The sequence below is a fragment of the Carcharodon carcharias genome, chromosome 28 (assembly GCF_017639515.1).
Source record: "Carcharodon carcharias isolate sCarCar2 chromosome 28, sCarCar2.pri, whole genome shotgun sequence".
Lineage (NCBI taxonomy): Eukaryota > Metazoa > Chordata > Chondrichthyes > Lamniformes > Lamnidae > Carcharodon > Carcharodon carcharias.
The window spans coordinates 25,173,704-25,237,264 of NC_054494.1; the positions used below are offsets into that span (position 1 = coordinate 25,173,704).

General features: G+C 42.4%; 2 protein-coding genes across 3 annotated transcripts; both read right to left on the reverse strand.

The window, feature by feature from the left end:
- Positions 1-847: 847 nt before the first annotated feature.
- Positions 848-16,117, reverse strand: LOC121270713 (ferroptosis suppressor protein 1-like). 2 transcript variants are annotated; one of them, XM_041176073.1, is made up of 9 exons: positions 16,018-16,117; positions 13,221-13,438; positions 10,756-10,871; positions 10,544-10,663; positions 10,360-10,452; positions 9,219-9,327; positions 8,154-8,306; positions 3,528-3,728; positions 848-1,275 (listed from the first exon to the last, which is right to left on the reverse strand). In XM_041176073.1, exons 2-9 carry the CDS (start codon positions 13,393-13,395, stop codon positions 1,106-1,108), a joined length of 1,137 nt encoding a protein of 378 aa, XP_041032007.1. In that variant the 5' UTR covers positions 13,396-13,438; positions 16,018-16,117; the 3' UTR covers positions 848-1,105. The 2 variants fall into 2 exon arrangements, with proteins under 2 accessions (XP_041032007.1, XP_041032006.1); XM_041176072.1 differs by having other exon boundaries at positions 15,921-16,044.
- A 5,560-nt stretch (positions 16,118-21,677) lies between these two features.
- LOC121270785 (ferroptosis suppressor protein 1-like) lies at positions 21,678-47,978 on the reverse strand. The gene is made up of 8 exons (XM_041176226.1): positions 47,804-47,978; positions 42,168-42,283; positions 41,907-42,026; positions 40,138-40,230; positions 35,410-35,518; positions 34,192-34,344; positions 24,993-25,193; positions 21,678-21,832 (listed from the first exon to the last, which is right to left on the reverse strand). Exons 1-8 carry the CDS (start codon positions 47,976-47,978, stop codon positions 21,678-21,680), a joined length of 1,122 nt encoding a protein of 373 aa, XP_041032160.1.
- Between the last annotated feature and the right edge of the window lie 15,583 nt (positions 47,979-63,561).

Genomic DNA, 63,561 nt, shown 5'->3' on the forward strand with positions numbered 1-63,561 from the left:
ATAAATACAATCTTGCCCAAGCCACCTGCATCGCACGTACAAATAAAAAGTGAAGATCTAGTGCTGCAGACTTCAGCAAAGCCAAAAATGTTTGAATGGAACTCTGATCAAATGGATTTGAGCACCTCTAGTCTGCTACATTCTTTCCCAAGACAGACAAAAAAAAATCAAAATGCAGGTGTTCATATTGAAGTGCCCAGGAGTAATGAGAAAACTCAATGTACCACACATGATCCATTCACAAAGTTTTTCACGCAGTGTTGGGATTCCCCAGAAATGCTACAACTATATTGTACCAAACATTAAGAAATTATTTTAGGCATATTGGGGCACATTGGTGAGATGATCAGGACTTCTCCCCTGTACCTTATCCCCAGAGATAATGATATATGAACCTAAACAGGAAAAGGGATAGGAGAGAGGGGTAATAAGGAAAAGAAAAAAGACCAAATCTTTAGCTGCCATCCAAATACCTGCTTTTCCAGCAGATGTCCCTGGATAGCAACTGGGAGAAGGATGTCCCTCTGAGACTTGATGAAGCCAATTACATTATCTCAACAACGGTTCCTGTGACTAATTGACTCACCCCTGGGATTTGAATCTGGGTCTTACAGGTCTACTTACACCTTACCCAGCTGAGAAAATTCAATCCGTCAATAATTCTACTGAAGAAAATGTCATCTCGCTAGTTGTAGATTTGGATAGAACACACCATAAATAGGCAAACAGTTCTTAGCTCATTTAAACCAGTCTCAGGTGTATGTGCAATGTGGATCATTTCTTTCCTGCTATCTGCAGCAAAGCACTTCATTGTAAACATTTTGATAAACAAATACTTAGCAAAAAGTGTTTCAAAATTCTATTTATTGTTTGCAATAATTAAGCTTTAAAAGCATCAGTGAACAAGCAGAATTGCAGTTGTTTTTCTGCACCCATATAAAAGCACCAGTTTGAGTTTTTTTTGGACAGAATATTCTATGTTCCAGTTCCATTATTCCTACTTGAAAGTTATTTAAAGATACAGCAACCAATAATTCATGTTCAAAAGGTTAAATATACATTAAAGATACTGAATCTGGCACATCCCAGAATGGGAGAAAGGCAGTCAGGCACTCAAGTCGTCGGAGGGTGCTGTTTGGCCCATTTCTTTCCAACTTTTCCACACTAGAAGATCTTTACTTTTGGCCATGACGACAATGAATTTTCCAACATGCCAACCATACAGCTGGCCAATTCCATCGTTCCGACCCATTGACAACAGCATAGTCAGGGAACCTAGGGAGACAAGAAATACCAAGCTAAAAAGCTGCCATCAACAAACTCAGCTTCAGTTATCTATCTCCTGAAGCATGCAGCAGAAACCAGATAGACCCAAGCTAACTGGCCAACATGAAGGTCAAGATATGGCAAATGAGAAAGAAAAAAGCAAAGTAGAAAGCAGCTCACATGGTAAAAAGCAAAATTACATGTTGTAGATGTACTAACTAGCCCACTGTTGTCAGCAAGCTCATTACACACAGGATACAGACTGCATCTGAAATGTGAAACAGTACCGTGTACATAACTGTGCCTGCTCCAACTTCTGGAGAGAGCCACAACACCCAATGTATGCAGTTAGCATGACCTACCCACTCACTTCCTAGAAGTCATGTATGTACAGGGTGCTTTCAATGCATGTGCTAGAACAATTATTAGCTTAGTTATATTGATGCCAACAGAGATATTTCAAGGATGTTGCTGAAAAGCCTGATTTAGTAATAAAAGAGCTGCGAGCTTAACACTGGCACAACTTAGACCTCAGTCCAAATAAACTGCACTATCCCACATTTGGATATGAACTGTAGTCATCTTTTCCTGCAAATATTCCACCACCAGCTTGTATATTACCAATTAAGTAGAAGCAAATTCATAAAGAATTACCAAAAGTGACTAGCAATTAACAAAAGAGTTTGCACAAACTAATACTAGAATTCTGAGCCATTCTTGAAGGTGTTTTCTGGCTGATATGTCGCTATCCTTAATGCTGCTTTTATAGACAAGCTAAAGTCAGTGTAAATTTCTGAGACAGCATTCAGTCAGCATTGGTTCCATATTTTGTCTACACATTGTTATTTACACATTGCTGAAGTTATGTAGCACCACCATTACAACATGTAGTATGTGTTTTATTATGCACCTCTGCAACCTTTAATAAATTCAGCTTGTGCAGCCATTATGGTATGACTAGGTTGATGAATAGAGCTCAGGACTTGATGGATAAAAATGATGGGTTAAGTTGATACTTCCAACTTCAAATGCAATACCTGCCCAAGCCTCTAATGACAGCTTGCACCTGACCTTATGCAAATACACAAGAGTGGAAAGATGCATCTCCCCTGGTTATTATCCTATCCATCTTCAGAGAAGCCTTGGATTCTGTTTAACATCTCCCATGATGGCAAGGTGAGAAACATCACATCAGGGATCCAGTGCAAATCCCATCCCACTACATGTGATACAGCAAACTAGAGCGAGCCTTAGTATTGCCCCACTATCCCCTCTATTTTATTCTTTAAGAATACATGATTATGTCCTGTACATTACAACTTAATAATTCAGGCACCAGGATGAAATAAGACGAAAGGCCATTTGGAATACCTCATTTTTATAGTTATGGTAGAACCAAACTTTCTCCCCCTTCTCCCAACTTGCATTCCAATTATTCTAGAATACCATGTAGTATTCAATTACAGATCACTCAATGAAAGAACAAGAGGTTGAATACTAGCTATAGATCCAATAATCTTTTTCCCTCTTTTCCACTCCTGTCCCATGTCATACTATAACAGAGATTAATAAATTATAGGGCTTGAAAGAAGAGAAATATAACTAAAGGAGGCTGAGCTTTCCTTGCTGTGAGAAACTATTGTGCAGTGTCAATGGAATCGAGTCTTACAAATCTATCATACAGTAAATAGATAACTAGTAAATAGATAGCTCTCTGTAGTCAACTGATATATACACACATATGCCAAAAAAATCACTGCACATTGCTGCTATGATTGCACCAAGCCCCCATCTTGTTAGATCATATCAAAGGGCAGGGACCTCCTCACTCGAGGCAGGAAAAACAAGGAACTGTTCAGCTCCTTCCATGCATCTACCAGCAGTTATTGAGGTAAATATTCAAGACCGAGATAGATAGGTTCTTGATTGGTAAGGGGATCAAAGGTTACGGGGAGAAGGCAAGAGAATGGGGTTGAGAAACTTATCAGCCATAATTGAATGGCAGAGCAGACTCGATGGGCCGATTGGCCTAATTTCTGCTCCTGTGTCTTATGGTCTAAGTAAATGTACTTCACAATTCACATTTACCTTCAAGCTGGTGTGTTGTGTAATGGGGTAGGGGGAGGGTGAAGAGAGAAGGAAAGCAGTTAAAATAGGATGTTGAAGTAAAAAATTAAAAAAAAAGTGACCTGTCCTGGCACCAGACTGATTTCCTTTAAGTGATCAAACTAATTTGCTGTAAGCATCTGCAAAGCCTCCACCTGGTTTGTAAACTTTGAGACACTTTTTGCCAAGGCTGTTGACAATATTATCCGCAGCAACCACTCCATGGAGTCCAGCATGATAAGCCATTTTAGGTTCCTTCACATGTGCACAATCTCCTATCGCATAAACATTTTCCAGCCCATTGACTTGTAGATGCTCGTTGACTAGTAATGCGCCATCCTCAGCAAGCCAATCTTCTGTGGAAACAGTAAAAACAAAAAATTTACATTTCAGTTTCTAAGATATGCACAGATTATGCTTTACTGTGTGTCATGAAGCAGCAACATAGTTAAACCTTATCTCGAAGAGAAGAGTCAACAGGAAGACCATTTTCAGAAAAATTACAACTTGCCCCACTAAATTTAAAATCAAGGTTATAAAAAGTTTATTTTGAAGTTTCTCATAACCAAAGAGGAATGACATTATAAAATTTCTTTTTCAGAATGCTTTTTGTGCAAACTACAGCAAAATACTGTGAATTGGCAGAAATACTGTTAACAAAATGGTATTTTAACTTAAAAAGGAGAACAAACAAAATGGAGGCTGCAGTTCACTTAAATGCTGGGAATTCAGAACAATTAAAACCACATTTATTTAAACGGAGCATTCCTTGCCAGTGATAAGAAAGCCAACATTTAAGTTATTGGCTCAGGAATAGCTTCTTAGTGGGACATAGATATGTCATACCCTATCTGGTCCTGTGCAATACCCTTTGTTAAAAGGCTCAGGAACTAAAAATGACACTTGGCTTGTCTAGATATATGCCTCATTAACTTTGATATTTTCAAGGATTGTGTGACTATTAAAAATTAACACCAAAAGAGGTGAATGCTTCTGACACACAGGTCACCCAGATTGGTCAATTGCATAGAAAGAGATCTTTTCTTTAAATTTAGGGCATAATCGGAGGCATGTCAGCAGATTGAGAACCTTCCAGTGAGTAAAGACAATGTCTTCTCCAATGGTAATTTTTAATCTTTCAGGTGTAGAGGGGTAACTTCTCAAGGGGACGGTATATTTAGGATAGAAAGTAACAGGTCAGGTGCATATAGGTCAGTCTGTACGGCTATAATTAGCCAGTTATGGGCAGATATGGGTTTGTATTATTTTAAATTTACATGTTGTCGAGATGAAAGAAAGTCAGAGTTTGAGTGAACTTAGCTATAATTGTCAGTGCACGAGGATGATACAGCTGGAGCAGTGAATCTAGGTAAAACATAACTCCATCATCAACTAGACATTTTAGGAACTAACACTGTCTTCCCAGGGGTGGACGCAAATCAACTCAACTATATCATTCATAAGGACAAGGATAAGCTCTGGTAATGTTGCTGATCTATTGAATAGTATCTGTGGGCTGCTGGTTAGCAATCTCTCTAAGAAGTTAATCTTAAATGAATCTCATCGATTTGCAGCAATCTCAACCATAGCTTGATGTTCAGTGCAGAATTCCAATGATGCCCACATGAATAACAGAGGCAGCTCAGTGTAAGAACCATTAGTTCTTGTTATTCAAACTGCTGGATAACCCTGTCTGTAACTACTGAAACATTGAGTATTAAGAGATATAAATTTAAGAGGTATAAACTTTACAAGCCTTCCGGACTGAATATGGAGTTCAACAATTTTAGATCATGAACTCTCTCCTCCATCCCCATCCCCTTTCCGACCCCCCTTCCCCCCCCCCAATAATTTATATAGATTTTTCTTTTCCCACCTATTTCCATTATTTTTAAATGTATTTCTATCCATTGTTTTATCTCTACCTTTTAGCCTATTTCGATCCCTTCCCTTCACCCCACCCCCACTAGGGCTATCTGTACCTTGCTTGCCCTGCTTTCTACCCTTAATTAGCACATTCCTTAGATAATATCACCACCTTCAACACCTCGTTGTCCTTTCGTCTAAGCCAAAAGATGTCAATCTCCACCTATCAATGGCCTTCTATCCAGCTCTACCTGTCCCACCCCCCACTTAAAGCAGCTTATATTTCACCTCTTTTCTATTTTTACTTAGTTCTGTTGAAGAGTCATACGGACTCAAAATGTTAACTGTGTTCCTCTCTGCAGATGCTGCCAGACCTGCAGAGTTTTTCCATTTTTGTTTTGGATTACCAGCATCTGCAGTATTTTGCTTTTAAATTTAAGATGGTTATGACCCAGCAATGAATAAATAGTTGTTAGCACCTGATTTGTTGTTTTACAATTTTTGATGATCTGGCAGGAATTCATCTACTCAGTACCTGGTCAGTATCATTTGTTACTTCTAAGAAAATAAAGGTTTTAAATTTTTTAAAACGTACTTAAAATTCCCGAACTCTGGGATTAAACAAAATCGTCACAGGATGCTTGGAACTGCCCAGTTTCATGTTTTTCCTTTGATTCTTTCTGCCTCTAACCCCATTTTTACTTCTTTCCTAGTTGATTAATGAATGCAACAGATTTATATTTAAAAATAAAACTACATCAGTTTGTCCATAGATTCTATGATGGAATGCCACACATTGTAACAATTCTTATATCATGAGCTACATACACTTATGGCCCTTACTCTGGGAAATACTGTTCAAAATTGGTTTGTTGACTCAACACCATCCTAGCAACCTACACAAAATAGCACATGTATTCATTCACTTTCTACAATCTTTTAGCAGCTGCCCTGGTCAAGATCACAATCATCACTACTTGAAACACTGAGCGTGCAAACAATAAATACCTGTAGGCACAAAAGCAAAAACAAAATGCTGCAAATCCTCAGCAGGCCAGGAGGCATCCGAGGAGGGAGAAACTATGTTATTGTCCGGATTTTGCAGTCAGTGGTGATCTTTGTGACAAGGATGTCTTGGCATACAGAGCAGGGAAATCAGCAAGCAGGTGGGCAATCAACCACATTTGAAGTACTCACACACAGCAAACCAGCAAACTAAAAGCACTTAAAATCCTTCACTTTTAATTTCAGTTTTCAGATGCTGGAATGAACCCATGATTGTGTTAAGATAGGAGCTAACTTAGAGATAAGCAGACTAAAAAAAAAAAATAAATATGGTTAATGAGAAATTTTGATCACTGGGGAGAAAGTTGACATTCCACAAATATATATTTAAAAAAAAAATCAGCTTTTTGGGCCCATGATGGTGCATAGCAGTAATTATGGTTAGTACGCCATAGACCTAGATACAAGACCCAGATACACATCATTCAACAAGGCATAACTTTTTCCAGGTTCTTAGGAGTTTTTTTTTCCCAAATTATTTTCAATTGATTGTAGACTGGTATTCCTGAGCAGCACACTTTATGGAGCAGCATAGGCTCAATAACAGCAACTTCCAGACTTCTGTGTTACTCTGCACTTGCTGACTGAGTTACTGTCAGTTTCAGTGGAGTAGTGATGGAAAGCGCTGATAGTTTTTTCAGCTATGTCATTATTACCACAGCAAAATGAGGGCCAACATTTCACGCAGATGACCTTTCATCAGTTCCAAAAGGTCATCGAATTGAAATGTCAACTTTGTTTCTCTCTTCAATGATGCTGCCTGACCGTCTGAGGTTTTCTGCTTTTATTAATGAATAGATACAAATAAATAGACAGGGTTGCCTAGCAATTTTAACACAACAACACCAGGAGACAGAACAGCTCTTGTTTTATTCAGAATTCCATCCAGCTGTTCTTGGCCTGGATATTTATTTTGAAGGAACATTCAGGTCAAAAGAGCCTTCAATACATGAAAAACATCTAGTTACGCTGAGAAGGATGAAATGGAAGGATACACAACAAAGAGGGAAAGGAGGGGACAAAAAGGTGGCATTTTTTTTTTGGTGGCTGACCTTTGTTTAACAAAGGGTAGACAGAATCCTTTACATGCACACACTGAAGTCTGCAGCATATACCCAACATTTTCTCGCTTGTACTATTTCCTCCCCCAAACTGCCTGGCATATGATCTAATTAAGAACAGATTACACCAATCTGAAGTTTGATAAAAATCTGTACATTCCCAATCAGGGAACTACACTTGTGGACACTGCTCACAGTGGTAATTTTTTAAGTCTTATTGGACACTTGTGACATGACAAGTGCTATAAATGAGCACTGACATTTCAGTTTTACATAAGTCAGCAGGCTGACAAGTTTATGTTTTCTCCTAGTTTACAAATTTATCAATAAGCCAATTATTTATGGTTTTGATGAATAAGTTTGATAATAAAAGCAAAACAGTGTGGATGCTGGAAATCTGATATAAAACCAGAAAAAGCGGGAAAAACTCAGCAACTTTGGCAGCAGCTGTGGAGAGAGAAACAGAGTTAACAACTCGAATTCGAATGACTCTTCTTCAGAGAATAAATTGATGCTCGTTTAAATCAAAACTTGTTCAAGTCAATGAACTTCCAGGCAAAATTTGCATTAAAAATTGTCCAAAGAACTAACAGCTCTTAATATGTAGAAGAGCCAAGCTGTCTGCAAGTCCTTATCCTGTTTGTGATATGAAATGAAAAACCACTAAGCTCGAATACTTTTGCTGTTTGAACTTTAATGCTGTCCCTTGATTCTTATTTAAGCATTGTTTTATCACCGTGGACTAAAAGGATCAGCATCTTAATTTAATAGCTTAGAATCAGAACTTACTAAAAGCATTTGAATACGCCGAAGAGTTGATCCTTATTCCAGTACAACAGATGACCATGTCTGTAATGATTTCCAGTCCCTTGTCAGTCACGACTTTTATGTTGTCCTGCATTTCATTCACCACCAGGTCTTGCAGGTTAATGACTTTCTGCCCTTTTTTTGGAAAAAGAACATTAGCATCCAAATGCAATATTCAGGAAGCAGTTCTCAGGAGCAACATACTGTATCACTAGAGGGTGCAAGGTCTACAGGACTATTGACCATCAGGGAAACCAGAAATCAGAGCACAAATAATCAGGAGTCAAACACAAGATGGATGGAAATAAGTCAGGCTCCGGATGGGGAAAGAACATGATCCAGTTCAGTCCAAATCAACCTGGATTGACTCCAAAACAGAAAAACAACTTTTTCTGTGCATTTCCCCAGCCCCCCACCCCCAGGTCAATTTTCTTCGTAGCTGACTAGAACTTGATTTTTAAAAAAAATATTTAGAATTATCTAGCACATTCAAACCTCCAGAAACAAGGGGGAAAGAGGGAGCCAAGATAAAGTCCTTGGGTGTTACAACAAAGCAAGTCTTAAGTGAGATATATGAGTCCCAATCAGCAAGTTTCACCCCTTATAACATGAGCGACAGACAAGATCCATCCAACCAGAGTATTCATATCCTCAGACTCTAAAGACTGTTAACAAGGAAGCCTGACAAAATACCCAAAATAAAATAGAATCTGCTGGAAACACGTTCTGACAAGAGAGTCAACACCACAAACATTAACCAATCTTTTCTTCTTTCAGATGCCAATGGAGCTGCCATGCATTCAAACATTTGCCGTGATTTGAGGACACGGACCAAGTGTCAGACTTATATACAAACATGACAATGAACCGAGATTCTGAATGTATGAAGCAAGACAGCAAAGGGTATCAGAAGCATGGAATTAAAATGCCAAAATCAATGCTATTCCTCCTCCAAAATATAAACAATTGCAATTTTTAGATGAGCTAGGATGAAGGGCCTTTGTCTCTTTTGGATATTCTTCACTGCTAGTCTTAATGGCACCATACCTAACTGTAGTTGGACTCCTTTCTTCAGGAGAATGTCCTTCAGCCCCTGCCTTACACTGGGTAAGAGTTGAACATCAGCCAAAGCAATCTTTGAATGAATCAAGGTTACCTAAAGAGAAAAAAAAAGTATTGTGGAAGCATGTATTTAGCTGCATATAAGGGGCCCCAGCAGATTGTGTAAAGAGCCTGAACATGCTCACCTAATCAAACTGGTTAAAGCAGATTCAATAGTAACTTTCAAAAAGCAAACTGAAAATATACTCAAAAAGAAATGATCAAGGCTTTGGAGAAAGTGTGATGACTAGGACTAATTAGATAGTTTTTTCAAAGAGTCAGCACGGTTATAATGGACTAAGCGGCCTCCTTCTGTGCCTTGTTCAATTGGCCCTTCAAGTGTCCGAATTATTGAGGCAACATACACTTTTACCTGCATGTTGTAGCCTGGAGCTATGAATAGTGATGGTAGAGGCTCCAACTTTCTTTCCATCACATGTCTGACCAGGAATCTCTCCCACTCTTACCACCTGCCATTGGTGTGTGTTGGAAGGATTTACAGGTTGATATTCAACCTACTTGGCTGCATTATGAATGTGATTTCCTTGGCCATTAACTCCTGGAGTTGGACTTGAACCCAAAGCTTCTGGCTCAGAGGTAGGGCACTACCCACTGCAACAAATGACCACCCCATTTGACCATGAACAATCCAAAATAATGCCAGGAAGAGTTATATATTGTCTATTATTTTAATGTACCAAGACTCTAGTCATATTTGAAGATTTTTATTAAGGGAGAATTTCACTTGTTACATTAAGATGCTGTCATTAGATTATGTTGCACTCAAAAAGAATTAAACCTTCAGAGTACACAAACTTTAGGAAAGTCAATCAGAGCCAGTTGAAGAAGGGACCCAGCATGATATTTGAGAAAGACCATAACCAGCTTGAAGTCAATCAGATTTAGTAATTCATTCAAAGAGGAAACTAGACGTAAAGTGTTGGTTAGAAACATATATGGATGATTACGCTGCAATTTGGCTTCTATTCTCACTAGACTGCATCACAGAACAGTTAAGCTGTGGAGACTTAATATTATCTTCAAGAGTAACTTTAGTTCATGCACAGGACAATCAAGCTATACATACCTCCTTATCGGGGTAATCGGTTTTGATTTCTGCTGCCATTTCCACACCAGCAGATCCACCTCCAATCACAACAACTCTCTGAGCTTCTTGAACCTGTGTGAACACACACGATTATTTAAAAAGAGTAGTTACAGGAATCCCCATGGAAGAGCCAGAATTTTATCTGCTTGCCACAAAACATTACCTTTTTAACTAGATCTTCGTAAATCTGAATGGCGTTCTCCATTGTAACTGGCTCAGCGAATTTTCCAGGGAATGGCCCCGAGCTACCAGTTGCCAAAATGAGGTGGGAAAAATGCACAATCTTCAAAACAGTCAGTATCACACTGTGATATAGAGTTAAGAGTTAAGTTACACATCCATAGCGTTTATTTTTCTGAGACAATGCATGCTTACCTCTCCACTTTCTAAAATAACATCCTGTTTTTCTAAATCAATATCGACGACCTTTCCTTGCCTGAAGTTCTCTGCAAACGTCTTTGCGAACGATATGAATGTTTTCTTTGCAAATCCTGATTTTAAAAAAAAAAAGCAATACTGGAAGATGTTGTGTAAGTTCGAATGCATCTCCAAGCAGAGATGCACACCCCAATGGGCAAGAAGTTGCAATTATTACAGCACTAAAAAGGCTTCCACTGAGTTCTGGCCATATCCATAACCCACATACCGATTTGATTTACCGGTTTATGAGTCTGCAATTTTTGACAATATTCTGCTCTGAAATTGAAACATCATAATCAATGTTCAAAGTTGAAGTCAAAATAGTGAATATCGGCCGACTTTGGGCCTTGGTCAAGCAACACCTTGTTTTTAACATTCTCATTTTTAATCCCTCCATGGCCTTGTCCTCCCTACTTCTGTAATCTTCTCCAGCCCCACAACCCTCAGATATCTGTACTCAGCTAATTTTAGCTTCTTGAGCAGCTCCAATTTTAATCACCCCACCATTGATGGCCATGCCTTCAGTTGCCTAGGCCCTAAACTCTGGAAATTCCCTCCTCAAACCTCTCAGCCTCTCTAACTTGCTTTCCTCCTTTGGAGATGCTGTTTAAAGCCTACTTTTAATCGAGCTTTTGTGCATTTATAAATGTGTACAAGAGCTGTGCAGTACCATGCTGCCAGTAGTGCTCTTCACCCTCCCAGTTGGAGTGTTCATTTAACCCAGGGCTTCAACTGTGGGGTCTCAGCTTGGATTTCCTCATACTTTGACTGGGAGTCCAAACTATTGCATACAAGCATTCAACATGCAATAACATTTTTATGATGCACAACTACTGAATCCAAAAACAAGAGGCTTTCAAGCCACTCTTATCTGCACAGAATTTTAAAAATAGATTAAAATTAGTCAAGCGGTTTCTTTGCAGTCAATTATTCAGTTGCTGAAAAACAGACATATTCAAACAGCATTATGGAGCAAGTAATCTCAATTAGTTTGGCGCCGCATCTCCCAACATCAATGTAAACATCAAGTAACTGTTCAGACATTATTTCCTTTGGGGATGTCTTTGTTCTTGTTTAAGAGTCCACCCTTACAGCATTCTGTAGACAAGATGAAAACAGAAGTATGGGTACATACAGAACATCAATGCCCTTCTTCCAAGGTACCTATAAAATGTGTATCACACCTTCAAGGTTGCTATAGAAATTAGCATAGCAGGAATCCTGTGGCTGATTAGCTTTGGCATTGTTACACAAAAAACTTTGGATGGCAACAGAAAATTGTCACAATAAAAACCACATCACAGAATGGTTACAGCACAGGAGGCCATTTGGCCTGCCATGTCTGTGCTGGCTCTCCGAAGGAGCAATTCACCTAATGCCATTCCCCACCTTCTCCCTGTAGCCCAGTGCATCCTTCCTTTTTAGACAATCAATTCCCTCTTGGATGACTTGATTGAACCTATCTCCATCGCACTCCAGATCTTAACCACTCACTGCGTGAAAAAGTTTTCCTGTCGCATTTCTTCTACCAATTAACTTAAACCTGTGTCCTCTGGTTCTTGATCTTTCCAATGAGAACAGTTTCTCCCCATCCACTCTGCCCAGACTGCTCATAGTTTTAAATACCTCTATCAAATCTCTCCTCAACCCTCTCTTTTCTAAGGAAAACAGTCCCAACTTCTCCAATCTATCTACCTAACTGAAGTCCCTCATCCCTGAAACCACTGTCGTGGATCTCTTTTGAGCTGTCTAAAGTGTGGCATCCAGAGCTTGACACAATAATCCAGTTGAGGCTGAACCAGTGTCTATTACAGGTTTAACATAACTTTTTCACCTTTGTACTCTATGTCCCTACTAATAAAGCTTAGGATGCTGTTTGTTTTATTAACTGCTCTCTCAACCTGTCCTACCATCTCCAATGATTTATGCATATATACACCCAGGTCCCTCTGCTCCTGTGCCCCTTTTAGAATTGTACCCCTTTATTTTATATTGTCTCTCCGTGTTCCTTCCACCAAAATGAACTTCAGTCTTCTCTGCACTAAATTTCATTTGCCACTTGTCCGCCGATTCCAACCTGTTTCTATCTGTTTGAAGGTCTACACTATCCTCCTCACAGTTCACAATATTTTCAAGTTTTGTATTGTCCACAATATTTTGAAATTGTGCCCTGAACGCCCAGGTCGACATCATTAAGATATATAAGGAAGAGCAGGGGTCCTATCACCGACCTCCTGGGGAACTCCACTTCCTCCAGTCCAAAAAACCACTAACCACTACTCTATTTCCTGTCCCTCAGCCAATTTCGTATCCACGTTGCTACAGTTCCTTCTATTCCAAATATTTGCTAGTTCTTTACTGCCGGAACACAAAGAGCTCAGCCCACAATTAACATGCAGATTAGATTTCTGTTAACGCACCACTTTCCACTGATGCTCTGAGGGCGCCTGGATTGTGATGGAAAGCATCTTTTATATCGATCAACGTGAATGGTACGCTGTAGGACTTCAGCTGGTTTCCTGCTGCAATCCCGCCAAAGCCACCACCAACAATCACAACGTGGACACTCTGATCCACTGATGCTGCTCCTCCCATTATCGCTCTGGATGGTGAGGGGGAGGTGGGGGCGGTGGAGGTGCTGGTGAGAAAACAAAAGTGGAAAGTTATTCACATTCACTTTTCATTGCTTCTTTGTAATCACTCCAGATGTCAACAGATACTCTGCAAACATGATTCTACCAGCATTCTCAATAGATTGCTGAATGAAGTGAGTCATTTGCTTGAAAACCTAATGTCCCAGTAATGTATATGCAGGTTATAATTAATAACCTATTTACATTTCAGAAGCACGTCCATGCTTTAAATAATAGATTACATTCCTGCCAATTGTGTGTTTTGCAACATATGGATGTGAGTTTTTGTTCCAGCCTCTTAAGGTAGCAAACATGATGAAAGCAAATGCACGTGCTTAAATAGTACACATTGAGTGGAGCTGTCAATGTGACTAGGGAACTCCACTGACGTCAGGAATATGTGTGCACCAGTCAATGCTAAAAGAGCCAGAATTGTCATAAATGCTGTTTACATATGAGAATTCACGTGCACCAAATAAAATTATCCTCTCGAGGGCAGTTTTAATGCCTTGCATTAGTGCAAAGTAAGCAAATTATTGCCTCCCATGGGACTCCAGTTGATAAAGGCAAGTTTGTAAAACAAAAAGATTACAAGATCCCATTGTTAATTCGATTGGAAACAGTGGTGCAAGGCTGGAAACTGTTTTGGGGGAAGTGGCCTTTAATTCCTCCTCATTACACCCCTCCTCAAAGTTTGTACATCTGGATAAATGATTGTGCTCAGGGGGTCCTGCAAAACAAAATAGTCCAGCCACCCAGCCGAACAGAAAGAAGCACCTGCGTGACGTTATTATTTTTTACATCGCAGCTTTTGAACAAGGCAGTTTTTATGCCAGTTTTACACTGCAAAAATGTACCAAGAATCTGATTAGAACTACAAAAAGTAATTTCACATAGTAACACTACAGCCATAGTATCAACATGACAGTTTTCAGCAACCGAGGCATAAAAAGGAAATGATTCTCCTGCTAACATTCAGAAAGATTAACACTGATGAGGTGACCATTCCACCCATCTGATTCATCCTCCCACAGATGGAGGCTTCTGACTCCATATCAGTGTGCAACCTCTCTTCAGACTGGATTGTCCATCATCTCCAGTTTAACATTTACAAATCTGAATAACATGCATAGTTTTATTGCTGTATCCAAGTTATTTATACAGATAATGAGAAATGAAAGAAATCTGGCACCTATCCCTGGGCACTCCATTCAGTATATCTCCCCAACATCACCAATGTCGCAACCCAGCCCAACACAGAGATAGCACTCAGGTGGAAAGGGCTTTTTCTTTCATAGAATGTGGGTGTCACTGACAAGGCCCATCCCCAATTGCCCTTGAACTGATTGGCGTGCTAAGAGTCAACCACATTGCACAGGTAAGGAGGGCAGATTTCCTTCCCTAAAGGATATTAGTGAACCAGATAGGTTTTTACAACAGTGATTTGTCAATTCCAAATTTTATTAATTGAATTTAAATTCTACCAGTTACCATGGTGGGATTTGAAACTGTATTCCCAGAGTATTAGCCTGGACCTCTGGATTCCTAGTCCAGTGACATTGTGACTACACCACCATCTCCTCCTGTAGGAAATAAAAGGGGTCACTTTTGGTCACTGCACAATACAGGAGCTTCTTCCCAATTTGAGGTCAGGCCTCCGGATAGGTCACATTCCTGGAAATTTCATTACATAAGCAACCACCCTCCCTCTCCACCCACTGGGCCTGCTCTACCATTCATCTACCAATGTGTCCACCCTCAGAGCACACTGTCTTCCCAAGTAAATCAAGAAGTGAACAGACAATTGACAGACAAACTGGATGGTTCTCAACTTTAGTCAGCAGCTTTCCTAGCTCAGATTTTTTAAAAATTATTCAAACGAAAATTTAGAAACACACAATTTTAGTTTACTGTCCCACTGTTTCTATTCCCTCCAAAATTGCTTGCCTTTCAATTCCTGGAGACTCTAGGGCACTCCTGGAGATTTGACAACTCTAAGTCAGGGGACATGAGCATACTGTCACCACCGCCCCCCCCCCCCCCAACTGGTCTTGTGTAGTGAGTTTTTAAAACGGGAATGCAATGCTGGCTGTATTGCACAGGACTGCAATAAGGAACCAAGCTGAAGCACTGCATCCGATCGCCACCAGGTGGCCATCAAGATCCTGACTGCAATACAATAGCAACAAATCAACAGGCACATCAGGAAAGGTGGAATTGCTTAATTACTTTTATACATCGATTGAAATACTTTATTTGCTAAGCGAAATGCCTACTGTTAAAACTGCATTCAAGAAGATACAGAAACGTTCAAAGATGTCGTCTCCTCCCTCCAGGAGAGCCATATCCTGCTGTGTCAAATTAATGTAGACAGAAGCACCGTTAACCACGTGAAATTATGCAACACCGGACACAACTCAAACAAACAGATAAAAACAAAAAAAAAAAACTGCGGATGCTGGGAATCCAAAACAAAAACAGAATTACCTGGAAAAAACTCAGCAGGTCTGGCAACATCGGCGGAGAAGAAAAGAGTTGACGTGAACCTACCCTGACGTAAGAATGAAATAACAGCCACACTCACCGATCTGGAAGAACCTTATTACTCAACAACTTGTCAACCCCACTCGGAAACTCACCCGCTGCTGCAGAAAAGGCTGCAGTTTGTTAATCACGTGAAACCGCACCCCCGCCACCGCCCCCTTGCACATTCTGATACACACAGCATCCAATTACAATCCGGCAAAGCAAAGTGTTCGCTCCTGATTGGACGCGGGCATAAACTCCGCTTCTTTCAGACCCGACGCTTTGTTGTCGGGAGGCCTGAGTGACCCACAGCCAATTCTAACTAAAATGAAAACTTTTTTTTACACGAAATTTTGCTGCCAGCTCTCCCAAAACTTTGTCCTAGTGCGGGCAGTTTCAGAAACTCAATCCTGTCACCACCTCAAAGTTCAGCTGCAGCTGGGCGGCTGACAAAACTTGACCCCCAACTAATGAGTCCTTTAAGTCAGGTTTCACTGTGTAGGATTTAACAGTACATTAGCCGTGCATTAAGGAGCGCTGCCTGTGTTAACATCTTATAAGGGAGGTTTTAAGGAAGCCAATTTTATAAATGTCAAAATAGGCTGATTTGTTTGTCTCTTAATCGTTCATGGGATATGGGCATTCCCGGATAGGACAGCATTTTATTGCCCACCCCTTAATTGACAATGAGAAGATGATGGTGAGCAGCCTTCTTGAACTGCTGTAGTCTGTCTGATGTAGGTATGCCCACAGTGCTATTAGGAAGGGAGTTCCTAGATTTTGAACCAGTGACAATAAGCTGCAGTTCTTATTGATATCTTAGCAATCAATATGATCTGGATAATATTACATTTGTTCCTGAATTTTTATTTCACTGTCTCCATTCCCAGTCTTCACTTTCATCAAAAGCCAGTTGCAAGATTGTGCAGTGTTGACATTGCTCCTGATTTTGTGTGCTCATCACCTCCCTGCGGCTGTTCCTTGGAATGCTCCAGCATCTGCACTGATCCTGTAGATTTATCCTTCATTTTCCTCTGGTTCCCTGGACTTCACTGCTTTCGGGCCTCTCACTGACTCTTGTTTCTCTGCTGATATGCTGGATCCACTGCTAATTCCTGAGACTACCACTGCCTCCACTGGACTATTGGATTAACCTCTGCTGGCCCATGGTCAACATACCAATTCTTCTCACCCATTGGATAACATATCCAAATGGTCAGGACAATGGCTGACTAGAGTTATTACTGACAATGGTGAAATATTGCACAGGTGATGTAAAAGGAACAACACGTATAGCTTATGAATGGTGTTGAAATAGTTAAGGATCAAGTTGACTCAAATCTTCTTAGACTCAATTTTGGATAGATGCGTAAGATAGGTTGAATTACATCTGTAATTATCTTGAGGGAAGTGAATATATTGGAAGTTCCAGTTTCAAGACTGAGGTTTTGTAATTCTCATGAGTTTTTGCTCCTTAAAGCAAATTACAGATATGCTGAAATATCACTCTAATTAGAGGCCATCTTTTGGAGATTTTCTTAGACAATTTGGGCCTGTCCACAATTATGTAACTAATGCGACTAAAATAGACCTTGGCTAAAGTGAGATGTGTATATCTTGTTAAAGTTGTGGTTTTGGAAACTAGGATAACAATTTTAAAATGTAGGTGATGCTTGACTGGGAGTCAAGGTAAGTTACATTAATATTTATCAAAGACATTTGGTAAAATTTAAAACTGGAATTTGGAGCACTTTTGTAGTTCATGCTTCATTGTCTTTAGAGGTCTAGGGAACAATTTGAAGTTTCTACACCTGGCAGCTGAATCAGTATTGCTGACAAACAAAAAGGCAACACATTTTTTGTCTCTAATACTCTGCAATGTTACTTCTTTATTATGATAGCAATTCTTGTTATGACACACCAATGACAAAAATACACCTTTTAGTCAAATTATTGTCATGATCAATGACAGCATTCAAAATCAAGGAAGAATAGTTACCATAGAAATAACCAACTTGCCTCAGTTGGTGACTTTGTCACCTCTGAATGAGACGTTGTGAGTTAAAGTCTCACTAATGTCTTGATTTAAGGCAAGAAGCTGAAATGGTACTGTTTTTCAGACAAAAATGTTAAGCTTTTCTATTCAGATCACTATTAAAGATCTCATAGCATTATTCATAGAAGTATGTGGTTTCTTCCAGTGTCTTGACCAACATTCCTCCTCCACCAAACTCATTCATTCATTTGTTTGTAGGTACATTACTAAGCACAGGTTGGCTGCCAGATTTGCCTTGAATACACTAGTGGTTGTATTTTAAAAATAATCCATCAGTTTTAAACGTTCTGTGACATCCAAAGGACGAGGAAAAAAAAAACATTTGTATGGCATCTTTCACAAACTCAGAACGTCCCAAAGCACTTTATAGCCAACAAGGTACTTTTAAAGTGTAGCCACTGTTGTAATGTAGCAAGGCACTATATAATTGTAAGTTACTTCTTTCTTATTGGTTCAGAGCTCTGTTAAAGACAAAGCAATACAGTTGGCTGCTTGTTTACCAGCAACCAATGGAATTGCTGGAAAGCAACAGAAACAGAACAATCATGATTACTTTCAAGATTCCTGCAAAGTGCTACCAGGAATTAGCAATTCCGTGATTGCTGTTGCTCAATGAGTTGATTCAAAAGGGATACAATAAACACAAGATTTTTTTATTATCTTATATTGATTTTCTCTCCTTGCATCCCTTCAAATTTCCTTGTACCATCCAGCTCTCCTAATCAAGAGTAGAGGCTGGAGACCTGGTTCCTCGACTTTGGAAATGGAACTTGACTACTGGCTGCTAGGAAGCATATTGCACATAGTCAGGATGTGTGTGAAACATATAATAAAAAAATACATTACAATCATTATTTTAAAACCAACATTGTTATTTCATCCTGTGAGTCTCATCATTCGCAATAAAGCAAAATATAATAATGTTATCAATTTGGAGATGTAAAGACTTAACCGATGCCTGGCACTGCTAAACAAAAAACTCAATTAGATGAAGAACCATTTTTTTTATATATGTTTAGGTAGTAATGAACAGCAAGGAACATCTTGGAAACTGACTTAATAATGAGTTTAAAGTACCTCTAATGGTGAAACAATAAACAAGTAGATTCTATCAAACATTTATGAGTTTTTGGAGATAGTTTAAAAATATCTTGCGAAGTGCAAAGGTTGAGTACAACATTGCAGTAAAGAATCTCGTGAAGATAGTGACTTAGTCAGATGCCTGTGCATTGTTTTTAGTGAAAATGACAACTTTGGTAAGTGTAGTATACCTTTAAGGATATGAGCATGTCTCTGTATGCCTCACTAGAATGGAAATGATGAATGTATTACCTGTTCCAGTTTTAGTTTCACCTTTGCTTTAAGCAGCAGAGCAGAAGACAGTTCCTTATGTTTCCAAGCTTTACAACAATGTATGACTGTTCTCATGTGCCTAATCTTCATAAATGAACTGACAATGTGTTTACCCAATCTCTTATGAGTGATTGGTGCCTTGTGTCTTATACAGCAAATCAGCTCAAGGACTTATATCATTATAAGAACAAGGCAGTAAGGAGTGATTGAAGGGGTTAAGATTGCCTGAAGCAGTGCTTTAAGCTTGATAAATAAGGGGCATCTTTGCCATTGGATTTCAGAAGCAGGAAGTAATTTGAAGGAAGAATTGTGCAATAGGAATTTAAGATTGAATTCAAAATATTTAATGCAATAGTCAAATCGTTTTGACAGTGTATCACAATGTATGGTACTGTGTAATGTAACAAATATGGTAGGAGTAGCATTAGACATACATCATGACAGTGTTAGTCATGAAAAAAGTTAGCTGGAAGTAAGAAAAAAACTGACTGCCAAAAAATAAGGGTAAGATAAATTGATTATGTATAGAGGGCAGAACCAGTAAACAGCAAAGGAAAGTGCAAGTGCTTTCAATCAAAAAAAATCACTAATTTTTATGTTAACCTCGTGCAGGATGCAGACTTAAAAAGGAAAAGCACGATTGCTACCTGTCAATTTATGGACTTAAACGGATAACTTTGTCAGACACGTACTGTAACCCACAAAAGTGAAAATAAATGAATTATGTTATACTCAATTTAAGAAATAATGTGCTTGCATTTATATAGCACCCCATCACAACCTTAGGACATCCCAAAACAACCTCAGGTCCGAAGTCTTAGAATCAGGAATAACAAACGAGATGAATGGCCAGGTAATCTGCTTTTGCTGTAACCTAATTAAATACATTTAGTCCAACTAATGCTATTATCCTACTTTCAAAACTAATAGATTTGTTCTGTTTGTGATGGTAATATTTATTGTCTTGCATTGGGCTATGTAGAAGTAATAAAACAGAACAGTTGTTCATAAAGCTGTTCCCTGTTTTATGAAACAAATGTGAATCCTGATCAATTCCTTCCACTATATACTGCAGGAGCATAGCTCTCTTGGGACCCTGGCAAAAGCTTTCTGCTTCTCTGTGGAGGCATGTGATTTCCAGATCAGTATTAGCTTGGAGATGTGGTGCACACAGCAGTAAATATTTGTGGAATAAGATTAAAAGAAAGAGAAAACCTGAACAAAAAATTTGAATTAAAATTATCCAATTTCCCAACATGTAATTCTCCTATGTTGAGCTACTACCATATAAAGTAAAAGTATTTTTAATGTTTTAGCCAGCTTTGTTTATTTTAAGTGATATAAGAAATAAACATTTTACCTAATATAAGGAACATTTTTGTCACCTGGATTATTGAAGTGAATTATATGCAATAAGACAAATCTGTCTGAGCAGCAACAAGGTAAGAGATAATACTTAATATTATTACTGATGTAATAGGAGTGAGCTAATGGGGTATGCAACCTTAGCTCAGTTGTAGTGCTCTTGCCTCTGTATCAGAAGGTTGTGTGTTCAACTCCTACACTTAAGCACAAAATCTAGGCTGACACTTCAGTGCAGTGCCAAAGGAGTACCACCCAGCCTGAGATACTGTCTTTCAGCTGAGATGTTAAGCCAAGTTCCTGTTTGCCCTAGGTAGGTATAAAATATGTCAGTTCTCCAGGGATATACAAAAAGAAAGGCAACTTTCCCTTTCTAATCACTCTTACTTCTACAGGAGGTACTATATATGGACAACACAGGGGCTGTGATTGAAATAGGTTCCAGCAGTCTACATCATTGATGCTTCAAACCTTGCCTCTGCATCCATAATACATTAAAAATCTTGCATTTTCACATATTTCCTGTTTACAAAATGCAGTTGCATGTTGGTCCCTTCTGTATCACTTTTTTCCAGTCTATGTCCATGCTCACAATGGTATCTTCTCATACTGTAATTGGATTCTGCTACTGGTGGTATCAATGCAGTTTGTCAGTAGCAACTCCATTGCAACTTCATCCTGCTTCCCAAACTGTACAGTTTTACTATTTAACTATAAAAAATATAAATTAAAGTCAGGACAAATCTATGGCTTTAAAATAAGCACAGAATTATGCCCACATGCTCTGGCCCAATTATCCCTGACTTTTATTATAAAACACAAACTTTAAAAGTATATATAGAAATTAAAAGGATTCAAAAAGGGATATAGACATTAGGCACTGGGTCATTGAATGAGACACTATTGAAAGGGAGAATATAATTATATACTGTGGGAATTAAACTTCATCAGTGTGGCATCCGTTGACCCATCTTTTTCCAGCTTGTCTTAACCAGTAGGTCCTTGCTTTTGACGTAAGTCACGATTAACCTCCCAACGTTGCAGCCACACATCTGGCCAACGCCATCATTCCGGCCCATTGTCACTAACATATAAGGAGCACCTAAGATAAATGATAAAAATTATCATTGGTCACTGAAATAAGGGAATAAATTATTTACGTTGTCCAATTTTTAAAAATAATTTATATTCATTATGAACACTTTGGTAAGGTTAGAAAGACTTAAGCAAAAAAACTAAACAGATGACGGATGAAATGCAGAATGTTTCCTGTGTCAAGTGACATTCAAATTTTGGGTGAAGAGAAGTCATTTTGATTCAAGGCCTTTTGAAATTTTGTGCTCAACAATATTTGACAGATGTTGGTACTATTTGTGGTGATCTTTCTACAGTTGAAACACAGTCAATTTTCAGCATTGTCAAATCATTTGCACAGGAAGATGCAAGATAAAGAACATTTAGAAGGAAGAGGTTGGTATATCTTCTTCAAGCAGGTAAAGGAAATCCTCTCCCACGATTCCTTTATTGCCAATCACAAAAGTACCCCCTCCTGCCCCAGTGTGGCATCATCATTTCATTTCCCACTGATTTGTATGAACAACCCATTTTTATTCTGAGGATGATACACTTATTTCTGAACATTTTTACGTGCTTTGGCTTTATGTCATTTTGACATTTTGTACAAACAAAAGAGACAGAAGGTGTTTGACGTGACAAAGCTCCTACGAAGTCTTTCAATCCCCAGACAATGTAGGTTCACCTTGCCTTGAGCACCCTCATGAAGGTTTCTTCAGGTTGGGAAGTCTGCTTTCGGCCTCTTTAGTTCAGTAAGGGAGGCCTGAATTTTCCAGCCCTGCTGCGACTGCAGTGGGGCTGGGGAGCCATTGAAACCTCTGCTCACACCGGTGTGACCGGAAGATCCAGCCGGCGTGAGGGGCTGGAAAATTCCGGCCATAACCAGTAATCGGTATCAGTGAATTATGATTCTTGAATAACACTAGAGTTAAACAATTCAAGATCACTGATCAGCTCCAAAGAAGAGTCATACGGACTCGAAATGTTAACTCTGTCTTTCTCTCCACAGATGCTGTCAGACCTGCTGAGTTTTTCTAGCAATTTTTGTTTTTGTTTCAGATTTCCAGCATCCACAGTATTTTGCTTTTATCAATATCACTGAGGATCTTTTCAGTTGTCAGATGGAGACTTTCATCCAATATAATGGAGGTGGATTCAAACCCACATGCCAGATTTTAATGGATAGACTCACTATCCACAGGGCCAAAATCCTTCTTTATATTCTCTCTATGTACTGAAAAGAAAGAACATCCTTAATTGCAATCCATATGATTTATTGTTCGAACATGTTGGGCAAGATTTTCTGTGTGGGCTTTAGGAAACTGATGTCAGGGTTCATGAAATGGGGTTCAGAACCCAGGAGTGTGAGAGCAACAGTCACCCAGCTGTGATTTTCCCCAAATTGACCAATTAATGGCCAGAGAGCAGGCTTCACCATCCAACTAATGACGGTCAGTGGTCTCTCGAATCTAGAGCACCAATAGAAGGACCTCCAGGACCGAAAAAGCAGTCAGCTGTCTTTTCAGGTAAGTAAGGGAGTGGGTGCCATAAGATGGAGGTGCCCCCTTTTTAAAATGTGAAATAAAAAAATGCTCTCAGCAGCCAGGCTACCGTGGTGTAGGGGGAAGCTCTCTGCTGGGTAGACTGCAGCTGAAATCAGGTAGATGAGAAGGGCCTCAAAGCCTGGCCTGGAGCATGGGTTCCCTGGTCTGGTGCAGGCGGCCACCTACTGGCAGCTGGTCTGTTCCTTCATGTCACCAGGGGTCCTGGTGGCTGTCTGGAAAATTCCAGTCAGTTTCTGATAATTGGCCTTGATAGGCCTTTATAGGGCCTTCATTGGCTACCCACCACTTGTGGTCTGGTTGCCTTGCTGCCCCCCACCATCCCATCTGTGGGAAAATAGCCCAGGGGTGGGATGGTGCAGGCAAACTGACGTTGAAGTTTTATGTCTGCCCACCTCTGTGTTTGCCCCCATCCATGCCTAAAAATCCTGCCCATTGTATACAATTATGAGACTTGGAATTGTGCAGTTTACCTACTTTCAGCCTGCTGTAGATCACAAAGCATGGGCCTAAAACTATGAACTATGAACTGAGGACAATTAAAAAAATGTTTTGCTGTAGCGTGTCCATGATGACCACAGTACTCATTCCTTGCAGAGCTGATGATAACTGTACGACTGGGCTGGTGTCTTGTTTCTCGAATAAAACCTTTCTGTTTAACATTCTCACATCCAGTTCAGCCCTCCCCTCCCAATGATGGGAAATGACTCTCTCTACTTTGGCAACCCTCGGATACTGTGTCCAATTGGCTACCGTTCCTATGTAAGCTTGGACATGGAAGATTGGCTGTCAATGTGACTCTACTAAGGGACCAGAGAGGACTCTAAGCCTATTCTCACTTTCCAGCAAGAGATTGCGAAGTAGTGATCAGGAGGAAGAATGTTCTTTCCTAATCTAGGCCATGTTTATGGCTTTTGAAAAAAAAAACAATTAAATAAATCCAGCACAGAAGAGGAATTCAGACTGGAGCTTTCCAGTCATTATGGTTTGATTCCACACTGGGCAGTTCACTTTCCATCACCACATGAGTATCGTCTCCATTCCTCCCTCAGCTCTACTGCTGTTGAAACCATCATCTAGGCCTTTGTTACCTCTGGACTTGAGTTCATAATTCCAGCCTCTCATTTCCAGTCTCCATTAACTTAACTCTGTTCCCCATATCCTAACTCACACCAAGTTCCATTCATCCATTACCCTTGTGTTCACTGACCTACATTGGTTCCCGGTGTGGTGATGTTTGGATTGGTCCTTCATAGTCTTGACTCTCCCTACCTCTGTAATCTCCTCTAGTCCTACAATCCTCTGATATCTCAGGGCTGCTCCTGTCCTGGTCTCTTGAGCATACCTGGCTTTAATCACCCCACCATGGATGACCGTGCCTTCAGCTGCCTGGACTCTAAGCTCTGGAACTTCCTCCCTAAGCCTCTCCTCCTTTAAGATGCTCTTTAAAACCTTCACCGGTCCTAATGTCTCCTTATGTGGCTCCGTGGCAAATATTGTCTGTTTACCCTTTTGTGAAATGCTTTGGGTGTTTTACTACATTAAAGGCGCTATATAAATACAAAATGTTGATATTGAACCATCAAGCGTGCACCGTCCTAAGCTTTGTGTTTGCAGCATGTTTACCTGGTTTGTACAGTTCCATAGGTTCGTCCCTAAGGCTGTGGACGATATTTTTCACACATGCAATTGCTTGGAATTCAGCAGTGTAGGCAGATTTATGCTCGTTCACATTTGCACAGTCCCCTATTGCAAAAACAATCTTCATTCCCTTCACATTCAGATGTTCATTGACTATTATTGCATCATGTTCATTGAGTTTATCTTCTGTTAAAACAAAAAGAAAACAAAAAGAATCGCACAACCAACTCCATTCACAGGGCCTATAGACCCTGATGGTTATGACAACATTTCACCTGTAAACATGCTGGTTGGGGAGGGGTGTGGGGAGAGTGGGGGTGGTGGGGGGTTGTGGGGGGGGGCGGGGGAGTGACTCTCTTGGGTCTGCAACCAAGTGTGCTGCATCAGCTGTAAACATCCAAAAATGGGCCAAGGTCCTTTACACGTAAAAATAACAAAAAAAATGTGCGGCTGTGGAATGCCGCAATAAAATATTGAAGCACAAGCAGAAGCAGTTTCAGGACTGTAACTTTTCAAAAATTCCTTTGTGGAATGTGACCATAGAATGTGGCAAGCCCAGCATTTGCTGCCCAACCCTAACTGCCCTTGAGAAAGTGGTGGTGAGCTACCTTCTTGACCGATTGTCGTTTATGTGGTGTAGGTACAGCCAGTGTTATTAGGGAGGGAGATCCAGAATTTTGACCCACGACAGTGAAGGAATGGTGATATAATCCCGTGTCAGGAAAGGGTGTGATTTGGAGAGGAACTTGCAGGTGCTGGTGATCCCATGCGCCTGCTGTCTTTATTCTCAGGGCCGGTGCAACTACTATGCAAACTAAAAAGTTGCATAGGGCAGCAAAATTTGTGGTGTGGCAAAAAACTGAACTGAAACTACACAGAGCTTTAAAATGATATGAGAAACTTTCTATGAGTGCCCAAAGTTTCCACAGATGAATCCAAAACTCTGGAATTTTCTGAAGTACCTCTTTCTTGTCCCCACCCATTCCCTGCATGCTCATTAACTTTTTTTTGCAAAAATATACTTTATTCATAAATCTTCAAAAACATTTCGAACCATTTCAAAATCACCATTACAAAAATACAATCAGTTTCAACTTTTACAACATGAATCACAAGGTGCATCAATCCAATCAATGAATATCACAATTATTTGCAGACATTCATTTTGAGCTGTACATCCAAGGGGCTCTAAACAGTTCCCAGCCCCTCGGTGCACTATGGCAGAAAGGTCTTAGACAGCGACCTTTCCCCATTGCGCCTTTGTGGCGGCTGCCCCAAGCTTAACTGTGTCCCTCAGCACATAGTCCTGGACCTTGGAATGTGCCAGAATGCAACACTCGGTCAGGGACAACTCTTTGCGCTGGAAGACCAACAAGTTTCGGGCAGACCAAAGAGCGTCTTTCACCGAGCTGATCATCCTCCAGCTGCAGTTGATGTTTGTCTTGGTGTGTGTCCCTGGGAACAGCCCGTAGAGCACAGAGCCCTGTGTCACAGAACTGCTCGGGATGAACCTCGACAGAAACCACTGCATCTCTCTCCAGACCTTCTTTGCAAAGGCACATTCTACAAGGAGGTGAACAACGGTCTCTTCCCCACCACAGCCACCTCGAGGGCAATGTGCAGAGGGAGTGAGACTCCTGGCATGTGGGAAGGATCTTACAGGGAGGGCCTTCCTCATCACCAGCCAAGCTACGTCTTGGTGCTTGTTGGAAAGTTCTGGCGATGAGGCATTCTGCCAAATGACTTTGTCAGTCTGCTCAGGGAACCATCCCACAGAATCCACCCTCTCCTTTTCCCTCAGGGCCTCTAAGACGTTACGTGCCGACCACTGCCTGATGGACTTGTGGTCAAAGGTGTTTCTCTGCATAAATTTTCCCACGAGGGACAGGTGGTACGGCACGGTCCAACTACTTGGAGCATTCCGCTGCAGCGTGGCCAGACCCATCCTTCATAACACTGGGGACAGGTAGAACCTCAGCATGTAGTGACACTTGGTGTTTGCATACTGAGGATCTACGCACCACTTGATGCAGCCGCACACAAAGGTGGCCATCAGTATGAGGGGGATGTTGGGCACGTTTTCTCTCCCTTTATCTAGAGGCTTGTACAACGCGTCCCTGCGGACACGATCCATTTTCGACCTCCAGATAAAGCGGAAGATGGCTTGGGTGATCGCCACCACACAGGAGTGAGGAATGGGCCAGATCTGCGCAACGTACAGCAACAGCGAGAGTGCCTCACACCTGATGACCAGGTTCTTACCCGCAATGGAGAGGGAGCGTCGCTCCCACATGCCCAGTTTCCTTTTCACCATAGGCACTCGCTCCTTCCAGTTTCTAACGCATGCTCCAGTCCCTCCGAACCATATCCCCAGCACCTTCAGGCTGTCAGCCCTGACAGTGAAGGGGACAAAGGATCGGTCAGCCCAGTTCCCAAAGAACATAGCCTCGCTCTTCCCACAATTTACCTTGGCTCCCGAGGCCAGTTCAAACTGGTCGCAGATGTGGATTAGTCTGTGCACTGACAGGGGATCTGAGCAGAAGATGGCGACATCGTCCATGTACAGGGAGGCTTTGACCTGAGTGCCTCCACTGTCTGGGATCGTCACTCCTCTTATGCCCGGATCCTTCCTGATGGACTCAGCAAAGGGCTCTATGCAACACACAAACAGGACAGGGGAGAGAGGGCAGCCCTGCCTGATTCCAGATTTAATTAGAAAGCTTTCTGATTCCCACCCATTGATAGAGACTGTGCTACTGATGTTAGTGTAGAGCAGTTGGATCCAATTGCGAATTCCGTCCCCAAACCCCATTTTGGAGAGCACATCACCATGTAGGTGTGCGATATTCTGTCAAAGGCCTTTTCCTGATCCAGGCTGATGAGGCAGGTGTCCACACCCCTGTCCTGTACATAGGCAATTGTATCCCTGAGCAGCACGAGGCTGTCAGAGATCTTCCTGCCCGGCACAGTGCAGGTCTGGTCAGGGTGGATCACCAATTCCAGAGCGGATTTGACCCGATTGTCGATGACCTTGGACAGAATCTTAAAGTCCACATTCAACAGTGAAATGGGTCGCCAATTTCTAATTTCCTCCCTTTCCCCCTTGTGCTTGTAGATGAGGGTGATAATGCCTTTCCTCATGGATTCTGACATACTGCCGGCCAGGAGCATACTCTTGTACACTTCTAGCAGGTCTGGGCCGATCCAGTCCCACAGAGCTGAATACAACTCCGCCGGCAAGCCGTCGCTTCCGGGAGTTGTACTCTTCTCGAAGGACTCAAGGACCTCAGTCAGTTCGTCAGGAGTTAGCGCTTTGTCCAGACTCTCCCGTGTACTGTCGTCTAAGACCTCCGTGATAGAGGACAGGAAGGACAGGGAGGCCATGCTGTCTGTGGGCTTCACGTCATAAAATCCGGCATAAAAGGATTTGCTGATCCTCAAAATGTCGGACTGTGATGACTTTACTAAGTCATCTTCTTCCTTCAGGCTGCTGATCACAGAGCTCTCTCTATGTACCTTTTGGAAGAAGAAACATGAGCACGTCTCATCCTGCTCCACGGAGCGGACTCTGGAACGGAAGATGATCTTGGAGGCCTCCGAGGCAAAGAGCGAGGCTTGCTGGCTCTTCACCTCTTGGAGTTCCTCCTTGACATCGACCCCCATCGACTGCAGCCGGAGCAGATTCTGCACGTTTTTCTGGAGTCGGGACATTTCCCTCTGTTCCTTTCTAGCTTTCTGGGTGCCTTTGAGGAAGAAAAACCTCTTGATGTTTCCCTTGCTCGCTTTCCACCAGTGTGTCAGTGACTCAAAGTGGGGTTTCATGGTTCTCCAACCTTTGTAATCCCTCTTGAGCTCCTCAATGTTCTTTAGGGGTCAGCACTTGCACGTTTAGCTTCCATGCCCCCCTGCCAACCCTCTGGTCCTTCTCTAAGTGACAGTCAGCCAGTAGGAGGCAGTGGTCAGAGAAGAACACCGGCTTGACGTTGGTGGATCTGACTGCGAATGCACGGGACACAAACAGGAAATCTATCCTGGAACAGACGGACCCGTCAGGCCGCGACCAGGTGTATCTACGCTGCGCTCCGTCTGCAGGGTTGCTGAAGACGTCGTGCAGCTTGGCATCCTTTACTGTTTCCATCAGGGATCTGGACATAGTGTCCAATCTGCTGTCGGCCCTGCCGGATCGTCCAGCCACATCGATGATGCAGTTGAAGTCACCGCCCAGAATGACCGGCCTGGAGGTCGCCAGCAGCAGTGGGAGCTGCTGAAAAACCTCCAGCCGCTCAGCCCCTTGTGACAGGGTGTACACGTTAATTATCCGGAGTGGAGCATTCATGTACATTACATCTGCTACGAGGAGGCGTCCGCCCACCACCTCCTTAACCTGGGAGACAGTGAAGTTGCCTCCCCGCAGCAGAATCCCCAGGCCGGAGGAACGAGAGTCGTTTTCTCCCGACCAGATCGATGGCCCATGGGACCCACCATCGTGACCATTGCCTGTAGGAACTGAGGTGCGGTATCGCACACTCCTGCAGAAACAACAGGTCAGCTTTGACCTTGGCAAGGTAATCCAAGGTCTCAACACATCGTGTAGTTGATTTAATGCTACGCACATTTATGGATACAATCTTTAAACCCATTTTAAAGCATTTAGTCTCTTACCAAACCTGTTGTCTCTGAGAGTTCCAGACCTTTGGTCTGCTCCTTCATGCCCGTGGTGTGCTCAAATTGCTTCACTTTGGATGGGCTGAGGAAAGTGTCCTGAACCTCCCCATTGGAGATGTTCTGCTCGGGTGGCATCTGGGGGTCCGTGCAGAGAGCGGGGTTTGAAATGTCCTCTGTTGGAGAAGCTTCTCCAATCCTCTCCCCCTCTGGGGTATTGCTGCTCCTGGCTTCCCGGAGCTGGGGTGTGCTGAGCGCCTCACTGCTCCCAGATTCCTGGGGCTGTGGAACACTGGCCTTTTCGGGTTGTGGGCAAAGTTGGGGTGCGTTGGTCTCCTCATTGTCTCCAATGTTCTGGAGCTCGGGTGTCTCATTCTCCAACTCCCTAGCGTTTTGCCACTTCTTCTGTTGGCGACGCCCTGGCCCTTCTTCTTCTGAAGAGCTGTTGCTCTTGTTATCCGTGTCGAATGGGAGACGCCTCTTGCCTCTTGTCTGGGAAGTGGCTTGGTTTCTTCTTAGCCCCTTCTTCCTTTTGGCTCTCTTCACCAGCTGCCAATCCCCCTGCTGCTTTCCCACTGCTGTCTCCCCCTCCTCCGTTGATTCGCTCTCTTGAGGAGTGGGAGATTCAGGGGGCAGTGTTGTTGATTGGCCGTCTGTTGCCCCAATCTTTTCCTCCACCTTATCTTTCTCTGTGTCTTCCTTTCTCCCATTGTTCTCCCTGGGGGCCTTGGTAGTTGGAGTGACACGAGACATTTCTTCTGCTTCCCCTCGTTGGCTTTGGCTGTCTGTGCATAAGAATGGCAACGTTTGGGGCAGGTCTTGTAGAGGTGACTTGCCTCGCCACACAGGTTGCAGCACTTAGCCTGTTTACTGTCTTTTGTCTGGTGCCCTTCCTGTTTTCAGTTCTTGCAGAGGACGGCGCTGCAGTTGGCTGCCACATGACCAGACTCACCGCATCAGCGACAAAGTTTGGGTTGCCCAGCATAGACAAGGTAGCCACGGCTTCTCCTGATAGCGAATCTGGAAGGAGGGTGGAAGATGGCTCCTTTACCGTCGGTCTTGAGCATTACCTTAACCTGACGTTTACATGTCCAGATCCCCAAATCATCTCTAACCGCAGTGCAGCTCCCAACCTTATTGAAGTACCTGGTAAGGAAGGTGAGCATGTCAGCGACAGGGACGAAGGGGTTGTAAAGATGCACTGTCGCAACCTGTTCTCGTTGCAATGGCAGAGCAAAGAGCGGCTCTGCCGTCAGGATCTTAATTTCTGGCAGGTCTTTCTTCTCCTCAAACACCTTCAGGAGTTTGACGCAAGCTGCCACTTGCTTGAAAGTCACATCAAAAAATCCAGCGCTGGGGAAGTCCTGTAGGCAGTAGATCTCCGCAGCCTCGAAACCATACAGCTTGAATAGGATCCTTTTGGTGAAGAAGGTCCGATCCATTACTGTTCCTTCCTCGCTGCCCTTCACCATGACTCGGATGGTGTTAGGTACCCCATAGTAAGGAGTTTGACTGGTTATAGCCATTGCTTATTGATCTTTCCCTGGCATGCTCATTAACCCTCCAATGGCAATAACCCCTTTCCCTCCATGCTCACTGGTCCACCAATACCAGCTCCTTCTTTCCTTGCTCTGCACCTACCCCAAGGATTCGCTGACCATCCAATCACAGCCTCCCATTTCCCTCCACATGCTTGCTGACCATCCAGTCATAGCTTTCCCTTTCCTTGCCCCCTTCCACACATGCTCACTGATCTTCCAATCACAGTTTCTTGCCCCTTGTGCTGAGAGATCCACATTTTCAACCAATCAGAAAGCTCCTGGGTGATCTTGTGGTGATGTGAGTGTTGAAATCTCACAAGAGGTGCTGGGGTGCATGAAATCTAGTGAACGGCACCAAAGGAACATGGTATTGTAGAACAGTGGGAGGCTGAGACCAGAGCGAGGCAAGGCTGTTACTAACAGCCACCCGTGAGTTTGACAATTATTAACTGTTGTGTCAGACTGGGACTGACAGGGAACAAGTGTTAGCCCCATTTTACTGTATTCATTTTATAAAGTTAATGTGGGGGGAGGGGGTGTGCAAGGCTGAATGTTTGCCTAGGGCACCTAATATGCACAGGCCCTGCTTGTTCTTCCAGGTGGTAGAGGTTTGGCTCTATGATGGTTGTAGTCACGTTTTTGTTCAACTCCCCTGTCTTTTCCCCTCCCCCAGTCACCCATGTCCTTTCTTCCATCAATGTTGACCCCTTGGCATCACCTTCCACCTCCCAACCGTCACCTACCAACCGAACCATGATGTCCAGGTGAACATGCACATCCCCTACCTTCCTGAGAATCCCTTCCCCATCCACATTGACCTCCCCGACCTCCTCCTCCCCACCCCCAGAGTCTGTGTCTGCTGAGTCCCCATCAATCACCTTCACCATCCCTTACACTGCTACCAATGCACCCTCACCTTCCGGCTCCCTCTGCCCCTTCTCATACTCATCAATCCCTCCTTCCATGCCCACCCTCAGTTGGCTTCCCACAAAACAGTTATTGACTCTGCAGAACCTTTGCTTGCACATTCACCTGACATACATCCCCCCAACTCCCTCCTCAACCCTTACTCCCTCCTCCCTCTGAATACCTTCTCCCCCCAGACTCCTCCCCCCTCTGAACTCCTTCCTCTACCTGAGTTCTTTCCTCCCCGTGGACTCTTTCCCCCCTCCGAACTCTTTCCCTTACACTTTCCTTCCCCTTTACACCTACCTCCCCACTTGCCGCATTCTTCCATTACACCCTCCTCCTCCCATACTCCTTCCTCCCCCCTCCCAACCTCACCCCCTCAGACACCTTCATCCTCCAACCTCACCCATCTGACACCTTAAACCCTCCTCTCTCAACCTCACCTCTACAACTCCCTTGTTCCCCTCCACAACCTCATCTCCCCCAGTACACTTTCCTTCCCAAGTCAAACCTAGATCTTCCTCTCCCACTCCCCTCCCTCACCCCAGTACACCTTCCTCTCCCACTCACAGCTGCACCTTCCTCTTCCCCCCCTTGCCAATCATCTGTAACAGCCCATGGCCAAGACTGTGATATTCCAAAGCATACCCGAGACATCAAAGGAGACCTCCCACCTTGCGTGAGCTCCTCCGCAGTGGAGCCACGTCCTTGAGAATCCACCCAGCATGTGATGTATGTGTTCCTCCAGGGTCTGGTAGCTGTAGGGCTCCAGCATCTTCTGCTCCTCAGATGTTCACGATCTGAGCAAGGCCCTAATGGTAAGTCCTGACTTCTGCACGTCTCACTTGTCCAGACGTGTTCTGGACCAGCGTGTTTTCCCTCCGGTGTAACGGTAAGTCTGAAGTTGGGGGATGATTCTGCTCAGGCCTTACTTTGCATCCCAATAGTGGGATGCAAAGCGGATTCACGCCGGCCTCTAGCCGGATTGGCCATGGTGGATACCATCGTATGACCCCACTGTGCTTTCACACCAGCATAAAACAGATTTTTGGCCTTCTTGCTATATTGCCCACTCCCCCTTGCCCCCCATGATGCCTGATGACAACGGGGCTGGAAAATTCCGGCCAATGTATCCAATATCTCTACAGCCATCTCTTAAAATCCTAGGATTGAGGCCTTCAGGTCAGTTTTAAGTGCCATTGATTATTCCAGTAATTTTTCTTCATTAATGTTAATGATTTTAAGCTCCTCACTCTCATTAGACTCTTGATTTCACACAATTTCCAGTACATTCTCTATGTCTTGTACCGCTAATTCCAAAATATTTGTTTCACTTCTTTCCATAACCCCACCATGATTTCTTCTGTTCTACCACCAAGGTGCCCATATTTATTTTCACTGATCTCACTAAGATATCCGAAGGAAAAAGTCACATTCTTTGTCTGTGGACGGAATTTTACGGCCCCTCCTGCTGGTGGGATTTTCCAGTTCCGCTGAAGTCAGTGGACATTTGAACGGCTTGCCATGTTTTCTGGCCCTGTCCCCGCCCCAACAGGGCTGAGAAATTCTACCCAGTGTGCGCATGCAGTCCAATAATATTTTGTGCCTCTTCAACTTCGCTTGATAATTAATTGTGGGAATTTGAAAAGCATCAAAGTTGCTGATAGATTGAGAAAAAAAAGATGGGCTGGATATGTGATAGTTCGATATTTGCATGACATATGTAAAACTCATGGGAATCTTGTAAGGTAAATTTAAAGGCAAAATAAAATTACACAGATGCAATTCTGCTGATATTAAGTAGAGAAACCACTAATGTTTGACGAAGTTACCTTTTTATAGTTCAGAGCTGCAGAGATTTTGATGGATCAATTCCTCTCATGTGGTTATGGCATAAGTGCAAGTCCCATGCAGCTAAGACTCTTTATTTTAACAGTAATATTCAGCCAATGCTTTGCAAATGAAAATGGACTGTGCATCACATGAAATAAAGAACAGAGATTCAGCACAGCCCATGCCACAGAAAAATTGAAAACTTTTACAAACTATGATATATCATAAGTCAAACTTACTGAGGGCATTGGCATACGCAGAGGAATTAATCTTTATTCCAGTACAACAAATGACCATATCTGTTGTAATCTCTTGTCCCTTGTTTGTCAGTACTTTCATGTCTTTCTGTGCCTTATTCACAGTTAGTTCTTCCAGGTTATTGACTTTCTGTCCTTTTGAAAAAGAACAAAACACAAAATATGCCATCAGATTATCAGACAAATCTTGCTTCTCACAACCAATCGTCATTTCCCAAACCAACACAAGATGAGGGTTATTGTTGGGATATGTGGTAGTTCTGTGTCAAGGAGTGTAGTCTTCATGAAGACTACACTTCATCAGTTGAGTGTTCCTGCAAGAACAGGGTGCAGACTGTTATTTCCCTGTAAGGAGGGAAAGAAAGTGAGGTAGAATCAGCCTTGGTTTGTCGTCACATATATACAGTTGGCCAACTTTAAGAATACCACTGGTAGAGACATGGAAACTGTCATTCATCATTCTTCTTGGACAAGCGAAATATATGGTGCAGTCCAAACCAACTGGATCAAAACTAGCTTTAGAATAATATAGTGACTAACTGCATTTGAGGGGATTGTGTATAGAAGGAGATTTTTTTTTCATGGTTCAGTATCCTGCCCTACCCCAAAACAATTTTACAAAGAGGAGAATAGCTATTGAACACAGAGCCCTCTGAATTACAGGGCAAAATAAATTGAACAAGATTTATTTCTTTAACATTTTTGCCATTTCTTTAACCATCAGTAGATCATTAAACCCCACATTCCCTTCTTTTCCTAAAGTGTGCTTTTCTGCTTCTTAGATACACCAAATTATTTTCATTCATAAATTACACATCAAAAGACCGAAATAAATTAAGAGCATTTCTCTAGGGAATCTAACAAATTATAGTGTGTTAAACTTCAGGATTTAGTTTCCTCTAACGTTGAAGGAAATTAACCTTTTATTTAAATAAATGTCTCAGTTTGAGAAGGGGAATGGTACAGATGAAATATAGGAAAAAAATACTATTGAAAGAGAGGGAAAAACAAATTCCACAGCAAAAATATTTTTTTCGCAAAACATTTTCTACAACTATAGTGGACCAAATAAAATAGTACACCTCAGATTATAACAAAACAGTTACATTTCAATACTGCCATCACACAACCCAATTTAACAATTTCCCAAATTAGCAGCCTCATTCCTACAGTAAGTATTGCTAACTAATGTGACGTTACCTAATAGAAGGTGAGCACCTTTATTGATAAGAATTTCCTTTACTCCACGTCTTACACTAGGTAAAACCTCAGAGTCACCTAGAATATAAGTTGAATGAATCAAGGTTACCTGAAAAACAACAAAAAGAGGATTATGTGAGTTCTGTAAACATTAACCAGTTTAATTGTCTCTGTGGTGCGGCTAGCCTATTGGTTAATGGATTTATATTAAGTTCCTGCCTGTTATTTGAATTAAGGTTAATGACTGCTATAATCATGCAGACAGGAATTCAACACAAAAGCATTAATCACTGCACTAAAACTGAAGCATAAGGAAAATTACACCCTGAAGTTTAACACATCAGAAACTCAAACAATGCTCAGAATTTTCTCCTGTTCTTTTGTATGTATATTATGAATTGAACTAAGTTGCATATCTAAGTAAATAGAGTAGCACACGTCAGGGAGGAGAGGAATTCTGTGCCTGAAAGATCTATTGATGGTTAATGGAATAGTTATACGTTTTTAAAGGAAAACATCCTATCCCTTTTTCTAATGCCAATTTCCATACCTTCTTCCTCTGAAGACCATTTCAGCAGATGAAGAGATATGTATGAGTTCACAAGTATCAAATGTTCTCTGTATCTCAGTCACTGGACCTTACTTATGTGATGAATTTTGACAGTGAGGATTGGCAGGGTATTCAACCACTGGCAGATATCACTGCTTTTCCCTTAATATTGCACCAGAACCACACAGTGTCATAAATGACCTCTCCATCCCACCAGGAATGCACCATACTTGGGGGTATTGAAGCTGAAAAGAATATGATAGCTTCAGTTTGTAGTTCAGAGAGGGAATTGATTAAAACTAAAATGCATGAATGGAACATGACTTAGCAAAAACATGGATGAAAAATATTGCAACTGAACAAATGTCCAGAAATGTGTCTATTGATACCTTGGGCTCGGTTTAGTCTCACTGTCATGGCACTGGCAAAGAAATTGTCGGGGATCTGGTGCAGGAAGTATACGGCCACTTGAATCCAATCATGTGGCAGCAAGCTCATGAATATGTGTGAGGTGGGTTTGTTGCTGGATCACATGGTGGGGGGGTTGCGGTTGGTGGTGGCTGTGATGTCAGGGGGCATGTGTCACCTGATTCCCTCACAGGAGAAGGCACCACAGTTAAAGAGCAGGAGGCCCTGTTTGACAACTGAAATTCTGCATGTAGTCTTTCTGAGGGAGGATTGCAGTTGAACTGACCGGCATTGTCAAATGTGTGAAGATCGCAACAGAAATCTTTTGAGGGCCAAGATAGAAAAAAAATCTTTATCTTCATAAAACTTCAGCTGGCATCATCAATAGAATCACTAGTGTTCAGAGATGTCATAATCCACCCAGTGCATCGCTCCACAGCTCAGCAAGAGCTCACTGCACAATCTCCTCCTCACTATTTGGAGACACAAAGCCATCCTATTTCCAGTTGATGGCCACAAAAGGCCATCATAAATGACCAAGGCGGCCTGGACAGAGGTTGCCGAGGAGGTAAGCGGCTGTGGGTTCCATCCCAGGGGCTGGGTTCAGTGTTGAGAATGGATAAATGACCTCCTCTGCACTGCAAGGGTGAGTTTGAGTTTCATACTGTCCAGAAGTGGATGAAAGGTGGGTGGGAAAAGTGACATCACTGAATGGTTAAAGGCTAGGATGGGTGTTGAGGTGTAAAATGTTCCCTCTTACCAGCTTCCATTGTTACAAAGGCTGTATGTGTGTGCCTCACTGGAAACTGCGCCTTCCTCTGTACCTCAGCCTGATTTCCTGAGAGTATGAGGATTGGAAAGGCAGCTGGATCAGCTGACACCTCATGGGATCATGGAGCAATCTGGCAGTAAGGGATTCTCCTCGGCATCACTGGAAACTTCACCTTTCCTCCCCTTATGCTTGTAGGACAAAAGGATCCAGAATGCCGGGGAGAAATCCAAGGCAGGAGGTGCAGTAGTGGAGATTTGTCTGCTGACAGAGGCAGAGCTGGAAGCCATGGAGCTGACAGGGGAGCAGGGCTCTCAGTCCATATCTGATGCTGAGTTTCGATTGGTGGCATGAGAGTGAGGAGGAGTTGCACTTACCCATCAGAAGGGAATTTTATTTTTTTGTCAAATTAAACTCTGCAGGGCAGAGATTTATAAAATTTACCATTACCATGTCTTAAAGCTTGGACCAAAATAAGCCAGTTTTTCTTAAATGGAGATGGAGTGACACCTTCACACAAAAAGACAAGCCTTTTGAAATGGGGGTTCTTGTTTCAGGAAGAATTCCATGTTACATGGAGCTACTTTTAGAAAGACAGGTTCCCATCCAAGTTCCCCCTTTAATGGTTATCTAGAAGAGCTTGTCCCAGAACCATTGTAAACCCTACCAACTCAGGCAACCGCAATTGTGATAAAACATCAGTTACGCTTCTCTACATCTAAGCTTTGATTTCACAAGTGTAAGATTTCACTGGTATTTTAGGTAGTCCTCATTCTGATGAAGCATATAGGATGCTCAGTCAAATATTAACCATGTGTATTGTTTTATGAAAGCTCTGAGGTGAAATGATGGCTCACCCCAGAACATAAACTCGAACCTGGACATTTAGTAATAAACTCTTTAATTTAAGTTGAGGCCAAAACATTGCATGTTTTCAAGAAGGAGTTGGATATAGCTGTTGGGGAGAAAGGGATCAAAGGATATGGGGAGAAAGTGGGAGCAGGCTATTGAGTTGAATGATCAGCCGTGATCAAAATGAATGGTGGACCAGGCTCGAAGGGCCGAATGGCCTACTCCTGCTCCTATTTTCAATGTTTCTATGTTAATGAGTTTGTGCACCAGCAAATGATGGAGGTGTGAGCCTTGGTGATGGGACCAAGGTAGGTGAGAACAGGTCTTCACCCCATGTTTCAATGCCTGCAAGAGATTACAAGGAAATGTACAAGGAAAGCAGAGCTGGTCACCCGCAGCAGCAGGTGTCTTCTCAAAAAGCAGCCTGCAATCACTTGGCATACTGAAGCTTTTTATGATTGTATACTTGGTGTCATAATGTGGAACATATGGCACAAGAAAGTCAAAGAACATTCACGCTGACTACATCTGTGCTGAAGCTGTCAAGAGGCAAAAATAGTTTCAGAGTTGGCAGCTCTGTGCTAAGCAATGCTGCTGTTCTTGTCAGGCTTACAGAGCTAATGGTCTATATTCCATAAAATCCACTCATGGTGCCATAAGTTGACAACATGGGAAAGCAGCAGTGGCCTAATACTAAATGTCCATTGTTGCTTACTTTAATGGCAGAATGAAACAATTAAAACTTACAGTTGGAAATGGATTGGAAACCAAAAATCATTTTATCAAACTCGATGTTGATGGCAATGAACCAAATGATTAAAACTAAGATATTTTAACTGCTGGAGGCAAGTAGCGAATAAGAGTGAGTTTAAAAGCTTTGCATTGATGTGAAAATTATGGATTCAATGCAGCATGAATCCATTGTCAGGGCTCTACACAACTAATATCTGGACATCTATTCGGGTGTTTGGAACATGGATGACTCAACAGAGGCACATATCACATTCCGAACTCCTGGAAGCATTGTCTCACAGTCACTGCCACAAAGAAGGAAGTCAAAGAATTAGGCTAGTTCAGCATGAGTAGTTTATAATTTTTATGTTAGTAGTACGAATTTAACCCTACCAGATTGATGGAGATTGAGTAGTGGGCAGTTAAAAATAGTGACTTACCTGTTGATGTCTTACCTGGATCCCTCCATCTTCCATTTTAACCTGTTTCTGAGTAGGGAGCAAACACACTGACCTGAAACCAACGGGTCCTTTTTGAAGCATATCGATTGAGGTCTGATGACATAATCTGGGCCCCAACTGCAAATTTAACTCTGTCTTGTGTATGGAAGTCATGTGGCTTTCAGGCCAAGTGTAAAGAGTCAGAAGAGGATTCTGGACCAAAGGAGACTATTTAAGATCTGTTCTCTTTTATATTTCTTTGTCAGGCTTGGAGGAACAGGAGTGCTTCTCTAGACCTCACAAGAAAAGTTTAGCACTGTCCTGCCCTGAACTCACACTCTCTCTCCCGTGAAACTCTCCCAAAACTCCTTGCTCTTAACTTTCCTTTGGTGTTGGCTCTTGCCTCCTGCTGCCAAGCATCCACTCCCACCTGGTACCGAGGTGCCACTTCAGGTGGATAGCTGACTAGTGGCTTACAGAAGACACCCAAGAATTAACATCAGTTAGCTTTGGTGCTTGCCCATACCACTGCCCGCCTGAATCCTACTTCCTATTAAACTTCTTCCTGTTGTTCCTGTTGTGCTATATGATAATATCATAATTTTCCTATTAATATTGAGCATGCTAATTTAGATGGGACTGAACAAATAAGCTCCTCTTCTTAGGTATGTGAAATGCATGGAATAAAAAGTGAACATGGCTTATCCGACCGGAAGTCTGTCATCATTAAAGCCTGGATTAAGGTTTTAATCTATAATAAGGCTTTCTCACTCGCTCTGCACTGAAACCAACAGGGAAGAGGTGAAAAATAGACCTATGTTTCTAAAATGTCACTATGTTAATCAAATGCTGATGATAGCACCTTCTAAACTAAGGCATGCAAATGTATCAGCTCACTTACAGGAGGAAACGTCAGCCACTGATATAAGGTAATGAATCATTAAACAGAAGGTCTATCTGAAACTTTTATACAGTACCTCTTTGTCAGGGTAGTCTGTCCTGATTTCTGCAGTTAACTCAACGCCTGCAAGTCCACCTCCAACTACAACAATAGTTTCAGCTTTCTGAATCTGGATAGAACAGGAAAAGAAAGAACTTGCATTTATACATCACCTTTCAAGGTTTCAGAACCTCCCAAATTTGCTTTGCAGTTAATGAAATACTTTTGTGTAGCCACTGTTTTAATGCAAGAAACACAATTTGTGCACAGCAAGATCCCACAAATGCAATGCAAAAATGACCAGATATTGCTTATCTTTCAAAGTGATATTGGGTGAGGTATAAATATTGGTCATGACACTGGGGTGCACTCCTCCACCGCCCCTCCCCACCACACTGCTCTTCCTTGAATAGTGCCATGGGAGATTTTGCATCCCGCCGGAAGGGTCTTGCTTTAATGAGATGTTACGAGATCCCATCCAAAAGACAGCAGTTCTGACAGTGCAGCAGTACTGCACTGGATTGTGGTCTCTCGGTCTGGAGTGGGGCTTGAATCACAACCATCTGACTCAGAGGCGGGAACACTAGCAACTGAATCAGGACTGATGCTACAAAGTGCAATATACCAGGAGAAATACTGGGGCCAATCTTTGCTTCCTGTGTGAAATGTCCATGCCACCTACCCCAAGCTGGCATTGAGAAGCCTGAACTATTTTTGGTTCAGGCTTCATTTAAACCCTACTGGGGATGTACAGACCTAGTGGCAGTGGAGGCAATCCCAAGGTGGGTATGACGTGGGCTGTCAATGGGCCAAACCTTTACGTCATAAAAATTATTCAGAATTTGACAAAACTAAGTGCCCTTGTTGTCCCAACAAAAATAACAATTTAAAATTATTTTTTCCGTTTTTTGAGTGGTCTTCAGCAGCCCCTTCAAGGATCACTGTTTGGCCAGTTCAAAGCCTGGTACAAATGCATGGAGGTCAGGTAAAAAGAAAGACTTGCATTTATCTAGCGCTCTTCATGACCACAGGCCCATTTCAAAGAGCTTTCCAGCTAACAAAACACTTTTTGAAGTGAAGTCAGTGTTGTAGTGTAGGAGTCATGGTGGTTAATTTACGATCAGCAAACTCCCACAAACACAATAAGATAACAACCAGATAATCAGTTTTTTGTGAAGTTGATTGAGGGATGCATATTTGCCAGGACACCGGGTTTAACTCCCCCACTCTCCTTCAAAATAGTGCCATGGGATCTTTGACATTCACCCAAGCAGACAGCTGTCAATGTCTCATTGGAAAGACAGGACCTCTAACAGTGTGGTACTGTACTCTCTACCCATTTGTATCTCAAGGTTGCATTCACAGTCCTGCAGCCAGAGTAGGACTCTGACTCACATATTGAAGTATATCCCATGGGAAACAAGCAGGCAGCCTGTTGATCCATTTAAAGGCCGGCCTGAAAATTGCACCTGTTGGGCATCAATGGGGCAATTGAATTATTCTTCAATTACCAAATGAGAAACAGGTCACTGGCAATTGAAAATTGCTCTGAGGGGGATCCATGAAGATGCTGGATGTCCATTGATGATCATACAGAAGATTCTCTCAATAACTGAAACACAGTCCATGATCAGATTCATTGTATAAGATTTCCAGGAGGACTGAGCGGAATGGACTTTTCATGTTCCACCCTTTCTTATGAAGTAACAGCAAAACAAATAACAATAGGTAGAGTCAACTGCATACCCAGGTCAAATAATCTAGCTGGTCTACATAATTTTTCCCTGCAATCTTCTTCAACATTACCTCTTGTACTAAATCTTCATACATCTGGATGGCAGTGTCCCTACTAACTGGCTCAATTAATTTTCCAGGAAATGGGCCTGTGCTACCAGTTGCCAGAATAAGATGAGAGTAACGTATGACCTTTAAAACAAAATAAAGATGGCACATTAATTGAAATGGAAAAGTGTGATATTTAGCTTAAAAGCCAGTAGAATATTTGATACATTGCCTTATTAATTATTGTAAGGTCACAAATCTCATTCTTATTTTTAATGTGCTTACCTCCCCATTCTCCATAATGACATTCTGTTCTTCTAAATCAATATCAGTGACTTTGCCTTGTTTGAAGTTGCTTTTGAATGTTGCATCATATGCTATTAACGTTTTCGCTGCAAATCCTAATTTTAAAAAAAATGCTATAAAAAATAAGTTATTTAAGAATAAAACAAAGTCCTTCAAACCATCAAAGTCACAACTTAAAAGAAATCAAGCGCAATTAAACAGAAAACAACTCGCATTTATATATAGCGCCTTTAAAGTAGTTAAACATCATCACACTGCTTTATGTCATCATAGGAATAAATTAGGAAGGGTCTAAATCAAGGGAAAAATCCACAGTTAAGTGTCTGACAACATTGATACCTGTGACATTTCAACCTGACCTTAAAACTGTTACGGATAGGAGGGGGTTAATTTAAGCAGACCTGATTTCTCCTCTCGTCACCCGGCCATAAACAGAAAGGTGTTTTGATTTTGATTTCCCCGCTTTATAAGCGCTGGCATATTTTCCCAACCCTCAGTTTTGGTGTGATCCAATTTCTAATAACGACTCCGTTGCAAAGTTGAAATAGGGTAAACTGAGAGGGATGGTTTATTTGCACGCATTCAAACATGAAAGAAAGGGCGCAATGTTGCTTCTCTTTTCATTCATACAATAAAAGAAAGGGGAATAGAGAAAGACAGAGGTTTATAGGGTAAAGATCACAGAGAAAATAGGACTTATTGTTTCATGTGAGTCCAGAGTCCAGAACCAAAGTCCAATGGTGTACTCTTTCACAGAGTCGGCAGGTTGAAAACCAATGCTAGATAATTCACTTTTCAGGTAAAGATGACTTCTGCAATGGTACAGGCACTTAAAGATGAATTAGTCCTGTAGGCACTGGTACAGGAGTTCAGAAGTTCCTATAGAAACTGTGTCAGTGGGGCCAGGGAGTTAAACCTCGACAGAGTTCTGGACAGAGAACTCAGCAAGCTCTTGAGTTGCTGCTTGCTAGATAGGCAGTCTGAGCTTTGCAGCTCCACAAGACAATATTACAGGTTCCACCAGCTTGGCTGGGGGGGAGAGGTGGGGTGGGGGGGGGGCTGTCATGTGATACCTTCTCTTCATTTTGGCTTGGACAAAGGATTCCTCAGTCTGAATTCTTGAGATTGGTAATGTTTCAATCACTGAAAGATTTCAAAAGAGGGTTCAGGGTCCTTTCTCCTTTGGCCAGGCCTAGCTTCAGAAATATAAATGGCCTTTGTACAAATCCCTTGGAATTGGTCTCTGCAGTCACCAGGTCATTAGCTTCCCTTCAAAGTTAAGGGGGTGGCAGCTGTTCTGAATGCCAGAAAGTTCCTTTTGTTTGACTCACAGCCAGCCATGGCTTCAGTCATTTTAAAGCCTTTGTCCAGTTTTTAAAAATTTTATAAATTAGTCATGATAATATTTATATATTTTATAAAACTATAGAGTGAAGTCTTAGCCCCCCTGACAAAACATTATCAATAAAACTCCAGGATGTTAAAATGAAATTAAAATTGACATCATTAAGGAGCAATTGCATCTAATGATGAAAACTCCAATGCTGAGAAGCTTAGTGTTTCCATGGGATCTGATTACCTTAGCCCAAAACTTTCCCACTGTTTCAGTGGACTCCCAGTCTAAGACCAACAGAAAATTGGTTGAAAGACCCAGAAGCTGGCTGGGACACTGGGACTGCCTTCTCCCATCATTTCTGGCATGGTACTGTGGGAGTGGAGTCATCATACAGTCCTCAGGTGGGACCCAGTGTATGACTGGTGCAGGTTATACTAGAAACACTAGCCTAATTCCAGAAGAAGTGGTCAACCACTTTAGGATGTGGAGCAGGTTTGAGGCTTGGATTTCTTACTTAAAAGTTAGGGAGCAAATAAGATGTGGGGGAGTTGCATCCAGATTACATGAGGAAGGTGACCCATCAGAACCCTCATCCCAGAGCTGCTAATTACCATCAGTGTTTCTAGGGCCTTTGCAGGGGGAACCACAGATGGGGTCCCAAAATGCTGAAGGCAAGCTTGTGTGGTCCTACCATCTAAGTCCGTGAACTGCGGCCTAGGGTGACCAGCTTTTCAAAAGCCAAAACTTGGGCACATTGAAAAGCTTTGGGAAGGCAGGGCTCCCTCATAATTGACATGTTGGGTGACCAATGGCAGGATTCTGGTGGAGGGCAGTTGAAGATAGAAGGTCATGTGATGATAATGACATCTCCCAGAATATGTCCAGCCAGAATTGACAACCTTGTTAAGACTGCCAATCATTGAAGATGGCAGTTATGAAGCACTGTCCTTCTCCACCATTGATTCCGTTGCTGCCAGCTGAGATTACATAGTTGACAGGAGACTGAGCAAATCAACTGCTGTTAACCTCCAAATCACTGTAGAGGGTATAGTGTTCCAGCAGTTACTTGCAATCCACATACAAGGTACTTTCCAGACTGAGCCTTTCACGGTCAATTGTCATTAAAAAGTCTGGTTTAAAGTTTGAAGGAGGGAAGCGTGAGTTGGCGGGGGTGGGGGGGGGTCGGGTTTCGGGTGGAACAGAGACTGGATGAGTGACCAAACAGTGCAGAATTACAGTCCTGGCTGCTTGCAAATTTTCATTTATTAAATGGGATCATTTTAAAAGGGGGTTCAAAGTTCAGATGCTAAGGGTGTTGCTGAGTAGCATTGGTGTTTTATACAAATTAGAATTAATAGACCATAATTATGAGAAGTATGATTCACTGTTATGACCGGAGCCACGTTTAAAATAGAATGGGCTGTAGACCCCATCTCTACTTTGTCAACTGGAGATTTGATTGCAGTTGGGGGAGTTTGTGGGTGGGGGGTTGTGGTTGGGGGGAGTGGGGAGGGTGGAGGTTTGGGGGGGAACACCTCTGTCAATCTCCTGTTGTCGCTGATTGCCCAGATGGAATTTGAGGGGTGGATTGAAGGAGACGGGGCCTCAGCGGATCTGAAAACCCGGACAGCTGAGCAATCTGGAGAAAATAGTCGGGACACTGGGATGCTTAGAGAAGCCCGACTATCCCAGCCAAACCAGGGCGTCTGACCACCTTAGTCGGTATTCAGGTTCCACAACAGGCCTAGCAGCTGGGATTAAGCCTTCATGAATTTTCCAGTTTATTTCTAAATTAAAAGCCTTCAACCTCATTTTAAGGTGATTGATTAACATAGTATTGGTTGCTTGTTGGAAGTTAATTTAAGATGTACACTCCTCTAGCTATGAAAATTACTTCTAATTTCAGGTCTTATTGAAGGCATGATAATTTCACAATTATATTCTAAGTCCAATGTTCTGTTTATATCTGTATTGTCTATCCCTTCATAAGATTTTAATGACCAGATTAAAACTACTTTTGATTGTTATTTCTTGACTAAAAACAAAGTTGTTCTGCATGGCTAATCATTTATTTTTAATTCATTCATGGGATGTGAGCATTGCTGACTAGGCCAGCATTTGTTGCCCATTCCTAATTGCCCTTGAGAAGGTGGTGGTGAGCTGACTTCTTGAATTGCTGCAGTCCACGTGGTGTAGGTACACCCACAGTGCTCTTAGGGAGGGAGTTCCAGAACTTTGACCCAGCAACAGTGAAGGAGCTGTGATGTACTTCCAAGTCAGGATGGTGAGTGGCTTGGAGGGGAACTTCCAGTTGGTGGTGTTCCCATGTATCTGCTGCCCTTGCCCTTCTAGATGGTAGTGGTTGTGCGTTTGGAAGGTGCTGTCTAAAGAGCTTTGGTGAGATCCTGCAGTGCATCTTGTAGAGAGTATACACTGCTGCCACTGTGCGTTGGTGATAGAGGGAGTGAATGTTGAAGGTGGTGGATGGGGTGGCAATCAAGCAGGCTAATTCAGCCTGAATGGTGTCAAGCTTCTTGAGTGTTGGAACTGCACTCTGCCTCTGACCTTCTCTTGTAGCCAGTTCTGGTCTATGGTAACCCCCAGGATGTTGATAGTGGGTGATTCAGCAATGGTAATGCCATTGAACGTTGAGGGGCAATGGTTAAATTCTCTCTTGTTGGAGGTAGTCATTGCTTTGCACCTGTGCGGCACGAATGTTACTTGCCACTTGTCAGCCCAAGCCTGGATATTGTCCAAGGTCTTGCTGCATTTGGACATGGACTGCTTCACTATCTAAGGAGTCTCGAATGGTGTCAAACAGTGTTTCCTCCAAGTGGTGCTCAACATGGAGGAGCATTGATCCTTCAGCTGAGGGGGCATGGTGCGTGATAATCAGCAGTAAGCTTCTTTGCCCATCTTTGAGGCTTCATGGGGTCCACAGCTGAAATTGAGAACTCCCAGGGCAGCTCTTTCCCAATTGTATACCACTGTGCTGCCACATCTGCTGGGTCGGTCCTGCCAGTAGAACAGGGCATATCCAGAGATGGTGGTGATGGTGTCTGGGACATTATCTGTAAGGTATGATTCCATGAGTATGACTGTGCCAGGCTATTGCTTGACTAGTCTGTGAGACAGATCTCCGAATTTTGGCACAAGGCCCCAGGTATTATGTAGGAGGACTTTGCAGGGTTGTTGTCATTTCCGGTGCCTAGGTCAATGCCAGGTGGTCATCCAGTTTCATTCCTTAAATGGCCTTTGAGGTGGATGTGAGCATTTGATTAGCTTGGTTGTTAACCAACACGCTGACTGAATACTTTCAATCAGTGGGTGATAAGCACACCTAAACTTAGTTTCCTTTCCTACATTTGTCAGTGTTTCCACCCATTGTGTACGTGCATTCTGTACCTGGTGGAACATTTATAACCACATTAAATTTCATGTCTCATGCTTTATTGTTTCTGTGTAGTTTGTGCACATCCATTTGAATGCTGCCAATTTCCACTAGACCAATCACCTACTCACTTAGCTTATACAATATGATTACACAAGTATTGACCACCTTCCAGTTATTTATGAATAGTATAATGCACAAGGAAGCTGGAACATGAGCCTTAATTTTCATCTGAGGCCTTGCAGGCAGAATTTGATCAAACAACTTTGCAAATGCAAGTTAATTACATCTACCTTTATAATTACAAGGACACAGTTTATTAATGAACTCTTAAAAACAATTATGAGGCATAAATTATTGATTCTAATATCATGCTGATGGGACCTTATGGTCTCAATGCTCTTTAGAACATTAATGGAACAGTGAAATACTCTTGAATGTATTACACAGTATCAACATCAGACCAAAATTCCGCAATTCATAGATCACACATGTTTCCAAACCAGAATAATTTCCATCCTATAGTTCTCAGCAGTAGGCTATACTTTATGGAGCTCTTAAATATTCACGAGAAGCTTGGTTACCAACTCATTTTTTTTCCATGGATAGGGCAAGGAACAGAAACATACAAGCAAAGTGTCAAAATGTGCAGTCAATGAAACACTGAAAGCTGTGCATGTAGCTTCAAAGCCTGAAATAGCTGACGCTTTACAAAAGAAACACTCAACTCTTGGCAATAATGAGCTCAAAGGCTCGCACTTCTCTTAGTTCTAGTGCAGATTTGTATTTACTTAGCTCTGATATAGACCTTAATTTGCTGAAACCCACAGCAGACAATAGCCACAATAAATGTCAAGATTTAGGAATCATTATTTTCCTCTGATTTACCTTTCTGTACCGATGCTCTAAGTGCCCCCATGTTGTGATGGAAGGCATGCTTTATGTCGATCAGCGTGTAAGGGATGCTGTAGTATGATAACTGCTTAGCTGCAGCAATCCCTCCGAAACCACCACCGACAATGACAACATGGTCAGCATCCCTGAGGGTTAGTTTTGCTCCCATGATGTCTGTTGAAAGGAGAAAAATATTTTAAAAAAGTATTAAAAAAAAGACTTGCATTTAGCTACCACTTTTCATGACCTCATGATACCACAAAGCACTTTATAATGAATGAAGTATATTTGAAGTGTAAATCTCTGTTGTCATGTAGGAAATGGGATGGCCAAGTTGTGCATAGCAAGATGTAGAAAACAGCAATGTGACAATGACCAGATAATCTGTTTTTTAGCGATGCTGGTTGAGGGATAAATATTGGCCAGGACACCAGGATAACTTCTTTGCTTATCTTTGAGTGTCATGAGACCTTTCACACCCACCTGTGAGGTCAGATGAAACCTTGGTTTGACATTTCATCAAAAAGATGGTACCTCCCTCAGTACTGCATTGGAGTGTCAGCCTTGATTATGCGCTCAAGACTCTGGAATGGGACTTCAATCCATTCAGAGGTGAGAGTGCTATTCACTAAGCCATGCGGTGGCTGTTTACAAGCATCTGAGATTCATATCAAATTATGGCAATACAGGATAGAAAAGTACCTATTCTATAGAGATAAAAACAAAAAACTGCGGATGCTGGAAATCCAAAACAAAAACAAAATTACCCGGAAAAACTCAGCAGGTCTGGCAGCATCGGTGGAGAAGAAAAGAGTTGATGTTTCGAGTCCTCATGACCCTTCCACAGCAGAAGGTAAGACTAACAACACTAACCTGTGGAAAGGTCATGAGGACTTGAAACGTCAACTCTTTTCTTCTCCGCCGATGCTGCCAGACCTGCTGAGTTTTTCCAGGTAATTTTGTTTTTGTTACCTATTCTATAGCCTGTTTAGGAGGGACAATATTTTTACCTTGGCTAAGCAGCTGTCAAAGAGATGAAATTTAGACATTAAATGCCATATTTTCTTTAATATACACCTATATGGTCAGGATGAGACAGCTGCCCATTACCTTGGCCGCAGCCCTGTATTACTGGTTAGGAGTCAATGAACTGTATTGGCATTAATAATAACAATAAGACTAACAACACTCACTGTTACTATGGAGTAAATCAAACATCAACTTCTGGAGTATGTCATGCACAATGAAACCACAGGCTGCACCAGAAGGGTACCTCACTGATAAACTTGACATTGAAATACAGGCAACAGCATGAAGTAGAGGTATTTACCTTCTAAACCCACTGGAAAAATTTGGGGCTGGTGGATTCAGGAGTGATTTTTTTTTAATAGCATGTTGACTGCATAATTTCTGCCAAACAATCTCTCTGGCCATGAAAATTAAATTTTACAAATGTGGAATCTCATTCTTTCAGAAGTGTTTGAGATTTAATAAAAAATTAAAATATGTGTTTTGTTTATCACTCTCTCTCAATTACATCTTTATTTTCCAATCCTTATTTCATTTTCTATACACGATTTAAATCCAATTTATATTTCCTGCTTTATACATCCTACTTTGGATTCTGCATGGTTCAAGGAGGATTCTCCAATCAGATTAGTTGAAGTGCTTCATTGTTTCCTGCCCTGACAGAAAGTTTCCCCCTCAAAAGTCCACAAAACTGTATGGCAGCTATCAATGATGAGCTCTGTTCCCTTGTCACTGACTGGACGCCCACTGGGATCCCCAACAACACATGGGAGTTAGCTAGGGACCCCCAGGAGAATCCAAGTGGTGTTGTAGCAGGACTGCACCTAAAGAGGCAAGAGACTAGACTAACAAGGCCAAACTAAAGTCTTTTTTTCACAGAAGGCCTTGGTTTGAGACTACTATATTTTATTTGGCTGCTCTGTGAAGCAGTGGTGAGGGGTGGACAGGGGGGAAATAAGCCTGAAACCTGGAGTCCTCTGTTAACAAGATCCACACCAATTGGTGAAGTTAAAGCTAAGACACAGCAGCTTTCTTTGCTGGAGCGAGTTTATTAACTTACTTCATAGTCAACATTACTTCAACACACCAGTGCTCCAGCTATCCCCATTTGTAGATTTACAAATACCCATCACCTGTTTAACAATGCAATTGCCATTAAACCTTAATCATGTGATTTCCGCTAAATCTTAACAATGTAATTAATAAGACATCGACACCCTCTTCCCAGCCAGCATTTATTTGCATGAGGCAGGCAAAGAAGGATTGAAGCCAGGATGCTTCACAGCATCTATCCACAAAACCAACTTAGAACAAGAGTTTTACTTATATTTTCAGTAGTGCAACTTTGATTTTTACATATGTTTGTCTAGTCCCAAAAAGTGTTCAAACTTACCGATTTAAGATTTACCTTTGCTTGTGTACTTGATGGGGATATATTGCTGCATATGTCTAAAAAAAGAAAAACAAAATGAATTAACAGTGATTACTTCTTTCCAATATATTATTCAAAGAGAAGGAAACTTTGCAGCAATGTGAAAATGGTAGTTTAATTCCTGGGTCAGATCTGCACATTACAAGGAGTGAAAACTGCATGATTGGGGTTTTCAAAACTACCCATCAGTTCACAGATTGCTCAACTCCATTTTACATGTTCAGCAAGACGTTAAATGAATGCCCAGTACTGCATTTAACTGAACGCTCGGTAAGCAAACGAGAGAGAAAGGAACAGAAAGTTAGGCTGATAGCTTGGTGTGTGTGAAGAAACAAGCAAATAAACTTGACTTTGGCTCCAAATATCCCCAACATTTTATCATGTTTACTGCAGGAGTAAAATCCAAAATCTACAAAAGCGTCATTTGCAGCAATGTTGAATTTAGAAATAGCCAAAGGAGAATGTGAGGACGGAGGTTATGAGATTTATTTTCTAACAAGGCCCACAGTCCCATTCCTGTGACTTTTGGCCCTTTATTTGGTGCTTGTCCAGAATTTTAGGGCCAATTGGAATACTTTCTTTCAAGTCAGACATAATTTCTCAGAGAAATCTATGTTTTAAACAGGATCATGGAATGGTTACAGCACAGGAGGAGGCCATTTACCCATTGGGTCTGTGCCAGCTCTCTGCAGGAACAATCCAGTTCTGGATACTCCCCATCCTTTGTCCTGCAATTTTTTTTTTCCTTTTAAGCACTTATTTAATTTCCTTTTGAAAGCCATGATTGAATCTGCCTCCACCACACTCTTAGACTGTGCATTCCTGATCTTAACCCATTCACTGCATAATAAAGTTTTTCCTCGTTTCTCCTATGGTTCTATTGCCAGTTACCTTAAATCTGTGTCCTCTGGTTCTAGGCCCATATGCCAAAGGGAACTTTTTCCCTCTATATACTCAGTCTGGATCCCTCATGATTTTGAACATTTCTACCAGATCTCCCCTCAACCTTCTCTATTCTAAGGAGAACAGCTCCAGCTTCCCCAGTCTATCCATGTAACTGAAGTTCCTTATCCCTAGAACCATTCCTGTAAATATTTTCTGCGCTCTGTCTAAGGCCTTCGTACAAAAGAAAAATACCATGGATGCTGGAACGTTTTAATATCTGTTCTCATGAAAGGTCCATTTCTCTACCCATAGATGCTGCCAGATCTATTAAGTATTATCAGCATTTTCTTTTATTATCTAACACCTTTACATCCTTCTTGAAGTGCTGTGCCCAGAATGGGGCACAATACTCCAGTTCTGACCAACCACTGTTTTATAAATGTTCATCATAACTTCCTCTCTTTTGTACATCTTGCTTCCATTTATTTTTTAAGCTTCTTTCTCAACCAGCCTGACCACCTTCAATTACTAGTGCACACACGAAAATAAAAAGAAAAGCATGTCAATACCATTCTACAGGGTCTGGTTCAGTGGATGTCTGCCTCAAATGCATCAAGTTAACTTATGTACTGACTTAAAGTGCTTTACAGCCAATGAAGTACTTCTGAAGTGTAGCCACTGTTGTAATGTGGTGTTATGGGATCTTTTACATCCACCCGGCCAGGCAGACTTGGGGGGAGGAATTGTCCCAGATTTGCACTGGAAAAGGAACATTTACCCACCAGACGCAATGGCGGCTTTTCGTGTTGTATCATCCCAATCCTGCTTCATTCATCATGCATTCCCGGGAAACATGCCTTTTCAATGGCGTATGGGCTCTTAGTCACCTGCCACGCTGTCACTTCCCCGCTTCCTCAAGGGCAGCCACGCGCACACCTCTCAGGGCTTCCAGCCCAGGAAACATGGCCCCGAAAGGCAAGAAGACTGCAGCCCCCCCTGATTCAGTGATGCGTCCTTGGGACACCTTTTGGACACGGCTGGAGCCCACTGCGATGTCCACTACCTCCCGATCTTGCCACAGGAGGCCCATCAGCGTCACCACCTTGGCTTGGGAGACAGTGGCAGAGGTGGTCAGTGCCAATGCTGCATAGAAGAGGTTGGCCATCCAGTGCAGAAAGAGGGTGAATGATCTCATCTGTGCTGCCAGGGTAAGGCAACCATCTCATCACTCTAAACTCACACGCTCACAAGCCCATCACACATTCACTGGCATCTCACTCACTGCCAGCTCAAGGGACATCACCACTCACTCTCTCACACACACCCTCGCATATCCATCTGGCCTCATCTCCTCTGGAGGCTGCTTCCTCAGTCTTCACCATCTTGAGGCCACTTGCACGGACAACATGTGCCCCCACATATGCCCCTTCCCCAGTACAACACTCACACTGCAGTTCCTTCCCTTGCCTGAGGCCACATCTCCCCCTTCCCCGAGCAAGACCTAGCCCTGCAGCCATTGAAAAGCCACCCGGGCCTTATGGCTGGTCTGGTAGGTAGGGACCTGCCCATGAGCCCCCCTGAAAGTGATGTGGTGCTGCCTGCGAAGCCTGGCGCTGATGACTGTGAGTGGTTCCCGAAGCTAGGTAGGCAAACAAACCTCAAAGTCCCGACTGAAGTGCAGCTCACCAGGTGCACGTTCGGTTGTCAAACACATCAACATGCAATCACGCCAATGTGCTCGGATGGTCCGGCGTGGGGAATAATTCCAGCAAGCTGGGCTTACAATGATATGCAGATGTATTGCAATGAAGTTCCCGATGTACAGCAGCGGGAAGCATGGCCGCCATTAACGGGCAGAGCGGACGATTGCAAACTGGTTTCACAACGTCATGAAACCAATTTTTGGTCTTCCCAGCCTATTGTCTGCCCATGCCTGCCATGATGCCCGATGCTAGCGGGCACAGACAATTCTGCTCAGGGTCTTGGTTTAATGCCTCATTTGAAAGACGGCATCTTCTTCAGTGCTGCTCTGTAATGCTACTAAAATTAGATACGCTTTCAAAGGGCCAGTACAGCACAATGGGCCATATGGCCTCCTTCTGTGTCGTAAGATTCGAAGGTTCTATGATACTGGGTGTACCTCAGGGTAATCTTTTCTGGTTGTCAGTATTCTGGCTCCAAAACACCTTTGACTATTTTTGGCTGTAAAACCCTCTCTTCGAAACACAGTCTAGCCTTTCTGATTCTGTGGAAGCACCAAGCAATTAGGTAAACCTGATAGCGACTAGGTACAGGTTCCTGCCTCTCCAACGCAGTCAAGCGGATTAATCTCTTTTTCTGTGCACTTGGTTTTCTGCCAAAAAGCAGCCTGCCAGAGGACAGTGGGGAGTTCTTTGAACAGTTCAGGGTGAAATGTGGTTTTAGTTCAGGGCAAGCTTTCATCCACCTTTTAAACATCATACCTACCCCCCTCCTCCCCCTTCATTATCAAGTCCAAATGGAATGTCACAGGAAATTGATTCAAAACAAAATACAAACAGACTATTTGCTTGATTTGCAGTACTGAGCTGCATGCCCAGTTAGGAATGAAAACATTCTCAGACTTCAATAGCTTGGTAACCAAGGGTTTTTATTTTATGTGCACCAGCATCTTTTCCAACCGTTCCTTTTGTGGTAATACATCCAACAGAAGTTAAACTGGTTTAATTCTGGTCTAACCTCATATTTGCACAACGGATTAAATATACTTATTAACATCACTATGTGGCTATAGTATGTAAGGAATGGCTTAAAGTCCTCTGATGGTTATATCAGATACTCTTGTACCTTGTAAATAAGCAGATTACTGAGCAACAATCCTCTAAACACGATCTACCATTTTATCTTCCTGTTCCTGCTTATCCATACATAACGGATAACTGAATAATGCTGTTTTTTGGGCGCAGGGTTTGTGATGTGCGATTACCCTGTACCCAGCCCTCCTGATGCAGGCAGCACACAAACTTCATGCTGTTTTCTAATCAGCATTATTGTGGTCTTCAGCACAGGGTTAAATGCGCTGCTGGCTGGCTGTACGTTCAGCATGGGACCGATGTACATGCAGGGCTAGCACGAGTTAGAGCGAGCCTCACACTTCTTAAAGGCAGCCTGCACCTCTTAAAGGGGCAATGCATTCAGGCTGCAGCAGCTGATGGGACTATATACTAAAGTGTCTCAGAGAAAGAATAAGAGTACCAGGGAGCATTGGTCCAGAGAGAGGATTCCCTCTCTCTTTATGAGGGAAGCACTGGAAGCCTTAGTCCAGGAGATGGAAACAATCGAGAGAGGTTTCTGCAGGGGGAGGCCAGGAGGCCCCTTCGGGCACACGCTGTGAAGAAAATGGGAGAAGGTAGCCATGGAGGGTGATTCAAAGAGCCTGGCCCTGAGGATCTGGATACCAGGCTGAAAAAAGTTCAATGACCTCACATGAGTGGTCAAGGTTTGTGAATGCATCTTCAAGTGCCATCTTCTATTCGCTACACTCCAAGATCACACATAGCTCAATGTACCACAACATCAGCAATCACTACGTATGCCTAATTCAGATGTCCCACCTCATCCTCAATCACTTGCCAATGCTGCAAGCCTCAGCCCACAACAACACACTTCCAGCTATTCAGCTTTGATGGGCACATTGCCCCAACCTAATGTAATGCATCCGCTAATACTCTTCCCTCTCTCACGCAGGACAAGATTGTAATTTATAAGGAGAGAACAAGCAGGGAACATACATGGATGCATCTCCTGAGGCCCTACGAGGAGACGGTGTTGTGAATATTTCGGCCGGCAGTGCCTGAAGCCATTGTAACTGCCATTGCTGAGAACATCCAGGATAATGCTAGGTTCCTGCCTTACACACCTTCTCAAGTCACACTTAAACAGATGGTGGGACCGTGAACCCCTTGCTTTGCACCCGATCCCCTTCCTTCACTCTTTTTCTTGATTTATGCTTTCAGATACCCACAAACAGCTGCCTGACGAGCCACAGGAACTTCACAATGAAGTATGTGAGCAACAGCACACCTCTGGTGAAGAAGCACCATCACTTGATTTGAAATTTACAGCCACCACTTCAGATACTGGCACTGCGTGTAGTTTAGTGGGTAGTTTAGAGATGGGATCCATCTGCACATGGTGAGCTACCAAGCTTGTCTGGGCTGCAGGGGGAAACGATAGCACATGTGTGCCCCAGAGGGCAAGGTCACATACGACTTCTGCTGCAGATACTAGGCTCTCACAACAGTTCGGCAGTTTGTGCCCCAGCAGATTATTAGAACTGCTGAGGCATCATCCCAGTGTGGGAGTGAGGGAGTGGCAGTGGCTGTGTGATTCACAAAGCTGCTGCTCTCTCTCAGGAGGACAGCATTTCTGTACCCACCATTGCCACTCCACCAGTGCCCCTTGCTGTGGCTGTAGTATAAGGGTCTGGCACATACAGGGTTAATGTACTGAGCACAGTACAGCCCACACAATGATGTAAGAAGGCACATGATCCAGGTCTAGGGTCAGTGTGGTGTTAAGCAGAGATGTATAAAGACCTAGACATGGAGATAGCTCCTTGCCTGTACCCTTTACTCTATATACGTATATAGTTACAAGTAGTTAATAAAGACTTGCTGTTAAACTATTGAAGATTACTAAGGCTTCTTTAAGAGACATCACTCCGTAACTGACAGTCTCCCAATATGGTGGCAGCTTGGGATCAGAAACTCTCAACCTCACTAAAATGCTGAGAGACTAAGAAAAAGGGAAAAAACGCCAGTGGAAATTCTGACCTGACAGAAGCTCCAGAGTCAGAAGACACTGAGAAAACTCACCAGAAAATGCTCCAGAGAAAAGAGCCTGGAAGCTGAAGGCAGAGATTTTTTACTGGCGTAGAAGATTCCATTGAATCTCCCTTGGAAGTTCAGCTTCAGAATGCAAAGTCCAAAGAGCCCACAAGGGTGAGCTGAATCGAAATTTCCAGGTTGCAGCTTGTCCTGAGAACCCTTTCACTAATCCAGTATTGGAAGTGCTGTTTGAACAAAACCTGTCGCTAAAACCCGATCCCTGACTCGGAGCCTCAAAACGTGGCCCTTGAGCTCATAAAAGGAAAAAAAAGTAAATCTCTCAGGAAGGTCGCAACTGTCCAACTCGGAAAACAGAAAGCTTATGTTTAAATTTGAACAACTCGTTACTTAGAAAAGCGTATTGCTGAACAAAAGAAGTTGGCAGACAGCCAACCCAGGCAGCCATTAGTAAAATATCTCCTTCAAAAAGCACACCATTGCCACTTTACAGAGCCCCCCAAAACTGGCAAGTATGGGAAATCTCTTTCTCTCTGAGACACCAGTGACACAATATTGGAATCCAGGAAAAGTTCCAGAGAAAAGGAAACCACACTGAAGGCAAAGCAAAAGATTGCCTTCCAGCACAATTCTCCAATCTAAAAAACCACAAGATGGCCCAAATCTCTTGTTTTGAAGCTTTCCTGTTTGCAAAAAAAGACACAGTGGGAGCCTACAAAACCTGACAAGTTCTAGAGGAAGAACAGAGAAAAAAATGGCTACTGCACAGCCATTCTTAAAAAGACAACTATAATTAAAACTGTAACTACAAAAAATAAAGACCATGGATCTAGAATCTAACCTACCAGATCAGTGTGGACTCATTCCAGGGCCAAATCTAACAAAAAATTGGGTTTCCTGGAGAGGGAAATGTTTTAATTACTGGAGTGCATCAAGTTTAAGCACAAATTCTAAAGAAGTCTAGATTAATACCCTTTCATATTTGGGTATTGGTTTGGTGAACTTGCTGATGTCATAATCCTAATGCAATGCATTGATGAGTCCTCAACCAGCTTTGATGAAATGTTAAATGTCTTTTACAGATATATTAATCTTCAAGTGGAGGAGCCTGCAGAGCTTAAATATAGGCCAACATGCAGTGCCCAAATAAACCACACGAGGGCACCAGGGACGCATAAAACTTTCCAGAAATCTCAAGAATATATATTTTTGGGAAGCTTGAGACAGAAGTCCAAAATAAATACCTTTTCGAAGGCCCAGAAATGTTTCCACAACTGTACCAGCAGCTGGTAGAGAATGACAAGGAAAAAGCCCTGCAGCAGATGGAGCAAGAAAAAGCAGAAGTTAAATCAGAAAACGTTTGTATCAAAGCTGAATGGGGAAGATTTGATGCACAAGATTCAAACTGAGTAGGAACCTTTGAGAATGCACAATAAACTAATGTCTTCAATAAACCAAACTGTTCAAGATCTGAACAAATAAATTTCAGAGATGACACAAAGGTACCAGGAGGAAATAATGACTCTCAATTCCATGGTTGGCAAACTGAAGTGACTCAACCGGCTGTACAGCCAGGCACAACAGCGGGTAGAAAAGGCACTCCAAAAAGTTGGGGCCTTGAAAGACTCTGAAGGACCAATATGTGTCCCTGGAAAAATGCGAGGATTTAAAATAGATGTTTCATGCTACTTCAGAAAAAGCTGCATCGGAGCTATCAGTAGTGACAAAGAAATACACTGAAACACCGATTATAAAGACAAGAGCTGACCAAAAAAATAAACAGTTGAAAGAAGAGCTAATTGGTCTTCAGGGTCAGATTCAAAGACAGTACATGAGCCTTCAGCAACATGACAGAATGAAGAGTACCTTGAGCAGCAGAAAGGCAGATCAGCAGAACAAACTCAGTGAGACTCTGGTAAATTGCAAGAAAACGCAAGACGAATTAATGAGCTTTGCAACAAAAAGGAAAATCTGTCGAAGGACCTTCGCACACTACAAGGATCCCTCAGGTCAGAGTTTGTTCCTCTGGAACATTACGAAGCGAAACAAAATAAATTTAACGCCATTCTGAAAGTACTAATGAACCTGTCTTCAGCGTAGACCTCAGGAATTTTCAATATTCCAGGGGGAAGACAAGAAATCCAAGAAGGAAACTGCAGCACTGAGGGAAACAGTTGAACATTTGGAAGAAACCTTGGAAAAACATTACAATTCCAAAGAGTATAGAAACAGATGAAAATCAAGAGTATAGAATGAGAAGTGAAGGTAGAAGTTCTCACTAAAAAGTGTAGGTGTTTCAAAACACAATTGGCAGAAGAGCAATTACAGAATGTGAGCTTGAAGGATATCACAGAGGAATTATACCCTGGCGAGGAAAAGCTGATCAGTATCGAGAATCAACTTTCGCATATAGAAGTTGAGTTTGATAAAGAAAAACGACAGCTGATGAGAACACTGGAATGTCGCTCACAGGAAGTAAAGCACTTAAAGAGGACTTGATATGCTTAAATGATGAACTTGTTCAAACAAATTCAACAAAGATAGACCTTCAGTTAAAACTTGATGAACTTCAAGCATCAGACATCTCTGGTAAATATTGTGAGAGATGCCTGGAACAGGAGAAGGAACTGCTGAAGAATCAGAACAGTTGCTTGAATGGAGAATTAGTAACCAAAACGGATGAAACTGTTGAACTCCGATTTAACCTGAACAATATGATGGACGAGGTGCATAGTATGGCAAAGCAAATCCAGACTTTGAAAAGAGGGAAAAAGAATTCTAAAAAAATTGCTTTGAGCACCTAGTGAATGAACTGGAAGAGTCTAGACAACGGTCAGTGACTAGGCAAGAAATATTCTGAACAGAGCTAAATGCCCAGATGAAGTTGTTAAACTTATATAAGAGTTCCACAGATAAGTGAAACAAAGAAAACGCCTCCTGCCAGAGTAGTTGCCGAGCCTTGTCAGCTCCAAAATTAACTGGAAAAGAAGAAAGTAATCAAAAAAATGGCTAAAATAGTGAAACAGGTGCGAATGAAAGTTCCATTGTTGAAATATGAACATCCATACACTTCAAAACAGACCATATGGTGAAAGAAGAAGAGAAAGAAGCCTCAAGGAGACAAATTTAATGTTCGTCCATCCCATAAGAAATGATCTACAGTAGCAGCAGCTACTGATCAATGCAATCACTGAACCGGCCAACTGCAGTTCAACATGAAGCAATGGGAGAACAGAATGAAAGCATACACAAATGCCAGTCCGGCCTCCAAGCCAACAGCAAGAACCAGAACCAACAGAGCCTACCAAAACTGCAAACAAGGTACGGAAGAGTAGTAAGGGTAGGGAAGGGTAATAAGGCCTCCAGGCTGCCTGAACTTGTAAATTCAAAGACTTGAAGAGGGGAGATGGGGTACTGATAATATTCTAATAGTAATAATGTAGTAATAGCAGTAATGTGGTAACGACAATGTAAATGCGAGAGACTGATAACATTGTAAGACATCAAGTAAATTAGTGTAACTTCATCTACATTGGATAAAGACTTGGGTGGAGGTGTATTATAAAGGTCTGGCACATATAGGGTTAATGTGAGACTGAGTACAGTACTGCCCACACCTCAGAAGGCACATGATCCAGACCTAGGGTCAGTGTGGTGTTGAGCAGAGACGTATAAAGACCAAGACATGGAGTTAGCTCCATGACTGTACCCTTTACTGTATATAGGTAGATGGTTACAAGTCATTAATAAAGATTTACGGGGAGATGGTGGCATAGTGGTATTGTGATGTATTAGTAACCCAGAGGCCCAGGCTAATGCTCTTGGGACATGGGTTCAAATCCCACCACGGCAGCTGGTGGATTATGAATTCAATTAATTCATCTGGAATATAAAGCTGGTCTCAGTAATGGTGACCATGAAACTATCAACAATTATCACAAAAAACCATCTGGTTCACTAGTGCCTGTCCTTACCCAGTCTGGCCTACGTGTGACTCCAGATCCAAAGCATTGTGATTGCTCTTAATTGCCCTCTGAAACAGCCTGATAAGCCACACAGTTCAAGGACAATTAAGGATGGGCAACAAATGCTGGCCTTGTCACTGATGCCCGGATCCCATCAAAGAATAAATAAATAAAAACTTGCTGTTAACCTACTGAAGGCTACGAAGGTCTCTTAAAGGGACACCATTCTGTAACCAAATTCTCCCAAAAGCTGCCTATCAGCCAGCCAGGCCACACTGTTATCTTACGTGCCAAGAAGGTGCAGTTTGCAGCCTGTCTGCAGATTCAGAGCTACTTGAGGGCAATCTGTAATCTCCCCCACTGTGAATCAGCAGCTTTCTAGGCTGCAGCCACTGGGTTAACAATGCATGGGAACTCAACGTCAGACAAAGACACCCACAAGACAGGCACTGGCAGAGTGCACAATATTTTGGAAGTGTTGCTGGATAAATTTGTTATGGAATGGGTTTTTTTTTGTGCTGTCTTTTATTTCAGGATTTTAGCTGAGGAACTGTCATGGTCCGTAACGGAGGACTGGAAAGGTGGGGAATTGTGAAGCAACATTGATGAGGAGAATTGGAATCTGATTAGCTGCTCATTGATATTCCATCTGGAGCGAAGGGTCCCAGATGCTTTTTCCCTTCTTCTTGCTCTTTCTTCCTCCTCCCTTTTCCTCCTCCTCCTCTTCCTCCTCCTCCTTCTGAGGTGCTAGCTGAAGGCCTGGTGGTGAGGGCTGCACCTTCATGAGAACTAGATTATGCAGAGTGTGGGACACCACGACCAAATTATAGGGCCCACCCTCGAGCAGTCCAGGCTGCAGAATACCAATAGTTCTCCCCGTGGTGTTTCCAGTGGCAGCATGGTTCTCACTGTTTTTGCACTGTCCATACGTGATCTGGTGGCAGGGAGCAGCTTTGAGTAGAGTGGGTAGCCCTTGTCATCAAGCGGGCCAGAGAGATGACTGTGAAAACTCCACTCCTTGTGTACCTCTGTTATCTCCCTGATCCACTGATACACAGCCAGCTGTGAGATGTTGGCAATGTCACCATCTCCAGCCAGGGAGGATCCTAAGTGTGAAAATTGAAGGGCACAGGCACTGGCAGCACTGTCCTCGCCTTGGACTGCAGTTGTAGGTCTAGTTGGAGGGGGTGGTGCAGTTTAGCGACTGCCGCTTCAGACATTGCTCCTGGCTGAGGTGGAGGTAGGGTAAGTGCTCCCTGAATACTCAATGTGGATCCTTCTACTTTCTTTATTCTTTCATGGGATGTGAGCGTCACTGGCAAGGCCAACATTTATTACCAATCCCTAAATGTCCTTGCAACTGAGTGGCTTGCTAGTCCATTTCACAGGGCAGCTGAGAGTCAACCACATTGCTGTGGGCCTGGAATCACACTGGGTAAGGACAGCAGGTTTCCTTCCCTAAAGGGTATTAGTAAACCAAATGAGTTTTTACGACAATCAATGATAGTTTCATGGTCACCATTACTGAGACTAGTTATTCCAGATTTATTAACTGAATTCAAATTCCATCAGCTGCCGTGTTGGGGATTTGAAACTATGTCTCCAGGGAGTACTAGTCCAGTGACATTACCACAACACCACCATCTCCCCTGATGTTGAAAACCCTTCTTCTCCCTTTCAGCTTTTAGCTGCCTGTACTCTGTCTCCTCGTTGTGTTGCAGCCCAGGTGAGAGTGCACGGCTGGCTTTCTATTGACTGGGCTTTAAACTCCACTGAACTCCTTGGAAAAGTCCAGTACAACATCATCAGACTCCAACAACCTTTTAGAGTTCTTCCAAGAACACAGCACATGGTGTTTCCACTAACTCTGCAGCAGCAAAAGGAAAAGCCAGAAGTACCTCACCTGAGAGTCTCATTTTCAGCTAAGAGTGTTTAAGAGTGGGTGTTAACAGGACTTGTAGGGTCGAGCACAAAATCAACGATAGGTGCTGAGTGACGTCACAACCTGCCCACTCTGCACAGCTGGTATTTCTATTCTAGAAACTTCTATATTGCCACCATTAACATCCTACCCTGTGGGAGACAACCTAATGATTACTTGAATTTCAAATGAATCTGATTACTTGTGCAGCCAAACCAGGCCCAATCATCTTATTTTTTTTAATTCATTCATGGGATGTGGCTAGGAAAGCATTTATTGCCCATCCCTAATTGCCCTTGCAGAGGACATTTAAGAGTCAACTGTGGGTCTGGAGGTTACATGTGGGCCAGACTAGGTAAGGACAGCAGATTTCCTTCCCTAAAGGACATTAGTGAATCAGATGGGTTTTTACAACAATCATTTCATGGTGATCCATTAGACTTTTTAATTCCAGATTTTTATTGAGTTCAAGTTACACCATCTGCCATGGTGGGATTCGAACCCAGGTCCCTGGATCTGTACACTGGGTCTGTGGATTACTAGTCCAGCAACAATAACACAACGCTGTTGCCTCTCCTAATTTTATTCAAATACTAATGTACCTCAGACCAGATCCCATTATTTAATTCATCATTGGTATGGTTTCGAATTTTGGAATTCCAACATAAAAAACACTTCAGAACCTCCCCCATTAACACTTGTAGATTGTTAACAACCATTGAAGATATTCGGGTTTATTCACTTATTCAAACTCTCCTAATACATCATATTCTTTTTGACATTCACCACAAAAGTGTTTGTTTCCCACCTGATGCTGAAGGTATCCTCTCCCTCTTCAGGTTTCACACTTTGGTTAAAACATTTTCACTCATTTATATGCTGTCCCACTGCAGCTTTACACCTTCATGTTGTGTAAATGGATTTCCTTAAACTACTAGCCCACACCCAAGACACCGGACACTTACTATTAAGAACCTCTGGATACTCTTCAAAAATTCCATTGCCCCAACAACACCAGCACAGGCCATTGTGATGTAACTTCAGAACATTAAGCAAATACAAGTTAGCCCAGGACATGTACTGAAGTGGGCATTCGTTTGGGGGGTGGGGTGGGGGGGGGTGTGGTGTGGGGTGGGTGTTGGGGGGGCGGTTAGGGGGCAGGTACCACTGTGAGGAGTAAAGGAAATGGGGCCACCTAACAACAAATGGACACCAAACCATACCTTTTCAGGACTTCCCACTGCAGTTGGTGAGTACCCAGCTAGAAGCACTATTTTTCTTTGAGCAATCTACATACTGCACCTTCAGCTTCGTTGATCTATCTGGCTATTCGATATTATTTATCTGTACCAGCTCCCCCATTCAGTTAAGATCAGTTTTGCAGCTGGATATTTGAATGCTTCATGTCTAATCTGTCTGCAAAAGGTTCAGGAGACAGGGGAATAGATTTATTTTCATAATTACAATAATCAAAACAAACAAAATTATATGATTTACACCAAACCTTTGGACAAGTTTCAGGTGGTAAAGACTGACAAATAAAGGCAGATAATTTTTAAGTCTCTGGATGCAAAGGTACAAAATTCTTTTGGACAAACAATTTTTAGGTTATCTTTCGCTATTTTAGAGCAGCAAGGTGTGGGAGAAAGTGTTTTAAACCTTACACTTTTTTTTTTACTTCAGATGGAAATATT

Bases quoted from the DNA above. Each gene is read 5' to 3' on its own strand.
- LOC121270713 (XM_041176073.1), bottom strand. From the start codon at position 13,395: ATGGGAGGAGCAGCATCAGTGGATCAGAGTGTCCACGTTGTGATTGTT. The intron at 10,453-10,543 runs GTAATGTTTTGT...GTGTTCACACAG, and splicing joins ACGAAGATCTAGTTAAAAAG to GTTCAAGAAGCTCAGAGAGT. The intron at 1,276-3,527 runs GTGGAGGCTTTG...TTGTCTCCCTAG, and splicing joins TCTCAAAGTTTACAAACCAG to GTTCCCTGACTATGCTGTTG.
- LOC121270785 (XM_041176226.1), bottom strand. From the start codon at position 47,978: ATGGGAGCAAAACTAACCCTCAGGGATGCTGACCATGTTGTCATTGTC. The intron at 35,519-40,137 runs GTACTGTATAAA...GTTGTTTTTCAG, and splicing joins CAGACTACCCTGACAAAGAG to GTAACCTTGATTCATTCAAC. The intron at 21,833-24,992 runs GTAAACATGCTG...CATTTATCTTAG, and splicing joins TATGGAACTGTACAAACCAG to GTGCTCCTTATATGTTAGTG.